Below are 72089 nucleotides of genomic sequence, written 5' to 3' on the forward strand. Positions count from 1 at the left end.
GCCTGTCGTGAACGCGCCGTGAACGCAGTGAGTGTCTTCGGCATGTTCACGCAGGGTCAAGTCTAGCACCCGGGCTTCAATGTATGATGCATTTCTGAATACCGTGGGTTAGACTATCGAAGTTCTTGCGTTAGTTTTCCATGGCGTTGCACGCTGAGTATGAAACGGAGAACAGGTAGGTTCCTGTCCCGTCTCTTTCCTATAAAATTAAGATAATGTGCACCCGATTGAGCAGTCGAACCAGGTGTCGTCGAGTACACAGTAAAGTAATTTACACCCTAAAAAGTGATAATGATATCGATAGTGATATCGATAAGTGATATCGATAACACCCTTAGGGTAGGAGTAGTAGACACATTTACACCCTTGTTCAATTTTTAGGGTGTAAATTATTTTACTGTGTATAGCCGCGTGGTGTCCTAAGCATTAGCACGGCAGCCCTGAAACGCGAGCACAGCAGCGAGGCTGTGCCCTTATATAAGGCACCGACAGTACGCATACTTGCCTCGTTCCAGAGCGAGCCGGGCTTTTCCAAACATTTTTTCGCACGTGCGTCCCGTGCTTCTTCACCGTCGTTGTTCCTCGCGACAGCTCGCGCTTCGGCAGAACGAAGCCACAGCTCGTATGCGCTCGCCAGATTCCGCTATGCAAATAGCGCAGGAACGGAACGCGTGAACAGCAGCCATAATTACAAGTCCCAGCTTCGTGACCGCCGTTTGCCTATACACAACGGCGCATTACAGCAAGTTGCCTATGGTGAGTATAGGTGTGGCCGCTTCGCTTGTCCCCGTGGTACCTATAGGCTACCACTCAGTGATGGTGAGAAAGATGCGTTGAAACAAAAAAAGCATGCCGAGCAGGCCAGGCTTGGGCACGCTGCGAAGCGAGTACCTCCGCCAGTGCGCATGCTCGCTCAAGAACACCGAGGACCACAGAGCGATGCGCGAACCACATGCGTTGCGTTGGCAAGAGGACGTTTGGTACTTTTGGAATTTCTCGTATTCATTTATCGATATATATACGCTTATTGATTGACGCAGAAGCGGCGCTTCTGAAAGACGTTCTTTCGTTTCGTCATCTTCATCGATTAAATTTCAGCTTGTAGGCTTTGAACCAAAAGCGATTTACTCTGCGTCAGAGCAGGACGCAGTTCTGGCGCTTCCAAGTAAACAACCTTCTCCGTGTGATATTCAGGCTGTCGTTGGGGCTTCACTTGCTTTTCACTTCACTTGCTTCACTTCAGTTGCTATTAAACAGACGCTGACAAACCCGCTAAAATGGAATAATTTGGCAATGTCTTTTTTTCGGAGCGTTTCTAACTGCCCTTAGTTGCCTACTGTAGAAAGATACAAAGGCTCTCCTGGTAACCTATGACTTAGGCTGCGGAACCGGTATTTTTTGGCAGAAATATTTCACACCCGCGCGAACGAACGACTGATTCTGGTTCAGAAAAAAAGAAGTATGGCAAATGAAGTAACAACACAAACAACAACAAAAATTACTCATTCGGTGGCGTCTCTGTCTCTTCACATAAATGTGAAACACACAGAATTTTATGAGACTACAACTGGACAAATTTGAATAAAGGTTGTTGCATTTGAAGAAAAAAATGTAATTTATAGTGACTGCATCAAGAGCTAAAGTTTAAGTCAGGGCATGGACGTTTGAGCAAACGCTGTTGTAAATTGGTAATCTTTACAATTATGGAAACGCGAAGTTAACAAATCCTCAAACGTGCCCGAACATTGTGGTTCTGTAAATTGCGTTTGTTATGTCGTCTGAAGCGGACAAATACAGGACCCTATGACGTAAAACTGTTCAAATCTATTTTAATTCCAATCTCTTGACGCCTAGTTTACGTAACCGCCAACGCGAGCATCAGGTGGTGACTCGCCGCGTTTTATGGACAGCCCAGTCAAACACCTTCCTTGTTCAGAGAAGGTTACTTTTGTTTAGTTCCAAAGTGAATGGCATTACCTACATTGACAGGCTTTCCTGATCTCAAGAGGCAAGGAGCACGAAGCACTGTATAGAAGGTTTTGTTGGGGCCGAGCTAGAGCAGTGAAAGTAGATGACCGAATGGCTAAGGTGGTGCCCGCTTTCCCTTGCTTAGATTTATGTGGCTGGTCAAAATAGCGACGGCGTACAATGGAATGCCAAAAAATGCCACTAAACGAGATCCTCAGTGAAGACAAGTTGGCAAAGAGACGCGAGAACTTTTACTATGCGCAATTCGATCCATTTTCTCAGGCAGCTCAAAGTAGCCATGGTCGGAGAAATCGCGGGGCCGCCACCTTCTATTCCTTTAAGAACGGAGCAACCTCAAGCTACTCTGAAAGAAAATTTCAGTTTTATTCGGCATATCAATGCATTTTTTGTGCGCAGACGTTAGTTTTTCGCTGTATTGTGGCGTCGCGTGATAGGCGGTTCAAGTACGCGCAGCCAGGAAGCTTTTCACCAATAGCGAAGGGCTAATTGCGAAAAATGCGTTGAATCTGAAATAATTATTTTTCGCTCCTCTGGTCTAATCGTGCATAGTAATCGTGGAGAGGTATCAGTTGAGTTGTTCGCGGTTTAAGTGACGTTGCATGCCATAAAAGCAAAGTAGGGGTGGCTCAGGAATGTTTGAGCAATTGTGTTTAGCTTATCGCATCATTTCAATAGAAATAGATTGAACAGCTTTACGTTGTAGCGCCCATAATATCTGAATTTACAATTTACGTGGAACTATTGCAATGTTTAGAAGTGTTGAGCAAATGTTCACAAAAATTAGTGTCCTGTTTTGAAGCGATATGTATTACAATCCTGTCCGATTTAGATTAAATATTATGTGCAGTCTATAGAGCTGAATAATTTTTTATTGCTGAGTAAGAATCTCCGCACACAAGTTGTTTTTTCTTTTTCATTTTGACAATTTAAGACCATGTTTTATTTGACACCCTCAATCAAAATTTGCTTTCCTGCAGTCATAGGATTTTACCATTCTCACTTAAATGCGCCCAACGCCGACATCACCAGTGCAGTGATTTCTGTAAAAGCGAATTTCTCGGTTCTCGCGTATTTATATGGGAGTCCACGAGTCAAAGAATGTAATGCAGCGCTACATTCCTTGGCGATGACAAAGAAAGATACGATAGGATGGGCTCTGACTCCAACCACGTTTGTTGAAACAGATACGTGTGACATTTATCAATAAGGAAGGCACCTAGCAGATGCGCATTCATGATTGCTGGAAAAAATCCGAATACACACACGAAAAACCGTAGATTGCGGTGAGCAGAATTCATATTGTGGCCTTTTGTTTAATGTTCTAAATTCACCGGCCCGCTTGTAGACTGACGTGGCGCTGAGGCATATTTGCCGCCTCTCTCCATGATAAGGGTTTCCGATAGCACGCGAGATATTCTGTCCTTCTTTCTGGTTAGAGTTTTGATCCCCCCAAGTCGCGGCTTACAGTCTTGATCGCTTACATCTTGGCAAGAGCGGCAATGGCGAACCCCTCTTGAAAAGCACCCACCTCTGATGGTTTAGCTTAATGCTCACTTCAACGATTGTTAGGTTGTGCAATGCCAGAAGCAGCCGTCGCCGCATCTCTTTTAACCATTCTTGCGAGACATTTCAAAGCTGTAGCCTTTAGGTATTAAATAAAGGGGCAGGGTTTGGCGGGAGAAAGCAAAACACGAGAAAAAAGATGTGCCGTTCGGGGTTTCGCAGATTAGTTTAGCCTACCTGAAGCTCCTTAAGCCTGGAACACCCAAAACAGTGCCCCATCAAGAAAAACTGGATTAAGTGTTCAAGATTTTTGCAAGTTATTGAGAGTGCATTTGTAGAGAAACGAAGAATGAAATGTAATGGGAGGCAATACTTCGTAAAGTAAATAATTGCTCACTTAACCCATAATTCGGCAATCCACAGTTGCTTATTCGCTCCACGATATTACTGAACCAGCTATAAGCTTTGTGGCAAGTTTCCCTCGCTTTCATCAGCATTTCTTTGCATCAAAGCCAGCTCAGCACATAAAATATGTTGCTCGGTAACTAAGAAATGTGCAGGTAAATGTAAACACGAAAATGCTTTTTGCGTTCACTCGCCATCAGAATGGCGCCAGTGTGAACAGGCAACGAACCGCGACGTCAAGAATGCACTATGCGAGAAGTTAACGCAGCGAGAAAAGTGAGATGTACAAATGTGAAAATTGTGGGTAAAAAGGGGAGGAAAAACTTCCCAATGATTGGAATATTCTTTTCGCCACTTCTTTTCGTAATATACACGCAGTTGCTGTGGCGAACTCCGAAGCCTCCGTGACAGTCCTGCCAGACTTTGCTGGCTACCCAGGTATGACCTCAAACAGTATTCAACAGACCGGCATGAACACCGACACGATCGGGTTCGAAGGTGACCTCACCGACAACTGCGTACCCTGCACGGGAGCCGAAAACCAAACATGCCAGATCGCCGACAAGCTTTTGACCTGGAACAAGCTGCTTCTGGCATCCCACTTTGAACTGCGAGAACAGGCAGACATGTCTGGCCAGCTGTGCCTAGTGAATTTTACTGGTAATGTACACTTACGTCAGCCGCCGCAGAACCAGGACCCTCCTCGATGGTTGCTCAGGACTCATCACTGCATTGGTTCCGTCGACCTCAAGCTCTCCATTGAGGCAAACCCAGACTTCTACGTACTGGAGGCTCTTCGTCATAATTCAGGGATCAAGACCGTGAAACTACAAATCCAGGAATGGGAGGCATTAAGTCCCGTTTGTGCATTGATACCCAGTTTGACAAACATAAAAACACTTCACTGCAAGGCCAAATTATGGCACGAGGGTTTCACGGAAGAATTTGTAGCAGCGCTGTCGGCGCTTCAGCGGGCTTCATCGTCTCTGGAGAGCCTACATCTACACGGCTTTTCGATAAGAGAACCGGCAGCGGAGACTTTCGTCAGAGAATTCTTCAGCAAATCGACGCTCAAAAAACTAGACTTGCAGATTTGCGAATTCGAATGCGAGTACTACCCACGCGCCTTAGTCGAATACCTTGGCATGACTACGTTTCTAAATGCAGTTACAATTCACGGGGTGGTGAATAAGGTAACCCAAAGGGCTATTCTTGAAGGTGTGCTGAAAAGTAGAAGTATCGAGAAGCTCTCCATCGACGTGTTGACCGGAGACGAAGAAATCGCGGAGTTGGTTGCCGGGGTGATCAGCGAAAATCGCGTAATACGCAACTTGACCTTATCGACCGCCGCCACACGCGTGCCTGAGCTGCACGACGTTTACGGCCGCTGGCTCCGCGCAGTCATTCAAAATGATACACTGGAAGAAGTGGGCCTTCCACTGCAGATATTCCACCCATCACAATGGGCCACATTTATCACGGCGCTGCCGCAAAAAGGAAATCTAAAGAAGGTCCACATCGACGTACGGTCTCACGGTGAACTGCTACGACCAGTCTGCTCGATGCTCACGACAACTGGCTCCGACAAAAGAGTTTCTATCGGAACCTACAAGTACAACGCCGACGTGGACTTGATACGCTGCAAAGCATTCCGGGCGATTCATTTCACCCGGTTGGAACCCAACGACTTCTTGGGTGTCGCTTTGCATCTACTTCCAAGCTGTGAGCACGTGACGAAGTTGAGCATCCCCGTAAGCTGCGGCAACCGGCGACTCTTTATGCCACTGGCCGAATATTTAAAATCCACGACGGTGCTGCGAGAGCTCGAGCTGATCGTTCTGTGCGAGGCCCAACTGGTCGCGGCCCGCGGCGCTAATCCGGGGTGGTCGGTCGTGCGAGAATCCCTGTCTCGAAACAAGAGCCTGAGGAAGCTGACACTTTACCATCGATGCCTGACCAGTCGAGACATGGAGGGCTTGGCGGACGTACTTAAACGAAGCCGGAGCATCAGCTCGGTAGTCCTTACGAACGAGACCGCGAGAGACACCACCGCCTTTGTGCGAAGACTGTCGAAGGGCATTGCGGACAACTGCACGTTGCTGGAAGTGGATTGCAGGGCTCACGTGGAGGCCGATGCCGCAGGTGACTGGCTGGCTGTGCGAGAGACGACGCTGCGAAACTCGGGTCTGGTCGCACGAGCTGCTCGAATAAAGCAGGCTTCAGATTGCGACAGGTAGGTACACGAGGTAAACGACGTAGCGCTTTGCGTTAGAAACTGTGTCGTCCCGTTCTCAGTGCGGTAGAATCATTTCCGTTTTCTCTCAGCCACATCTCCTGAATCTGCCACCTTGCTTAGCCAAATAGCGCTCACAACGTGACCTGCATACGGCGCCCATTAGGAAAAAAAACATTTAGCTACACTGTAGGCCCTAAAAAACGCACCCCTTTAGTAAACGGTATCCCGTTCAAAGGCAGCTGAAGCAGAGACACTTCGAGAAGTACCACTAAAGACACGTACAAAAGTTACATTTTTAAAGGTACATATGAGATTTTAGGGTAAACCGTTCAATTTTTGCCGCTCCGGGTATTAGAGCATCTACCGAGTGTCAGAGTTACACCTGAAAACGATGGAAAACTTTGGCAACGCATTGTTTGGGACAGTAACCTGCGCCAAGTAACAATTCCGTGTCATGATGTGTTCAGAGCAATATATAAAAGCTGTGTGACAGCTAGCGCTATCGTTTAGGCGCAATCGCATTAACATGGTCATCGTGATGAGTTCTTCATGATTGTTTTTTTTCCTATTTGCTGTTTTCAGCATTTCATGCAAAATATTTTAGGTCCTAAGGGGAATAATTTTTCTGCAGTCACAAGAATGAATTCTGTGTTACATGTGACACTTATTTCCAATCTGTTCAGCAGTTATCTTATGGTCGTTATGCGTTCTACACGCGCTTGAACTACGGAACTGAATTTGGCTTCGAGCCAAATCTTGTATTAAGGAATGTTTATCACCAAAATTATTCGCGTATATGCGGTTGTCGTTTTCCTCTCAAAGACCTGTGCGCAATCGGCGTGCTTTGAATTTCAAATAAGCATAACGAACCTCGGGCACTGGTTTCAAGCTGTAATACATGGGGATCCCCTCATTCGGAGCACTGTTTCCTGAATATTGTCGCCATGCAGGGTTTCCTTGCGGACGTATGTCCACTTTTCTGTCTATTAAAATCTGTTTACCGTGGAAAATTTGAATACGTTGATTGTTTGCGTTTCACCTGTGAATATTATTTCTGTGTACACTCTATGCACACCAAGTGAAAGTGTATACTTATTATGATAAGTCCTACGGAATTCTTTGCACAGGCACCTACAATACACAAGGTACCGCAGGTAGAAAATAGCATCCTGAAAGCTCGATCTTGAAGAGCGTAGTAGCTTAAGTTAGATACAAAAGTCATGGTACTTGTTTGTTGATTATCATTGCCGTCATTTTCTCTCGGAGAGTTTTTTTTTCCTTATTTGCGAAAGACGGGGGCTCATAAGAACGTTTAAAAAAGTAAGTTAGTGTATTTCCGATGAGAATGGACAATTCTGGCGACACTTGCAGCATCACTTCAACAGTGCTCATATCTGAGCCTGCTCTCACAAGTAACGTGATATAGCTAAAGCACCGAGGAATGAGCCTAGTGCTATTTTTTTTGCTCCAAGGTTTCATCCGTAATAAATGGGAACTTCTTCCTTAGGTTCACTACGCAGTAAATGGATTCCGCCAGTGATCAGTATTTCCCTAGGCCTTCGTTAGCCGTTTCTATGGCATGTGTGCAAACTTTATTTCATGATAACATCTAATCATCAACCCCATTCGTCAGAGCTTCCTCTAGATACCCCCTGTTCTCGCTCTAACAGACTACCGGACATCTATCTGTTTTACGCTGTCACATGACCGACCCAAACCACACTCTTTCCTTTTCGAGCCAGCTATGATATCAGCCACCCGCTTTTGTTCTTTTATGGACACCCCCATCTTCTCCTCAGCAGTGCGGCATTTTTTTTATGCCATCGAAAGTTGACCTGCCTATAGCTTTCTTTTTGCCATCATCCGAGCCTCGGCTTCACAACTGAACACTCGCAATATGCGCTGAATGCAACAGGTGCGCAAAATACCGGTAACATCCCGTAGATTAGCTTAAAGCCGTATACACCACGCTACTCCATGCAAACATTTCAGTTTCTCCAAAGGCAGCACTGGTCACGTGCAGGTACGTCACCGGAGCCCTGGAGCGAGTTTCCCGGTATCCTGCCCTACTGGACGAGGTTGCCATGAAGGCCCGTATCGACAAAGCAGAGCTCACGGTCTTGGTGCAAGACCGCCTGAAGAGAACCGAAAGCATGGACGGATTTATGCGGGCCGCCGGAGTGGTCAGGGAGCGAGTCGTTTGCCATCCACCGCCGAGCGACGACCGCATCCAGCTGGATGACCTGATCGAGGACTGCTGGAGGCACGTGCGACGATACCTCGTGGTTGACGATGTCAAGGACAGCATTTGCAAGATCTAAAACATCTGGGCCATGAAACACTTTGTCAGGGACCCAGAGAACCTGAGCCTACTGTAGCCTCTGACAAAAGTAGTATTGAGCACCCCGTGTGTGAATATTGACCATTTCAAAAAAAATGGCTGTGGCTTAGGTAAGGTTAAGCCCAGGATGCGAAGCATACTAGCCTTTATTTTAGTTGTTGAACCACTGTTTAGCCTGGTGAACTGCTGTTGCTTGGCTATATTTGGTTCGGCTAGACGAAGAAACAACTCATGCATTACTGATTCGCCTTCAAGAGTGGAACGCGACAGCGTTCCCGTCGACCCGCCAAGGGGTGTAAGACAATGGGCTACAGGGCAGCGACTACGCGCCCCGCATTGGACGCGGTGAGCGTCGAGCAAAGCAGCGTTCGGCGCGGCAACGAAATGTGCGCCTGAGCAAGAGACGCACGCCTTAGAAACAGCGCGTTTCTAAGGCAACACCGCATTCACTAGAGGCGCTTTTGTACCGCTTTGAAGCGTTGTACTCGTGGCTCAGTGGTAGCGTCTCCGTCCCACACTCCGGAGACCCTGGTTCGATTCCCACCCAGCCCGTCTTGCAAGAGTTGAGCCAAAGCCACTTCTCCTCTGTCGTGACGTCACGGTGTCACGTGATTTCATGGTCACCGCCGCGCCTGAGGAGCTGGGTTGAGCCCTCGTAATATGCTTCGCATAAAAAATTATTGCTATTAGAATGCACAAGCAGGCACGAACTAAATGTAGCAGTGCCCCGACGGAGTTTCCCCTTTGCTAAGAGTTTGGTACAGATTTCAATAGCAAATGTGCATTTGAAACAAGTAGAAGGTTTCAGAAATAACAAAGCTGGAACACTTTTCTGCTGTTGTGGAGTTCATTGTACATGATTGCCAAGACTTCGGAGATTGCGTTTCTTCACTTAGTGTCGGCGACAAAGCTAAGCATGTTTCTAGCCTTTAAGGTCGCTTCGCGTGGATGTCATATCAAGTGCCTGTCCCCCGAAGGTGCTGGTACAGCAGCGGGGCCACAAAGCACCTTCTCTGTCCGCCGCTGAGTGGAGCTGAAGATGACAACGCATGTCTGCGCAGACAGTGGGGGTCGGGGTTAGGAATTGGCCACTCGGACAGCGAAACAGAGCATTATAAACTCTTACGCTTCTGACCACCAACCTTTTGCTGGCAGGTCTTGCCGAAGATCCCCAACATTAGGCTTTCCCATACTATTTTTGTTCTTCACAAAATTTCCGGTTTACAGTCCTTTTATTTCGAGCTGCTATCACTCGCGGGAGACGATGCGAAGTGGCCGGCTCGACTTCGGGGAAAGGGGAGAGGGGCTGGGTATGTCAGCGCCGCGGCGTTAACGCCACAAAACTTCCCCGATAGCCGATTGTTCCATTGGTCGGACACGCAAGTGTGTCCATGTTCCTGTCTTGCTATGATTGCCTCTCTGTAAGAAAAAATTTAAAAAATTGGGATGGCTGTGCTTTGCCTGCTTGCTTGCACCTGATGTGCTTCCGGACCCCCAAAATGTCAAGGCTACCATATTTTAGACCACTTCATATGTTACCAGGAGAATAAAATGTTATTGCGGCAGTTTTTAAGCCAGAATCGCAGCCTTTTTTAAAACAGCTATTTATCCGCCTAACCAGCGCGTGTCTTGAATTGCTCAATTTCTGTCACGTGCTGTTCGCATTGATAATAAAACTGTTGCCCGCGTCAGTACATAATAAGTGCAAGGTTTATTCTACATAAAGAAACTGCACCTTAAAAGTTTGTACGCCATATCAAAATCAACTGCTACCGGTGTAGATACTTCACATGTGCTTTCAATCGCGTTATGAAGGAGAGTGCTTGAAAATTGATGTTCGATGCCTTTAATGTGGTTTGTTACAAACGCTAAGCTCTGCAAAGCAATACTGCTTCCATGCTTTGAACACGCGTCATTTCTGTTCACAGAACACTTCGTGCCACGCCCCGTTGCAATCACTGCTATGTTTTAACTCGCAGCTCTTAGGCGACCGTTTCTGCTGCGAGTGTTGGCGTTGTCCCTCGTAACCGAGTGAACGGTTACGAGAGACAACGAGGGCTTCTGCAATCGGTCAAACAAATTTTCGCCGCGCCTATAGTTTGCATATCTGTCACATAACCTCAGGGTAACCATGAACAGTCGAAATCTCAGAATGACGTGTATACACTCATTATGCACACCGAAGCCGAAGAAACGATGACAGGCAGATTTCGCGCCATACTGGATTTCATTGCGTATAAAAGAAAAAAAACGACAACCATTCAACTCTGTGACAATGGAATGGCAGCGAAAGCTGACGACAGTCAAAGCTCTCAAACAAAAAGCAAAGTGCCTCTGGCATGTTCAGTTTCGGCAGAGGCTCCGGAATGCGAGGGCACACGTATCCGTTCGTGGGTGAGTAATGGGGCACCACACCTCCCAGCAGAGATTCCTTGCGAGTGCCGCACACCTTCAAATCGGCCACGTCGCCGGAACGTCTGGTGACGTAAGAGGCAGTACTTGTAGGGCCCGGTCTCGATTAGTCCCGTCTCGTACATTTCCGATCCTCGTCAGGTCATTCTAGAACCGCAGAGGGTCGCACACTTTGCAACTATATCCGATATGTTTATCTAGAAAATCTCGTCGCAACTTGGCATCCGCGCCTTTAAGGTCGTTAGCTCGGCCAATCGGCTACTTCTACCGCCGTATTGCGTTGCGAGTCTGGCGTTGCTGCTCGTTCGGAGGAGCCCGGGCTGGCGATTGTCGTTTTCGTTCAGCATCGCGGGAACGTTCTTCATCGGTGGCGGTTTTGCGCCGGCGCTTTTTGCATTTTCTTGGCTGTTCCTTCCGGTGCTCCTCGTACGCGTGTTCTTCTTCGGGTGTACGAACTATACGTGTCCGCCCCATCGATAACGCCACCGCCGAATGGCACACACCCCCTTAGTCAATGGCTCATACCCCATAGACCCGCACTCCTGATGGCGACGAGACTGGCGGTAGAATTTGCAGGGGGAAATCTAGGCAATGGTTCACTTAGCAGTTTAGTGACACTGATTCGACATAACGATATTGAAAAGATTTTTTCCGAACATTGAAACGATTTTACGTAGTGCAAATACCGAATTACCGAGCGACTGTTTTTTTTTCTATAATCGGTAATATACACCATTTAGGGAACCATAACAGGGGCCGGTATATGCATGATTTCGTCCCCAGTAATTTATTATCACGTGACCACCATCATCAAACAGTTGTCAACTTCGAGATTCACTCCAGCAGGGGTGGATAACTTCCGATTGAGGCAAGTCATGTTTCACCGACGTCACAGTGTTAACGTGAAGCTCCAAAGTGCGGGCGACAACAGACTCGTCTGTCGTCTGCTCAGTTTCACAAGGACGCCTACGTTGGTCGACGCCACGCTTTGGTGGGAGGCGCTTACCTGCGTCTCCATGCCGCGTTTCATAAAATACACGTGCAGTCGTGAAAATGTCGTCGCATCGGAGTCCTCAACATCGCACAATTTTGCTCTCCAGAGTGACGTTTTTCGTATTGCTAGCGTGACGAGTTGCTTTCTATTTGAGGACCCTAAAAAAAAACATTTCTAGGTTTCTACCTGCCAAATCCACAATATCATTACGAGGCATGCCGTAGTTGCGTACTCCGAATTAACTTTGATCCCCCAGGGCTCCTTAACGGGCACTGGATGCACGGTACACGGGGGTATTTGCATTTCGACCCCACTGAAATGAGGTCGCCGAGGCCGGGATCTGATGCCGCGCCCTTGGACTTAGTAGCGCAGTGCTCTAGCCCCTACGACGCCAGGGTGGATTTCATTTCAGGACACTGAAATTGAAATAAACTACCTTTTAGCCGTCTGCAGTCAGTAACACTTCATGAAAGCGTCCATCGCACGCATGCAAAGCTCATGCTAAAGAAAATCGCGCGTTTTAGGATAGTTTCCATGCTCTATTAAAACACGCGTTTTCTTCCAGTGTTGTAGATTCATCAAGCACGTGACCATAAGTTTGGGGCCACATGCTCCCTTAGCTTAGAACCCAAATGTACGCGTGCTAACGAAGTTTTCATAGAAGCCCATGCGTTCAGAAAATGACAGTTCATCAACGGTATGTACCTCTTAGCACCAACTGTGCAGGTAGGGAACACTTCCGGTGCAAAGAAAGCGACGCCATATCCGGTGAAAAAATGAGTGATGTCACATTTGTTATTGACTTGAAATTCGGTTGTTTTTTCTACGGTTGCGATTGGGGCGATATTTTTAAACATTCCGCAACTCGACACGAGCTTGGTGCGAACTAGGCACTAAGAATTTTAAGCTCAACTCGATGGGTGCTTTAAGCTGATGCCGGCTTTTTAAATCTAAAGCTTTATGAAATTAGGAATCATGTATGATGGAAAATAAGTTATACTTGCACGTAATCTTATTCCACCTTGGTTTCGCTGGGAGAATTAGCACTCTGCGTGTTCGTTACCTCTGCCAATTACCATGGCCCTTAAAGATTATCGTTTACAGCAAGTTAAGCACAGCCGGCCAAGTATGCCTTATGTATCCACATTAATTCATTGTTTCTCAGTTACGGACCACGCGATGCTTCAGATTGCTAGTAGTCTGCGTTGAAACGAAATAATTTCCTTTTTATGCCCGAATTTAAGTCAACAGTGGAGTTTTATTTGCTGAAAATCATGAAAGAAGGATCATACTTTGTTGAACACAGGCCACACCAACTATGGCGACGAAAAGTATATGCGTCAGCATGAGGGCGCTCCCGAAATCCTGGCGCGTAACAATCACAGTGCGTGTTCCACATATTGATGCGCAACTTCCTCAATATTAGCGTGACTATAGCGAACGTACGAACACACAGCAAGTTGCTGTAGCAGCGCGAATCTAGATATACTACTTCCTCAGACTCCAAAAGTTAATTCTTCTTTCGCGAGTAATAATAATAATAATAATAATAATAATAATAATAATAATAATAATAATAATAATAATAATAATAATAATAATAATAATAATAATAATAATAATAATAATAATAATAACCGACAGGCACCCGTGGCCTCACGGTTAGGTGGTCGAGCTGTTGTGCTCATAGGTATCCTCCGTTGGTATCCTGACGCATTGGACAATTTCCTATATGTTTGTTTGGTAAAGAAAAATTTTGTTTCAGCAACTTATCCCTATTTTCCTTATCGCGTATATTTCAAACATCTTTCGTGGGCCCATTGCGGAGATTGCGCGGCCTAAAAGAACCGCGCAACTAAAATTACATCACTTTGTACTTTGAACTATCGCTGTGTAACATATTTATTGTTTATTACTTTCAATATATTTAGGGTAAAAAGTATCCGCTGCCACTGTTATGTTTTATTACATTTGTTTTTGGGCTGTCATTCTAGAAATTCTGAGGAACAATTTGGTCGAGAATGTAAGATCTAGTGCGACTCACATTAGTGATAGGAACAGCATGGCTACGTAACTCTCATATACAGCATAAATATCTAAATATCCTTGCTAAAGCGTTTTCTCTTTTGTGTATTGTTTGTGTATGCCGTCAAAGCCGGCAATAAAGAACAACAAATATGCGGAGACTCAGGTAAAGCCGACAGCGTCCATATAATTGTGATCGCAACAAAGCATAGCTAGCTGTATTACCTTGCCGACATCAAGGAATGTTTCCTTCACCGATCTAGCTCAATTTTTTTTTCTTCCTATCCTAAAAGGCTTTCACGTTCAAAATAGGTAGTATGATAAGGCGGCGAAATTTGCAGGCATGTCTTGGAATCAGCTAGCGGAAGGCAGTGGTTATTATGATTGGTGTGCCGTAACGCGCATGGCCTGCGAAAAAATGACCACCAGCAACACAGCATGCATCGGAGCCAGGAATGAACCTTGTGAAGTTATTCCCAGTCACTATGAAATAAAAGTCCCCCCGTGTCTACTTCACAGAGCAAGAGGCAACTCGGGGGCGGAAACGAGAAGGCACAAGCGTGGGCTTGCAACTGACATATTTATTGGTTCATACGACTTATTTGCACACGCGTACACGAGATTACACGAAAAATGTTTACTCGAAACGAAAATTCAAAGCGTGACACAAAAACATGATCGATCGCTGGCGTCTGCTGCGCGTGCTTCCTTCTTCTAAGAGTCACATTCCTTTGTGAGGTGGGACTATCGATGACTTATTGACACGCGAACACCGCTCCCATTACTAGGGGCTGCTTCGCTAATTAATTACACGTGTCTTTTCGTTCCTCAACTTGTAAATCACAGCGGTAAGCTCGAAGCGTCACACGTCTTCGTCCGCGTGTCGTTCTTCCGCTGTTTACACACACAAAGAAAAGTAACACGGTTAGGATACTCCCTAACGCGAAATGTGAGCGCAGCTCGATATGTCTTTTCATTTCCCGATGTATTGAGGCAAAGAATTTGAGACTGAAATCACCGCACCGACTGGCAGTGGGCCACTTTCGCCAGCGCCTCCGCAGAGGAGGAGGGGGGGGGGGGGATGCAGTATGCGAACGCTTGCGTGGCGAGCGGCATCAGAGCCAGCTGTGGAAGAATACGACGGCGAACGCGCGAGCAGTGGCTCGAGTGCGTTCGCGCGGTTACGCAGAGCGACGCCGACGCTCAACCCAGGAACGAGTACCCAAGAGACGCGCTCTAAGAGGAGGACAGTATTAGCACAGGAAATCGAAAAGCGTGATTATCTAATTTTCTGGCTAATCGCTTGCAGTGGGTAGGAGCCACACGCTCGATAGGAAACAACATCTCTGTAGGAGGGTTTGTGCTATTCCAGAAGGTATCATCATCAACACTGTCAAGAAGCAAAACATCGCCGCAGCTAGCCCCGAATGGTGTGACCTGGTTGGCCCGATCGTGGTAGCTGCCTCGGTGAGTAATGAATGCACTTTTCACTTAACACAGCTCAAATAGGTGTACTGCTTTAACTTAACCCGCAGCAGAGGCGACGCGTTGTTGTCAGGGCATTATTACTGTGGGAAATGTTTTTGTCTGTCTTGTCAAGCTATCCTGCAGCGGTAGTCTTAATGAACAGGCCACCTCTCGAATGCGAGAAAGCAGGTAGTTAGTGAAAACATTGAAGGGAATATCGAAACAGGGTTGGCCCCACAACTACCATGTATTTTACGCCACATTGTGTACTCCGTTTCACACACAGCCTGCAAAGGCGTGGACGCTAGGTAGCCATGCTTCTTGCAGTAGCTGCATTCGAACAGCAGACACACGCGATTGCTCTGTATTTACGGTCAGCATTAAGGTGAAAAAAAAGTTTATAACCTTTGAATGGAATGCGTAGTATGTTTTACAAGAGTCATTGCGTTGTCTCAGATTATTTTGCGTTTCGTTGTCTTCCTTTTTGGTGTTCCTTCTTTCTTTTTATTTGCAGCCCGTCGCAGCGTTTCACGCAGCTCCAGGAGCTCGGCATGTGCGAATACGTGCAAACCTTTAACGCTCACCCTCGAAATTCCTGGAGTTGTACATTTAACCCCGCGTTCAGAAGGGCATCTTGACTCGAACCTGGTGCTTGAGTTATTCTGATGGACGCTTGTCGTGAACGTGCCGAAGCGAACGCAGTGAGCGTCTTCGGCATTTTCACGCAGGCGCCATTCAAGTCAAGCACGCGGGCTTCAATTTACGATGCAATTCTGAATACCGAGGTTAGACTGTCGAAATTCTTGCTCGAAAGAGGGTAGGCCCCACAACTACCATGTATTTTACGGCACATTGTGTACTCCATTTCACACACAGCCTGCAAAGCCGTGGATGCTAGCTAGCCATGCTTCTTGCAGTAGCTGCGTTCCAACAGCAATCACAAGGTTTTTCACGGCGTCGCACGCTGAGTATGAAACGGAGAACAAGTAGGTTCCTGTCCCATCTCTGTCCGATAAGATTTATATAATGTGCACCCGATAGAGCAATCGAAGCAGGCGTCGTCGTGTACAGCCACCTGGTGTCCTGACCATTAGCACGGCAGCCCTGGAACGCGAGCACAGCAGCGAGGCTGTGCCCGTATATAAGGCACCGACAGTATGCATACTTGCCTCGTTCCAGAGCGAGCCGGGCTTTTCGAAACATTTTTTCGGGCGTGCGTACCGTGCTCCTTCACCGTCGTTGTAGCTCGTGACAGCTCGCGCTTCGGCAGAACGAAGCCACAGCTCGTATGCGCTCGCCAGATTCCGCTATGCAAATCGCATGGGAGCGGAACGCGTGAACAGCAGTCGTAATTATAAGTCCCAGCTTCGTGGCCGACATTTGCCTATACACAACGGCGCATAGCAGCAAGTTGCCTATATATGGTGAGTATAGGTGTGGCCGCTTCGGTTGTCCCCGTGGTACCTATAGGCGACCACTCAGTGATCGTGGGCACGCTGCGAAACGAGGACGTCCGCCAGTGTGCGTGCTCGCTCAAGGACACCGAGGACCACAGAGCGATGCGCGAACCACATGCGTTGCGTTGGCAAGAGGGCGTTTGGTACTTTTGGAATTTCTCGTATTCATTTATCGATATATACATATATGCTTATCGATTGACGCAGAAGGGACGCTTCTGAAAGACGTTCTTTCGTTTCATCATCTTCATCGTTTAAGGTTCAGTTTGTAGGCTTTGAACCACTCTCAATAGACTGGGCAACGCTTGACGGCGGAACTGCCGATCCGTCCTGCGCAGAAGCACTGCTGGAAATTGCCTTTAACTTTAGCCTCAAGCAGATTATACATGCACCAACACGTGTAACCACGAAAACCAGCAATATATTAGACCTCACCTTCTTAAGCGACAATATTCCCATAATACAATCTCTTGAGAAACAGTCAATGGCATTGAAGAATACAAAGCAACCAAATGTTCATTAAAATTGCTCAACTGGCCGCGAGCCCGAAAGAAAAAGACTCAAATATACGACTGGACAAATGCCGATGACGTTAGTGTTCTTGACTTCCTAGAAGAATCTTACCCAGAATTCTTTCGGTGTTTCCACGATGAAAGCATGCCAACTGATAACCTATGGGTGCTTTTCAGGGCCAATGTTGATCAGTGTCTCAGAAAATTCATTCCTAAGAAAATAAAAACCGTACGCAAAATGAACCCATGGATATCAAGAGAGATTATACATTTAAAACGCAGAATTGCAAGGCTCAGAAAGCTTAGAAACAAAAGAACTTTTTTATCAATTGTACAACGAAAATTAGCGAACTTTCTTACGCGTTGAAGATAGCAGTGAAAACTGCTAAACAAAAGTACTTAGATGAAACCTTAAATAACTTCATTAAAAAATCCCCTCATAAATTTTGGCACTATCTCAAATCTAGGGTTCCGAAGAAGAGCAACTTATTGCCAACAGAAGCCGTAACCAAGGCTACCCAATTTAATCAATTTTTGCAATCAGTTTTCACAGTAGACAATAACACTATCCCAGACAACATCGCACAGACAAGTGACATAGGTGGAGTACCATGTGAGCTAAATATAGCGGACGCGGGAATTCTTTCTTTAATACTTAATCTTGATATAAATACATCCAGCGGCCCAGATAACATTCCAAATACTTTTCTCAGAAGGTACGCTGATTGGGCTTCGAAATACTTATTGCTAATTTATACAAAATTGTTGAAAACTTCTGAGGTTCCTCAAGAATGGAAAATAGCAAAAATTATTCCGATACACAAATCAGGTGATGCTACAAATCCTTCAAACTTCCGTCCTATTTCACTCACTTGTACAGCAGGAAAAATTTTTGAGCATTTAATATAAAACACATCGTAACTTTTGTTGACAGTCATTCTCTAATTAACCCTAACCAACATGGATTTAGTGGTTTGTCTACAACAACTCAACTAATAGAGACTATTCATGACCTAGCATTAACAGTCGATAAGCGAGGACAGGTAGACATAATTTTTCTAGACCTATCAAAAACTTTTGATCGGGTATCGCATCCAAAACTAATCCATAAGCTGCAAGGCATTCTGGGACACGGTATTGTTACAAAGTGGTTAAAAGCATATTTGTCAGGACGTCAACAATTCGTTCATTTCGAAGGGCGATCCTCAGACTACGATGAAGTTTTATCCAGTGTGCCTCAGGGCACAGTTTTAGCTCCCATTCTCTTCCTTCTTTTTATTAACGACATCACAAGCGGCATTGATGCAACGGTACGCATGTTCGCAGATGACTGCATTATTTATAAACAAATACATACCAAGGATGATCAGGTTGTTCTGAATGAAGCACTTAAAAATATAGCAAAATGGTGTCAAGACTGGCAGATGACGCTAAATGCAGAAAAAACTGTCTGCATGACAGTAACGAGAAGGAAAGAACCACTAACCTTTCCATACGAAATTCAGCAAAGAGAACTACACAGGGTAGAAGAATACAAGCATTTAGGTATAATTTTCTCTTCCGATCTAAAATGGAACAAACACGTGTCATACGGGGCAACAAAATCACTCTCAGCGCTTTTTTCCCTGAAACGGTCCCTCAGATACGCTTCACCCAACACCAAACTACTCGCGTACACGTCACTCATTCGCTCCGTTATAGAATACGGCGCCATTTGCTGGTTTCCTCACACTAAATGTGCCATAGCGAAGTTAGAGAACGTACAAAGAAAAGCAGTAAGATTCATTTGTAATAAATACCGTCGTCATGATTCCCCAACTGAACTTCTACGCTTAGCTGGACTTCCAATAATTAGCGATCGTGCTAGATATCTCCGACTAAAATTCCTGTTTATTCTCCAGAGCAATGCCCTAAAAATAGACAAAAATAAGTTTTTAGTACACTATAACACTAGAATTTCAAGAACGAAACACAATAAACAATTATCTGAGTATAGGTTTCACAATGACACCTTCAGATATTCATACTTCCCACAAGCTATCAGAGAATGGAATATGTTACCACAAGAAGTTGTCGATTGTACAACCCTCGATTCTTTTTTGTCTAAGCTGTCTAACCATATCTTTGTTGCTACATGATGAAATGTGGTTTTTACATTATGTTCTGTTGTCACCATCAATGTGCATTGTCTATGTCGCTGTACGTGTGTATGTATAAGCTTATTTTTAAACCAAAGCCAAGGCCTCTTGTAAACGATTATCGTTGAACCCTGTGTGAACGATGTATTTTTCCTTTTATGAATGTACCCTTTCCTGCCAAAGCATTCGTTAAGGCTAGCAGTACGTACCAAATAAATAAATGAATAAATAAATAAATAAATAAATAAAAGTTATTTACTCTGCGTCACAGCCGGACGCAGTGCTGGCGCTTCCAAGTAAACAACCTTCTCCATGTGATATTCAGGTGGTCCATGGGGCTTCACCTATTTTAGGCAAGACCGTTTGCTATGAAAGAAATGCTGACAAACCCGGTTAAGTGGAATAATTCGGCAATGTTTTTTATTCTTTCGCATCATTCCAACTGCCCTTAGTTGCCTGCTGTAGAAAGATACAAAGGCTGTTCTGGTTAGCTGTGACTTAGGTTGTGGAAGCGGTATTTTTTGGCAGAAAGATTTCACGCCCGCATGAACGAACGATTGATTCTGGTTCAGAAAAAAAGAAGTATGGCAAATGAAGTAAAAACAACAGCAAAAAAATTACTCATTCGGCGCCGTCTCCGCCTCTTCACATAAACGTGAAACACACAGAATTTTATGAGACTACAACTGGACAAACTTGAATAAAGTTTGCTGCATCTGAAACAGAAGTGTAAATTATAGTGACTGCACCAAAAGCTAAAGTTTAAGTTAGGGAATGGAAGTTTGTGCAAACGCTGTTGCAAATTGGTTATCATTACAAATATGGAAACGCGAAGTTAACAAATCCTCAAATGTGCCCGAACATTGTGGTTCCTTAAATTGCGTTTGTTAGGTCCTCTGATGCGGACAAATACAGGACCCTATGACGTAAAACTGTTGAAATTTATTTTAATTCCAATCTCTTGACGCCAAGTTTACGTAACCGCCAACGTGAGCATCAGGCGGTGACTCGCCGCGTTGTATGGACAGCCCAGTCAAGCACCTTCCTTGTTCAGAGAAGGTTACTTTTGTTATTTTCCAAAAAGAATTGCATTACCTACATTGACAGGCTTTCTTGATTTCAAGAGGCAAGGAGCACGAAGCACTGTATAGAAGGTTTTGTTAGGGCCGAGCTAGAGCTGTGAAAATAGGTTACCGAATGACTAAGGTGGTGCTGGCATCAGCTACTGGCCCGCTTTCCCTTGCTTAGCTTTATGTGGCTGGTCGAAAATAGCGACGGTGTACAATGGAATGCCAAAAAAATGCCACTAAAAGAGATCCTCAGTGAAGAAAAGTTGGCAGAGAGACGCGAAAAATTTTACTATGCGCAATTCGATCCATTTTCTCAGGCAGCTCAGAGTAGCCATGGTCGGAGAAATCGCGGGGCCGCCACCTTCTATTCCTTTAAGAACGGAGCAACCTCCGGCTATTCTGAAAGGAAAATTTAGTTTTGTTCGGCATATCAATGCATCTTTTGTGCGCAGACGTCAGTTTGATGTGGTGGTTTTTCGCTGTATTGTGGCGTCGCGTGACAGGCGGGCTAAGTACACGCAGCCAGAAAGCTTTTCACCAATAGCTCGGGAGCTAATCTGTCCTTATTTCTGGTTAGAGTTTTGATCCTCCCAAGTCGCGGCTTACAGTCTTGATTGCTTACATCTTTGCAAGAGGGGCAATGGCGAACCCCTCTTGAAAAGCAGCTACCTCTGATGGTTTAGCTTAATGCTCGCTTCAACAATTGTTAGGTTGTGCAATGCCACAAGCAGCCATCGCCGCCTCTTTTTAAATTTTCTTGGGAGACATTTCAAAAGCTGTAACCTTTAGGTTATAAATAAAGTGGCAGGGTTTGGCGGGAGAAAACAAAACACGAGCAAAAACCTTTGGTGTTCGTGGGGTCACAGATCAGTTTAGGCTACCAGAGGCTCGTTACGCGTGTAACACCCAAAGACAGTGCCCAATCAAGAAAAACCGGAACAAAGTGTTCAAAACTGTTTCAAGTTATTGAGAGTGAATTTGTAAAAAAAAAGAACAATGAAATGTAATCGTATAGTAAATAATTATTCCGTTAAAGCATAATTCCAGAATCCACAGTTGCTTATTCGCTCCACAATCTTAAGAACGCAGCTGTGCGCTTTGTGTCAAGTTTCCCTCGCTTCCATCAGCATTTCTAGGCATCAGAGATAGATCAGCACATAAAATGTATTGGATGGTAAATAATTATGAGCAGTTAAATTTAACCACGAAAATGCTTTTTGCGTTCACTCGCAATGAGAACGCAGCCGCTGTGAACAGGCACAGAACCGCGACGTCAAGAAGGCAATACGGGAGGAGTTACTGCAGCGAGAGAACTGAAATGTCTAAATTTGAAAATTTTGCTTAAAAGGGGGGGGGGGGGCAAAAACTTGCTAATTATCGGAATAATGTTTTCAGCGCTTCTTTATCATAATATATACGCAGTTGCTCTGGCAAAATCCGAAGCCTCCGCGACAGCCCTGCGAGACATTGCTGGCTACCCAGGAATGACCTCTGCCAGTATTCAAGGGACTGGCATGAACATCGACATGAACGGGTTCGAAGGTGACCTCACCGACCACTGCGTACCCTGCACGGGAGCCGCAAACCAAACGTGCCAGATTGCCGACAAGCTGTCCACCTGGAACAAGCTCCTTCTGGCATCCAACTTTGAGCTGCGAGAACAGGCGGACATGTCTGGCCAGCTGTGCCTAGGGAATTTTTCTGGTAAAGTTCACTTACGTCAGCTGCCAAAGAACCAGGACCGTCTTCGATGGCTGCTCAGGGCTCATCACTGCATTGGTTCCGTCCACCTCAAGCTCGACATTGTCACAATCCGAGACTTCTATGTACGGGAGGCTCTTCGTCATAGTTCAGGGATCAAGACCGTGAAACTATATATACAGGGACGGAAAGCATTAAATGTCGTTTCTGCATTCATACCCAGCTTGACAAACATAAAAACACTTCACTGCGAGGCCGACTTATCGCGCGAGGATTCCTCGGAAGGCTTTGTAGCAGCACTGTCGGCGCTTCAGCGGGCTTCATCGTCTCTGGAGAGCCTACATCTCAATGGGTTTTTGATACAAGGGCCGGAGGCGGAGACTTTCGTCAGAGAATTCTTAAGCAAATCCGCGCTCAAAAAACTACAGTTGCAGAGTTGCGAATTCAAATGCGAGTCCTACTCACACGCCTTAGTCGAATACCTTGGCACGACTAGGTCTCTAAATGTAGTGACTCTTGACATGGTGGTGAATCAGGTAACCCAAATGGCCATTCTTGAGGGCGTGCTGAAAAACAGAAGTATCGAGAAGCTCTCCATGTATGTGTTCACTGGATACGAAGAAATCGCGGAGTTGGTTGCTGGGGTTATCAGCAAAAATCGGGTAATCCGCAACTTGACCTTATCGACCTTCGTCCGACATGTGCCTGAAATGCACGACGTTTGCGACCGCTGGCTCCACGCAGTCATTCAAAATAATACGCTGGAAGAAGTGGGCCTTCCACTGCAGATATTCCACCCATCACAATGGGCCACATTCATCACGGCGCTGCCGCAAAATGGAAATCTAAAGAAGGTCCACATCGACGCAGGGTTTCACGGCGAACTGCTACGACCAGTCTGCTCGATGCTCATGACAACTGGCTCCGACAAAAGAGTTTCTATCGGAACCTGCGAGTACAGAGCCGACGTGGACTTGATACGCTGCAAAGCATTCCGGGTAATTTATTTCTCCCCGCAAGAAAACGACGACTTTTTAGGTGTCGCTTTGCATCTACTTCCAAGCTGTGAGCACGTGACAGTGTTGAGCATCCGCGTAGACATCGGCAACCGGAGGCTCTTTTTGCCACTGGCCGAATACTTAAAATGCATAACTGTGCTGCGAGAGCTCGAATTGATTGTTTCGTACGACGTCCAACTGGTCGAGGCCCACGGCGCCAATCCGGGGTGGCCGGTCGTGCTAGAATCCCTGTCTCGAAACAAGAGCTTGAGGAAGCTTATGCTGCATCATCGATGCCTGACCACTCGAGACATGGAGGGCTTGGCGGACGTACTTAAACGAAGCCGGAGCATCAGGTCGGTCGTCCTTGCGAACGAGACCACGGCAGACACCACCGCCTTTGTGCGAAGACTGTCGAAGGGCATTGCGGACAACTGCACGTTGCTGGAAGTGCATTGCTTGGCTCACGTCGAGGCCGATGCCGCAGGTGACTGGCTGGCTGTGCGAGAGGCGACGCTGCGAAACTCGGGTCTGGTCGCACGAGCTGCTCGAATAAAGAAGGCTTCAGATTGCGACAGGTACTTATAACAGGCAAACGACGTGGCACTTTGCGTTAGAAATTGTGTCGTCCCGTTTTCAGTGCGGTAGAATCATTTCCGTTTTCTCTCAGCCACATCTTCTGAATCTGCCACCTCGCTTAGCCAAATAGCGCTCACAACGTGACCTGCATACGGCGCCCATTAGGAAAGAAATAATTTAGCTACACTGTAGGCCCTAAAGAATGCACCGCTTTAGTAAACGGTATCCCGTTCAAAGGCAGCTGAAGCAGAGACGCTTCGAGAAGTACCACTAAAGACACTTACAAAAGTTAAATTTTGAAAGGTACATATGAGCTTTTTGGGTAAACCGTTCAATTTTAGCCGCTCCGGTATTAGAGCATCTACCGAGGGCCAGAGTTACACATGAAAACGATGGAAAACTTCGGCAACGCAGTGTTTGGGAGAGTAACCTGCGCCAAGTAATAATACCGTGTCCTGGCGTGTTCAGACAACTATATAAAAACTGTGTGATAGCTACCGCTATCATTTAAGTGCAATCGCATTAACGTGGTCATCGTGGTGAGTTCTTCATGATTGTTTTTTGCTCCTATTTGCGATTTTCAGCATTTCATGCAAAATAGTTCAGGTCCGAAGGGGAATTATTTTTCTGTAGTTTCAGGAATTTATTATATATTACATGTGACAAAGTAACTTCCAGTCTCTTCAGCAGTTATCTAATAGCCGTTCAGGGTGCTTTACGCACTTGAATTAAGGAACTGAATTTGGCTTCAAGCCAAATCTTGTTTTAAGGAATGTTTATCCCCGAAATTATTCGCGTATATGCGGTTGTCGTTTTTCTCTCAAAGACCTGGGCGCAATCGGCTCGCTTTCAATTTAAAACGAGCATAACGAAACTCTGGCACTTGTTTCAAACCGTAATACATCGGAACATTTGAAGCACTGTTGCCTAAATAATGTCGCATTGCAGCGATTCCTTACAGACATATGTTCAATTTCCTATCTATGAAAATATATTTACCATAGAAATTTTGAATACAATGATAGTTTGCGTTTCTCCTGCGTGTATGCATTCTGTGTACACTCTATGCCCGCCAAGTGAAAGTGTATACCTATTATGATAGGTCCTGCGGAACTCTTTGCACAGGCACTTACAATACACAAGGTTCCGCAGGTACAATATAGCATCCTGAAAGATCGATCTTGAAGAGCGTAGTAGCTTAAGTCAGATACAAAAGTGATGGTACTTGTTTGTTGATTATCATTGCAGTCGTTTTCTCTCGGAGCGTTTTTTTTTCTTTATTTGCGAAAGACGGGGCTTCATAAGAACGTTCAAAAAAGTAAGTCAGTGTATTTCTGATGGGAATGGGCAATGCTGGGAACAGTTGCAGCTGCACTTTAACATTGCTCGTATCTGAACCTGCTCTCACAATTACCGTGACATAGGTAACGCGCCGAGGAATGAGCCTAGTGCCTTTTCTTTCGCTCCAAAGTTTCATCCGTTATAAATGGGAACTTCTTCCTTAGGTTCACTGCACGGTGAATGGATTCCGCCAGTGATCAGGAGGTCCACATGCCTTCGTTAGCCGTTTCTATGGCATGTCTCCAAACTTTATTTCATGATAACTTCTAATCATCCACCCCATACGTCAGAGGTTCCTCCAGGTACGCTTTTTCTCACTGTAACAGACTACCGGATATCTATCTATTCTATGCGTGACACGGCCGAGCCACACCCCACACTCTCTCCTGTTCGCACTCTTTCCTGATCAAGCCAGCTGTAATATCAGCCACCCACTTTTTTTCTTTTATGGACACCCCCGTCTTCTCGCTCAGCAGTGCGGCATCTTTTTTTTCCGTGGAAAGTTGAGCTGCCCTTAGCGTGCTTTTTGCAATCATACGAGCCTCGGTTTCACAACTGAACAATCGCAATATGCACCGAATGCAACCGGTGCGCAATCTACCGGTAACATCCTTCACAACATGGTTTCCGCAAGACATTCTCGTGTGATACTCAACTCGTATGTTTCACTCACTGTCTTCATGCCATCCTCTAATCGTTCTTCTTTAGCTGACTGTATATTTTTTGAGATTTTTCAAAAGCATTCAATAAAGTATGCCATAATCTCCGTTTATATAAGTTGCACTTACTAAATTTGGATTCCAAGCCGCTTGCGTGGCTCGAATGTTTTTTACTAAATCGTTCCAAGTTTGTCTCTGTTAATAACACTGACTCTCCTCCGAGTCCTGTTTCCTCAGGAGTACCACAAGGATCGGTGCTTGGCCCTCTCCTCTTTCTAATCTACATTAACGACTTGCCTTCCTGGGTATCTTCCCATATCAACTTGTTTGCAGATGATTGTGTAATATTTCGAGAAATAACTAGTCCTAACGATACTACTATTCTGCAGTCTGATCTTGATTCTGTGCCCGCCTGGTGTAAGACTTGGTGCACGGAATTAAACACCAAAATATGCAAAGTCATGCGTGTAAGTAGATCTACTAATGCAAATGTTTCATATCATCTTGATAACTTTCCTTTAGAAGTAGTATCGTCATATAGATATCTTGGCGTCACTATATCCTCAAAACTAACCTGGAATGATCACATTGAATCCATAATCGCCAGCGCCAACAAAACACTTGCTTATCTTCGCCGCAATTTCTCACGCGCTCCTCAGGCTCTGAAACTTTTACTTTATAAAACACTGATTCGTTCGAAGGTGGAATACGCCGCCTCTGTTTGGGACCCTTTCCATGACAATCTAATCTACTCACTCGAAATGGTTCAAAATAACTCTGCACGTTTATTATGTCTAATTATGCTCGAACCGCAGGTGTGACTAACATGAAATCGAGCCTTGAACTACCATCACTAGCATCTCGCCGTAAGTTTTATCGCTTGTGTCTTTGTCACCGCATATTTCACCATCATTCACTACACGATGATTTCATCTTTCCTCCCTAGTACCTATTCTCACGCATTGACCACCGACATAAAGTAGCCGTTCCTTTTTGCAGGACTTCTACTTTTCAGTATTCATTTTTTCCCTGGACTTGTGAAGAGTGGAACCATCTTGCTACCACTACTGCAGAAATTACCAACCATCAACATTTCAAAAATGCTTTAACAGTAACTAATTAGTTCTTTACCTCATGTTATTTCTCGTTTTTTCCTCTTGTTTGCTTGTCCTTACCTGTATCATCTACTCATTTTACATTGTTTTGTAGTTTGGTGATTTGTATTGATTTGCTTGTTAAATAGAGTACTTGTATTTGTATTGGCACATTATATAACTCCATGTATCAGTGTATCTTTTCACAGAAATGTTTTTTTTGCCCCTCCCCTCTGTAATGCTTCGGCCCTGAGGGTACAATAAATGAAAAAAATGAAATGAAACATCCCGTAGATTAGCTTAAAGCCGTATACACCACGCTACGCCATGCAAACATTTCAGTTTCTCCAAAGGCAGCACTGGTCATGTGCAGGTACGTCACCGGAGCCCTGGAGCGAGTTTCCCGGTATCCTGCCCTACTGGACGAGGTTGCCATGGAGGCCCGTATCGACAAAGCAGAGCTCACGGTCTTGGTGCAAGACCGCCTGAAAAGAACCGAAAACATGGACGGATTTATGCGGGCCGCCGGAGTGGTCAGGCAGCGAGTCGTTTGTGATCCACCGCCGAGCGACGACCGCATGCAGCTGGATGACCTGATCGAGGACTGCTGGAGGCACCTGCGACGATACCTCGTGATTGACGATGTGAAGGACAGCGTTTGCAGGGTCTAAAACATCTGGGCCGTGAAAAACTTTGTCAAGGATCCAGAGAACCTGAGCCTACTGTAACCATTGACAACCGCAGTATTGAGCACCTCGTGTATGAACATTGACGATTTCCAAAAAAATATTGCTGTTAGAATACACAGGCAGGCACGAACTAAATGTACCAGTGCCCCGACGGATTTTCCTCTTTGCTAAGAGTATGGTACAGATTCCATAGCAAATGTGCATTTGAAACAAGTTGAAGGTTTCAGAAATAACAAAGCTGGAACACTTTTCTGCTGTTGTTGAGTTCATTTTGCATAATTGCCGAGACTTCGGAGATTGTGTTGCTTCACTTAGTTGCGGTGACAAAGCTAAGCATGTTTCCAGCCTTTAAGTTTGCTTCGCGTGGATGCCATGTGAGAACTGCTTGTCTCCTGGAGGTTACGCTGATTAGTCTTAGAGATATTGAATAGAGTCTTTCCGAACATTGAGAGAGAGAGAGAGAAAAAACTTTATTTTCATGTTCGGTGGTAACGTGGAAAGGCCCTCAGTCCAGAGCCTCGCTTGCGGCATTCTTCAGTGCAGCACTGATAAACGCCGCAAGGTACCGTTGGTCGTCGGCGCTGGCTGCTTCTGTCAGCCACCCGGCATGGGGTTTAGGGGAAAGATTTGTGGAGGCAGGAAGGGGAGGTGGGGGTGGTCCACAGGACCAGAGGATATGGGATGTGTTCGGGTGTTCGCCACAGTATCGGCAGGGTGGGGGATCTTCAGGTAAGAGTCCGCGGAGGAGGTGCATTCGCGCTGGTGTAGGGAGTGTTTCAGTCTGGGCCTGACGAATCAGTACACCCTGTTCACGGGTGAGCACTTTGCTGAGTTTGGGGAACTTGCGTCTTGCCTCTTGATATGGCCGCAGAAGCAGGGGAGCCCACCTTTTCGTCTGGGCTGGTCGCGGAATGCAGGGTGCCTGGTTCAAAGTCTCGCAGGCGAGCTGATTAGCTCTTTCATTTCCCGGCAGTCCGTCATGACCAGGTATCCAGATGATTTCCAGAGGACCCTGAAGGTGCTCTTGAATAAATGTCGAAGTGTGGGCAGGGAGATGGTTGTGCAACAATTTCCTGCAAGCCGCCATGGAGTCGGTAAATATGATTCTTGGGTAGGCTGAGTTACTAGGGGGCATGTGTTTGATCGCAGTTGCGATGGCTGTCAGTTCCGCTAAGGTCGGATCTGTCTCCGAGAGTACCTCCGTATGCACAGTTTGGAGGTCGTTATTCACGACTGCTATAGCGGAGCCCCGTGCACCAACGCTAGCATCAGCGTACAAGTATATGCCGTCAGGGTGTCTTGCCGTGTACCTCTTGAAGTAGGCCACTCGCTGTCGTCGCCTCTCCTTGCCTCGTTCTGGATTCATGTGGCGTGGCAGTGGAGCTATGGTTAGAAGTTCGCGTTGTTTCGGGGGCAGTGGGCGCGTGTTCAGAAGGGGCGCAGCTTCTGGATGATGGCCGATGCTGTGGAGGATGTGTGTACCTTGACACGTGCGCTGCAAACGCAGTTCTTGGCGACGACGATGAATGCAGACTAGTTCCGCCACCGTGTTATGGCAACCGATGTCAAGTAGGAGCTTAGTGCTGGCACTAAACGGGATGCCGATGGCCAGCTTTGTCGCCTTCCTGATGAGCGCATCAAGGCGATTGATATCTTGCTTGCGGAGATTGGTATAGGGCAGGTGATAGCGCAGGCGCGACATAATTAGTGCGTTTCTTAGTAGAAGCATATCCGCCTCTTTCACTCCATTTGCTCGGTTGGAGACCCTACGCATCATGTGCAGCACCTGTTCTCCTTGTCTGAGCAGGTGATGCACCGTCGCAGCGGGACCTCCATCTTTCTGGATGTGGAGACCGAGTACCTTAATACATTTTGGTTGGGAAATGGGCACGCCTTCGTTTACAATTTGTATGGTGGGCGGTCTCCATCTTTTGCGATGGACCAGTAGCAACTCAGATTTTTCCGGCGCACATCTAAGGCCAATAGTTTGAGCAGCCTCATGCACCCTGTTCATAGCCTGTTGGAGAGTTTCTTGGATATGCCCTGGCGAACCCGTGTTGATCCAGATGGTGATATCATCTGCATAGATCGAATATTTGATGTCGGGGATGTCTCGTAGCGCTCTATGGACTACGCACATGGCAAGATTAAAGAGAGTGGGCGAGATCACGGAACCCTGCGGGATACCTCTCTGCGGATGGGGATACTGTTGTGAGGTGATGTCGCCTACTCGTAGCGTGTACGTGCGACTCCGTAAGAAGTCCCTAATATAGTTATAAAGCTTGGTTCCGCAGCCAGTAGCTTCGAGCTCTTGCAGCATAGCATCGTGGTTAACATAGTCAAAAGCTTTCTTGAGGTCTATGGCAAGAATAGCTTTAAGTTGAGCGCTGCTTGTTTCCTTCGTGATTTCTTCGTGTAGCTGCAGCAGAACGTCTTGAGAAGATAAGTGATGTCTGTATCCAATCAAATTATGGGGTAGGTGTTGTGATTGCTCAAGGTGAATGAGAAGTCTGTTAAGCACGATGCGCTCCATTAGCTTGCCGACGCATGATGTTAGCGATATTGGACGCAGATTCGCTATGGCTTGGGGCTTGCCAGGCTTCGGAATGAAAATGATGCTGGCTGTCTTCCACTCTTCTGGCAAGCTGCCTGTGTCCCATACATTGTTAATTTCCTGAAGTAGGAATGCATGATCGGCTTCTGTAAGGTTGCGGAGCTGTGTTGTCGTAATTTGGTCTGGTCCTGGCGCTTTATTCGGCTTTGCTTCTGCTAAGGCACGCTGTAGTTCCGCTAATGTGATTGGGCCGGTGAGACCCTCATTTTCTGGCTCTGCGCTTTTGTAGTCGGCATACTGTGGTTGCGCTCGATCCGCAATGTGTGTTGTTATAAGCTCGTTGAATAGGTCATCGGTATGCTCAAATGTTTCGAGCAGCTTTCGGAGCTTATGGGACGTTTCCGTCTTTGTCTGGGTTGGGTCAATGAGTGATCGGATGAGATTCCACGTGGAGCTCATATTCAATGTGTCATTGAGCTTGTTGCACGTATCGTACCACTGCTCACGAGTGAGATGTTCAGTGTAGTGGACGATCTGCTCGTTGAGCGTGTTGATGCGTGAGTGTAGTTTTCGATTGAGCTTGTTTCTTTTCCATCTCTTAATGAGGGCATGTCGTGCTTCCCAGAGATGAAGAAGATGCCTGTCCGTACTTGGTTGCTCCCACTTCTCTATTATTTCCTTCGTGTGTGACTGGATTCGTTGCCTGACCATCTCTACCCAATCTTTCAAGTGCATGTTTTGGAAGTCTCCTACATGTGTCTTTCGGAACTCATTCCAATCCGTCAGGCGATGCTTGCGCTGGCGTTTTGGGAATCCTTTGATTTGCAGAAACATCTGTATGACAGTGTGGTCACTCGTTAAAGTATCGTGCGTGTTAAACCATTGCGCTGACAGTCGTCCTTTAATGAAGGCGAGATCAGGCGTGGTATCTCTTTCTACGGAGTTTCCGTGCCGCGTCGGGGAGTCGGTCTCGTTAAGGAGAGTTAGCTGGGCCTGTTGCATATGGTATAGTAGTGCGGATCCTTTGGAGGAGTTTTTTGTGTATCCCCATGAAGTATGTGGCGCGTTGAAGTCGCCTGCTATTAGATGATCAAAACACTTCGTTGGCCGCAGATTCGCAACCTCCTTGAAGAAGTCTACTTTCTGTTTTGGCGGGCTATAAACATTTGTGATGAATAAGTGGGGCTGTGCCTTGCTCTTGACAATTTTAGTTGGAAAGACACGTACAGTGAGGCTCTGTTCCGTGCTGTGGACAACATTTGCCGCTATATCTTTACGAATTAGAATGACCAGTGCAGAATTATGGCTATACGCCGTATAGCCTGCAAGATGAGGTGTTTGGTTAGTTTCCTGGAGTAGGAGAATGTCGGGTCGACGATCTTGAGCGGCAATGTACTGCGTGAGAAGGCCCCGTTTTCGAGCAATCCCTCTACAGTTCCACTGCCACACCACCAGATGAGTCGCCATTGTTCTACTGATGATTTTGCGGAGCGCCAGCTGTAGGGTAAGGAGTGGGTCGCGTTACGCTGGTAGATCGACGTGCTCTGGGTCGTTCGCGCTCTTCCTGGCGCGGTAATGCGGCCATCGCAGCCTGCACTTGTGTAGAGACCATCGCCTCTGCCTGGCTCCTGAGGAGCTCGTTGAACAGGGAGCGCATTTGGCTCATTATTTGTTGACTGTATGTTTTTAGCGCCTCCTCAACTTGAGCAGCAACCTGTTGAGCTATCTTGGCCTCTAGATTGGTTTGCATTTCTTTCATTTCGTCCCTTAGTTGCTTAAAATCTGCTTCAAGGTGTTGTAGGGCTGTTGTGTGGTATCTTGCCTTTTTCATTGCTGGTTGCAATGACGCTGGTTCTGCTTCCAGAGCTAAGGATTGCTCTATATCACCCAATGGTGTAACTTCAGGTGCGTGTGCCTCTGCTTGCATGTCCATGCCTTCGGTAGGCTCTAGTGATTGTGACGATAGCGTTGACATTTCATTAGGTCTGCGGGTTTGAAGTAGAGCGTTCTTATAATCTTTGGCTACTTTCTGAGCTCGTGTTTGAACTTGAGATGCCTTGGTAATGGGGGGGAAAGGGGAGGTGCCGGGTGACTGACTCACGTTTCGCTGGTTTGCGGGTTGCTCGTCTTGTTGACCTCGGGAATGGTTGTGATCCGGAGACTGGCTGCCACCTCCGAGCCGGTTGCAGTCCCCGGACTGGCCGCCGCTCCCGGACTGACCACTGCTGTCGGACTGGATTTGGTCCCCGAAGTGGTCCCGGCCCCTGGAATGGCCGCGTCCCCTAGATCGGCTGCGACCCCTGGATCGGCTCCTGCCTCTGGAGCGGCTGCGGCCCCTGGACTGTTGACGGCTTCTGGAGCTACTTCTGTCTCTCGATGTGTTGTCGGAGTTGCGTTTTGGGCTTCGGCTTGCGATGGTGACTGTTTTCATTTGCTTGTCGTCCTTTCGTTGTTTCAAACGCTTCAGGTAGGCCGCTTCTCTGACCGCTTTATCAGCGGCTAGTCGCACTTCACAAGTTGGGTCATCTGCCTTGTGGTCCTTGTCACAATTAGGGCAGCCTGGTTTGCAGTCATGATCCCCTACAGGATCTCCGACAGACTTTCCACATGTTCTGCATCTTTGTTTTCCATTGTCGCGACAAACGTCTGATCGGTGTCCTATAGCAAAGCATGTTGAGCAAAATTGGGCCTTGGGTCGGTGAGGGACGCAGCGGTATACACCTCCGCCGAAGATGACCTGGCGAGGTACATGTGAGCCCTTGAAAGTTATGATTGCAGTGGCTGTTCTACCCATCATACGAGCCGCAATAATCTCATAATTTGGGGCTCGGAGTTCACGCATCAATTCTTCGGTTGGGGTGTTCATTTCCACGTTGTGAATCACACCTCTGCACGAGTTATGGGGTGAAGCGATATAGATGTGGACAGGGTAAGTTTTACCATTAAGAGTGGTTTCATTAATGCGCTGGAGCTTTTCTGTCGCCGAGGGGTCATCACTGGTTATTATAGCCAAGTTCTTTTCTTTTTCGATGCCTACTGTAGCGGCGCGAGCCTCTGCAGCAGTCAGAGCTGCTGAGACGCTTAGCGCGTCGTGAAGCGTTCGTGGGCTCCACTGAGATAGGAAAAGGCCAGTTGGCGGACGCAAAATGAGCGTTGCAACGTGCTGCGTACCTTGGGAACGTTTTGATACTCGAGTGGTCCATCCATCAGTGTCAGTGACGAATTTCGGGGCCATTGCTGCTGAAGGAGTGCGGGCCGTTGGCGTACTTGACGGTAGGCCTACTCGCCTTGCCGTTAGGGCTAGCTGAGCGCCCTGCCAGGTCCGTGACAAAAGCACAGAAACTCACAGTACGTTGGTCCGATCACAGCAGAAGTTGGCCAAAATGTTCGGATGATGTTCTAGAGGAGCCGAGCCGTGCCTGAGGACTGGTCCTTGTCGAATAACTTGGCATTCGGGTCTTTCCTGTGGAGCGATGCGAAGGCACGTATGCTCGGACAGGAGCGACGCTCGCGTCCTCTCCGAACATTGAGACAACTTAACTCAGCGCAAATACCGAATTAACGAGTGATTGTTTCTTGTTCTATTAGGTAATACACACCATTTAGGGAACCATAACAGAAGCCGGTATAGGCATGATTTCATCCACAGTAATTTATTATCATACAGTTCCCGATTTCGAGATTCCCTCCAGCATGGGTGGATAACCTTCGAGGGAGGCAAGTCATGCGTGACCGACGTCACAGATTTCACGTGAAGCACCAAAGTGCGGGCGACAACAGACTCGTCTATCGTCTCCTCGATTTCACACGGGCGCCCACGTTGTTCGACGGCACGGCTGAGTGGGAGGTTCGAACCTATAGATATATACCTCTGCATATCGCGTTTCACAAAACGCACGTACAGTCGTGAAAATTTCGTCGCATCGACGTCGTTAACGTCACACTATTTTCCTTTCCAGAGTGACGTTTTCGGGATGGCATTCGTAACGTGTCCGGAGAAGGCAGCTATGTTTCAAGACATCAAAGACAAAACAAAAAAACAAACATTTCTAAGTTTTTACATTCGGAAACCGCGATATCATTACGAGGCACGCCGTAGTTGCGTACTCCGAATTAACTTTGACCACCCGGGGTTCTTTAACGGGCACTGGATGCACGGTACACGGGCGTATTTGCATTTCAATCCCGCTGAAATGAGGTCGCCAAGGCTGGGGTTTTAATTCCGCGCGCCCTTGGACTTAGTAGCGCAACGCCCTAGCCACTAGAACAGCATGGTGGATTTCATATCAGGTCATTGAAATTGAAGTAAATTACCTTTCAGCCGACGGCTGTCAGTAATACTTCATGAAAGTGTCCATCATACGAATGCAAAGCTCATACTATTGAGCATCGCAGGTTTTAGGATGGTTTCCATGCTCCATTAAAATCACGCGTTTTCTTCCGGTGTAGTAGATTCATCAAGCACATGACCAGAAGTTTAGGGCTGCGTGCTCCCTGTTGTTAGAACCCAAATGTACGCGCGCTAACAAAGCTTTCATAGAAGCCCATGCGTTCAGAAAATGACAGTTCATTAACGACCGGTCTATACGTCTTATTACCAGCTTTGCGAGTGGGGAACAATTCCGGTGCAAAAGAAAGTGAGGCCATATCTGATGAAAAAGAATTGATGTCACTTTGGTTATTGACTTGAAATTTGGTTGTTTTTTCTGTGGTTGCGATTGGGGCGGTATTTTTAAACATTCTGCAACTCGACACGAGCTTGGTGCGAACTAGGCACTAAGAGTATTAAGCATCACACGATGGGTGCGTTAAGTCGATGAAGGCTTTTTAAATCTAAAGCTTTATGAAGTTCGGAATCATGTAGAATTGCAGAGAACTTATACGTGCATGTACTTCTGTTCCGCCTTGGTTTCGCTCCCAGAATTAGTACTCTGCGTGTTCGTTATTTCGGCCAACTACCGTGGCCCTTATATATTACTTTTTTACAGCAAGTTAAGCACAGCCGGCCATGTACCTTATGTATCCACATTATTTTATTGCTTCTCAGGTAAGGACCACGCGATGCTTCAGATTGCTAGTAGTGTGCGTTGAAATGAAATAATTTCCTTTTTGTGCCCTAATTTAAGTCAACGATGGAGTTTTATTGGCTGAAAATCATGAAAGAAGAAATATACTTTGTTGAACACAGGCCGCACCAACTATGGCGACGAAAAGTATATGCCACAGCACAAGGGCGCTCCCGAAATCCTTGATCATAACAATCACAGTGCGTGATCCACATATTGATGCGCAACTACCTCAATATTAGCGTGACTATAGCGAAAGTACGAACACACCGTAAGTTGCTGTAGCAGCGCGAATCTAGATATAGTACTTCCTCAAACTTCAAAACCTATTTCTTCTTTCGCGTGTAATAATAATAATAATAATAATAATAATAATAATAATAATAATAATAATAATAATAATAATAATAATAATAATAATAATAATAATAACCACATATCCGATAGGCACCCATGTCTTCAGGGTTAGGCGGTCGAGCTGTTGTGCTCATAGGTATCCTCCGTTGGTATCCTGAGGCATTGGACAATTTCCTTTATGTTTATTTGGTAAAGAAAAAATTTGTTTCAGCAACTTATCCCTATTTTTCCTTATCGCGTATATTTCAAACATCTTTCGTGGGCCCATTGCGGAGATTGCGCGGCCTAAAAGAACCGCGCAACTAAAATTACATCACTTTGTACTTTGAACTATCGTAGTTTAACATATTTATTATTTATTAGTTTCAATATATTTAAGATAAAAAGTATCCGCTGCCACTGTTATGTTTTATTACATTTGTTTTTGCGCCGTCATTCTCGAAATTCTGAGGAACAATTTTGTCGAGAATAAAAGATCTTGTGCGACCCACTTTAGTGATAGGAACAGCATGGCTACGTAACTCTCATATACAGCACAAATATCTAAATATCCTTGCTAAAGCGTTTTATCTTTTGCGTATTGTTTGTGTATGCCGTCAAAGCCGGCAATAACGAAAAAATAAATTTGCGGAGCCTCAGGGTAACGCCGACAGCACCCATATAATTGTGATCGCAACAAAGCATAGCTGGATGTGTTACGTTGCCGACATCAAGGAACGTTCCCTTCACCGATTTAGCTCAATTTTTTTCTTCCAATCCTAAAAGGTTTTCACTCTCAGAATAGGTAGTATGATAAGGCGGCGAAATTTGCAGACATGTCTTGGAATCAGCTAGCGGAAGGCAGTGGTTAATATGGTCGGTGTGCCATAACGGGCATGGTCGGCAAAAAATCACCACCAGTGACACAGCATGCATCGGAGCCAGGAATAAATCTTGTGAAGCAATTCCCAGTCACTATGAAATAAAAGTCCCCCCGCCTCTGCTTCACAGAGCAAGAGGCAACACGGGGGCGGAAACGAGAAGGCACAAGCGTGGGCTTCCAACTGATATATTTATTGGCGCGTACGACTTCTTTGCACACGCGTACACGAGATTACACGAGAAATGTTTACGTGAAACAAAAATTGAAAACGTCCCACAAAAAGCTGATCGATCACTGACGTCCGCTGCGCGTGCTTCCTTCTTCTAAGAGTCACATTTCTTTGTGAGGTGGGGCTATCGATGACATATTGACACGCGAACACTGCTCCTATTAACAGTGGGCTGCTTCGCTAATTAATTACACGCGTCTTTTCGTTCCTCAACTTGTGAATCACTGCGGTAAGCTCGAAGCGCCACACGTCTTCGCCCGCTTGTTGCTTTTGTTTGTTTACAAACACAAAAAAAGTGCCACGGTTAGGATATCCCTAATGCGAGATGTGAGCAGAGCGCGATACGTCTTTTCATTTCGCGATGTATTGAGGCAAAGAATTTGAGACTGAAAATACCGCACCGACTGGCAGCGGGCCACTGTCGCCAGTGCCTCCGCAGAGGAGGAGGGGGGGGGGGGGGTGCGGGACAGTATGGGAACGCTTGCGGGGTGAGCGACATCAGAGCCACCTGTGGAAGAATACGACGGCGAACGCGCAAACAGTGGTACGAGAGCGTTCGCGCGGTTACGCAGAGCGACGCTGACGCTCAACACAGGAACGAGTACCTAAGAGTGGCGCTCTAAGGGGAGGACAGTATTAGCACGGGAAAGCGAAACGCGTGATCATCTAATTTTCTGGCCAAACGCTTGCAGCGGGTAGGAGCCACACGCTCGATAGGAAACAACATCTCTCTAGGAGGGTTTGTGCCATTCAAGGAGGTTAAAGAAAATAACCTCCTTGGTGCCATTGCAGAAGGTATCATCATCAACACTGCCAAGAAGCAGAACATCGCCGCAGCTAGCCCTGAATGGTGTGACCTGGTTGGCCCGATTGTGGTAGCTGCCTCGGTGAGTAATGAATGCACTTTTCACTTAACACAGCTCAAATAGGTGTACTGCTTTAACTTAACCCGCAGCAGAGGCGACGCGTTGTTGTCAGGGCATTATTACTGTGGGAAACGTTTTGTCTGTCTTGTGAAGTTATCCTCCAGCGGTAGTCACCTCAGGAATGCGAGAAAGCAGGTTGTTGGAATGCCGATGTGGAGCCTATAGCAGAGTGGTGGGCTCTGCATGGAGCTCCGTGGTTTTGCATCTTTTGACCAGTTTTTCCTATTGTGTGCTGAATGTCGTGTGGAATACGTGATTCGGGAACGTCTAAGGACTCTGCACATACCAGTGTTAGCGGTGAGCCCTTCGTCTTTTCGTAAATACGGGCCGGGACGCGCCAGCCACACGTGTGCGGATTACTGGCTGCTTCGCGGGAGACGCCGTGCGCGCTGCCGCAGCAGATGGCGACGCCGGCTGCGTTCGGAGCTGCGACGCCCACGGGGGTGACAAACGCTACGACGAGCACGCCTAAACCAAACTACATTGAAGCTTCAAGCTCGCACGAACCACTAAAGGAAGGAGCGATGCTCTCAGACCTGGACCGGGAACAAATAGAGTACAGAGGCACTGACGAAGGGGATAGTATCATCCTACAAGACACCGATATGCCCGTCACACGCGTCGGGCAAGAGGAGGAGAATGAAGGAGACTGGCAAACGGTGTTAACTGTTCGCCAGAAGAAGGCTCTCGCAAGAGTTGGAAGAAAATCCATGGGAGCAGGGGGTGCCGACGACTCGTCGAGCCAGCACCGCGGACCAGCCAAGAAACCGCCGATGAAGAAAAAGCCACGAGTCAACAGACTACCTCCGTTACCAAAGGAAGACTTCAAAATAATAGTCCGACCACATCAAGGGCTACCAAATGATGACGTGATGGCTCCGCAGATTTCCGAAGCGGTCACCGTGGCCACACAAAGGAAGATGAGAGGGGAACACTTCCTTTTACGACTAAAGACAGGATCAAACATCGTTATCATATCTACCCCCAAACAAGAGGTAGCAGATATAGTCAGGAAGATAACGACGCTCGTTATCAACAGCAAACAACAAGCAGTAAATGCTTACGTGACGGCCGGACAAGAAACAGAGAGAGGTGCAGTGCACGGATTGGCACCGCACACGAGTCCGGAAACATTACTAGCCAACCTGCGCATCAGAACGCAAGGAATGGAAATACTATGAGCGCGTATGCTCGGGGAAACAAAGACAGCGGTCATTACTTTCTATGGCCCCATGATACCACGCTTTGTCTACTACATGGGAGGAGAAATTCCCTGTTACCCATGCAAGAACACCGCACAATTCTGCAACGCCTGCATACAAACAGGCCACAGGATGGGAGTGTGCGCTCAACCCCGTACCTCAGTAGGCAGCAAGTGCGGCACTGAGGAGGCAGAGCCAGAGAACGAATGTAAACCCACTTGATGCACTTGTGGAAAGGAACATCTGGCCGGTTCGAAGGACTGCAAGAAACGGTAGAAACAGCCACGGTAGTACAACGAAACGCATAGGCAGTCTTCCTCCAGGCTACTCAAAACTCCGATCAAGGAGCCTGTACCAAGGCCATGGTGGTACGACATGGGTGAAACGGACGATGACGGATGGCCGCCTTTAAAGCGACAAGAATACATACAAGCGGCTTCGCCACGAGGACAGCGATCCCGATCAAGAGAGTGACGAAGGCGACATAAGGACTCTGACTCTTCAGACCACCCCCCTTCCAACCGCCAGCCCATTCTTATAGGATCCAGGCAAAGATCTCCCACTCCAGCAAGGAAGTAGGAACCCACCGACAACATATTGAGCTGGGCCGGGATGGTTCGTACCACGGCTCTCATATCATCGAACTCAGAATACCAAAAGAATGTATTAGAAAATAGGCAACTCATGCAAAGCTTAGAAGAACTTAAGCTGGAGATCCCCGCACTTAAACGCCACCTGGAAGAATGCGTGGAAGCCTGGAAGAAATTACAGACAAATACGATCTAGAACTAGGAACTCTCCCACTAACACCTACTAGATTAGGAAATAGCGTGTGCGGGGATACCTACTTCGACCTAACCTTCATGCCAAACATAACGGATGGGCAATGGAGAAATTTAGACGAAAACTTGGGAAGTGACCACTATGTTATCAGCTATTCAATGACCGCACCCCGCCTCAAACTTCCACCAAAGCAGGCCGGAATCACAAACTGGGTGGCGTACAGGAAATATCCAATGTCCACAACACCCCCCAACACAGTTGAGGACTGGGCAAAGGAACTCAAAGTCACAAACGAAGCCACAACACGAAACATATCCATTAACGCGAAAACACCTGCAGTCGACCCACAACTGCTGCACCTGTGGGAGGGCCAGCGCAGCTTAAACAAGCACTGGAAAACTCAGAGACTGAAAAGAAAACTGAGGGCAAGTATAGCAACGCTAACAGAGCAAGCAATTGAGTTTGCCAGAGTGCTGTAAGCGGAAAATTGGCTAAAATTTTTGTGATTCACTGAGAGGGACGTTATCCACCGCTAAGACATGGGCTATTTTACGTAGCATAAAAGCCCCGGACTCTAAAAAGACGGCAACAGTGAGAAGGATACGCACCCTTGTAGGTGAATACAAAAGTGACCCCGATGAACTGATCCAAGCGCTCAGGGACAAATACATTATAACAGGGAGAGATATCTTCGAATCTCTCAGCTAGAAAGGGCCGACAAACAAACCTCTAGATGAGCCCGTTACGGTTGCGGAACTGTATGCAGCGGCACAGGACATCAGACGAAACACAGCACCTGGAGGGGATGGCATTACCAACGCGATGCTGCGCAAACTCAGCAATAGGCAACGCGAACGACTAGTCGACTACTTAAACAAGGGCATATGGGGACCTGGTACCATTCCACAGGAGTGGAAGGAAGCCACCATAATCCTAATCCATAAACTGGGAGAACAGAAAACTATTCAGAACTTGACACCAGTCTCACTTACGACATGTCTAGGGAAGCTTTTTGAAAAAGTGATACTCACCAGGTTAACAGATTATATCGAAAGTCACAACCTCCTATCGCTGTACATGTACGGTTTCCGCAAACATCTTTCAACACAGCATGTTTTCTATAGGCTAATAGACGAAGTAATAAACAACGGGGTGACTGGTGAAGAAAACATAGTGGTGGCGTTGGACTTAAAGAGCGCTATCGACACTATGTCCCATAAGCTCATCATGGAGGAAATAGAAGAAATGGGATGCGGAAAGAGAATTTTTCACTACGTCAAATCATTCTTAACTTCTAGGACTGCCGCGATAGGTTTAGAAGATGTGCGATCACCCAAGCTCAATCTCCCCAACAAAGGAACTCCACAGGAAGCTATACTCTCACCATTATTGTTTAACATTGGCATGAAAAATTTGGCGAGAAGGTTGCATCAAATCCAAGATCTCAAATTCGCGCTCTATGCGGATGATATCTCCTTATGGATGCACAAAGGATCGTTAGGCCACAAGGAATGCACCCTACAAGAAGCCATCAACACCGTCCAACACTTCGTGGCAGAACACGGCATGGCCTGTGCACCAGAAAAATCCGAACGGTTCAGAGTCCATGGACGAAACTACCGTAACAGGCCAAACCTACACCTCCAACTAGAGAATCAAATGCTTCCAGAAAACACCAATGTTGGTGTCTTGGGCCTCTGGATCCAAAGCAACAGGCGAGTGGATCACACTATCTCGAACCTGATAGCGACAACGAGGAAAACAGCAAGACTAATAGGAAGAATTACAAAGAAACGGAGATCCCTACACGAAAGCGAAACGATACGACTCGTTCAAGCTTTTGTCATCAGCCGGATAACATATGCTCTACCCTATCAAAACTTAAATCACACAGAAATCAAGATGGTGGACCAGACCATACAGTGCGCGTACAAGGTGGCGCTTGGATTACCGGTGAACACCGGAAATGAAAGACTGCACGACACAGGAGTTTACAGCACCTTTCAAGAGCTCAAGGCAGCGGTTATAATAAATCAGACAGAGCGCCTGTGTCTCACACAAGCCGGACAACAACTACTGACTGGACTAAGATATTCGGTGAAACCGCAATATTGTAGTGACCAAATCCACGAGATACCAGGCCACATCAGGAAGCAAATACAAGCCACACCTATAGCAAAGAACATGAATCCCGAATACCACAAAGGCCGAAGACAAGCCCGAGTCAAGCAACTTATCAAAAGCTTTGGGAATAATCAAGAAGTGCAATACACGGACGCCGCTCTGACTTTTAGAGGACACGTCACAGTAGCAGTTCACAACGCGCAGCGGAAAAGAGCCGAAATAACGGCCTCAATAAACACAACATGCACAGCCACTGCTGAAGCTTCAGCAATCGCGATCGCAGTCAAACACAGGGACACCGCCGGGCACTCGGCACTGGTTATCTCAGACTCTCAAGCTGCATGCAGAATGTACAGGCTCGTCCACTCTTAGGGTGAACACGGCTCGCCGTGGCCTCGCTCCGCGGGGCGCCACTGCTTCCGGAACGGCGGCGCATCGAAACGAAGCGACGCACGCGCACACGGACTTCGGGGAGGCGCTTCGCGTCGTCTGCTACAGCGCTGGAGCGCGCCGCTCTGGCTTTGCTGTAAAGTACACTTCGCTAGACCTAGGTGACTGAGCGACCGAGGCAGCGTGGTGGGAACGCACTTCACTTACTGGAGCATTTTCCAGCTGGTTCGGTCTACAGCTTGTGAACAGCCTGCTTAATCAATATACATTAACAGAAACAAGCTTATCACGACATAAATCATTTAGCACGTTTTTAATAAGTGATGAGGGTAAAAATACAGTCATTTCTTCGCGCTCTTTATTAGGCTGGTGCCATTTTATTTGACTCGCACAGCACTTGGTGTAGTGCATACCGAGAAACCTATTAGGCGCGCTCTTCTTCGTTGGAGTCATCATGTGATGAGCCTAGCGTGCCATTTCGTGCATGTCTTGATGCTAGAATGAATGTGCTTAATTGACCTAAAAAAGCGACCCAAACCCGCAATAAATTCCACAGAAAGTTAGAGAACGATTGTTCAATCATGCATCATCATGTTTGCCATCGATTTTAGCATTAAGGAGGGCAATAATATTACTTCGACAGCAACTAAGAAGTGAGATCCGCAACTTCACGACTTTCTTATTGACGCGTTAATGTCGCTGGTAGGGGTGCATGGAGTGCTTTACGCGATGTTGGAAAGGGCTCTACCCTGCATAGCAACTGATTTGGCGGAAGTTTTACTCCCCCTTTTCATCTTTCTACATCATATTTTTGTTGTCACAGATTGGTTAAAATCGCCGAAGTGGTGCCGATCCTTTGACGGCTACCTGACGTGATAAGTCGCATTCTTATTTAGAGGAATCGTCGGTCAGTTATTTGATTACATTGATTAGGTGGAGTGAAACATGTGGCGCCGTCGTTTATTTGGTTGTTTGTTTTTTTGCTCCTTGGAGTCGATGCACACCGCATGCGAATGCCCTTTCTGTCCGTTTTGAATAGGTATAATTGAATGGATGGATGAACGGATGCAAAACTTTAATAAGGTCCTGAGGTACGCGATTCAGCGCGCTGCGGGCCGCTCCCACGTTGGGACAGTCAGGCCTTGCGCGACCGCGTAATTGAAGTGGAAAATCTGTAATCTACATGTCTGTTTTCTAGCTTAAATTACGTCTTGCCGGGTAATTAAGTCGTTACTCGCTTGTATTTCATTTCAGTACTTCCTCGGAATAGGTCATATGTATATTCTCACTAGCATATAAGTGCGGTATGCGTCCCGAAGCGGCACATGGCCTCTGCGTTACGCCATATAGGGGGGCATCGGATAAATCTAAAGAAAAGGAGGAATTGATTTCTCTTTTTTTAGGGGTTAGGGGGGTGGCGAGGCTGAGTGGGTAAAACCCCAATATGAATGCGGCACAGGAACCCTTGCCTTGAACAAGGGATGCTGTTGCCATCATGGGGAAGAGGCCGGTCCATGTGTTGGACCAACGTGGCCACGATAATTAAACCGGCGGTCATGAAGCCGGCCCGGTGTCGTCGGCCGACAGCATGCCGGTGGTCGGCCAACGGGCTCGACATTTGTAAAAGCCAAGCCCGGCCCAAGCCAGATTCCTATGTTCGGGCCAGTCTACTTTTTAACTGACCATGGGCGTCAGCCGGATCTACCACCGAGCCCCCCCCCTCCCCCTTTTTTTTGGCTTAGGTCCAGTGGCGTAGCTAGGTCGTCTGGCACCCGGGGCCCATAGGCCTTCTGTCACCCCCCTCCCCGGGTGTAGCCGGTGGAAAGAGGGGTGTCTTCAGACGTATATGACACCCCCCCCCCCTTCACTGGGCCCTTGCACCCGGGGCCCACGGCCCCCCGGCCCCCCCTGTTGCTACGCCACTGCTTAGGTCATGCTACTCCATTTTAGCTTAATATGGTGATGTGGTGCAGCCAACGGCTGCTCAAGTGAGTCACTGGCCGCTTACGAGTTAAATATTCTGGGATTACTCGTCAAATCTAAAGACACCAGAGGTGTTTCCATTAAACGCATTTCCATCGACTTGCATGATGAATTGCATTGTTCGGTTGTCGGTTGCCGGGGAACTTCGGCGACAAAAACGCTGTAAAAGTACAGGATTTTATTTCCCCGGTGCACTTTCGGAAACTGGCCATGTCACGGGTACCGGAAAAAGAAAGACGACGCATTGTAGATCTGTGCCTACAAAGCTATTCTCAACGCGTTATATCGTAGATGACCAAAAGGCCACTGAAAACTGTGAATGGAATAGTCCAGGCTTACGAGAAGGATGGAAGAATTGCGGATGCTCCCCTTAAAGCCCGGCAAACAGTGACCACTGAAGCTGAATACATGACCATCGTTGCGGCGGCTGCTGAAAACCCGACCCTTATCGCTCGGGAAATTAAGAACAGCCTCTGGCTGGGTGACGTCTCTGACACGACTATCAAGCGTCGCCTCTACGCCCCAGCCTAATAAAGAGCGCGAAAAAATGACTGTATTTTTACCCTCATCACTTATAAAAACATGCTAAGTGATTTGTGTGGTGATAAGCTTGTTTCTGTTAATGTATATTGATTAAGCAGGCTGTTCACAAGCTGTAGACCGAACTAGCTGGAAAATGCTCCAGTAAGTGAAGTGCGCCTTCCCGCAATGCCACCTCGGTCGCTCAGTCACCTGGGTCTAGCGAAGTGTACTTTACAGCAAAGCAAGAGGCGGCGCGCTCCAGCGCTGTAGCAGACGACGCGAAGCGCCTCCCCTGGGTCCGTGTGCGCCTTCGCCGCTTCACTTCGATGCGCCGCCGCGCCGGACGCACTGGCGCCCCGCGGAGCGCGGCCACGGTGAGCCGTGTTCACCCTAAGAGTGGACGAGCCTGTACATGCAAGGCAGATTGCCATGAATCGCGCTGAGAATCTTAGGCGACGTACCCCAAGAAGAACAAGCAATCATATGGTGTCCTGGACACGAGGGTATCCCAGGCGATGAGAGGGCACACTTCCTAGATCGAGAGCTCACAAACCGAGCGGGGAACAACAGCCCTTTCCAAGATAGTCCACCTACAGCCCGAGACATCCTCGAACACCAACGTCGGACGACAGAGCGCCTGGAGCTGTACATATAACCCCACGTTCAGAAGTGCATCTCGACTCGAAGCTCGTGCTTGACTTATTCTAATGGACGCCTGTCGTGAACGTGCCGAAGTAAATGCAGTGAGCGTCTTCGGCATGTTCACGCAGGCACCAATCAAGTCGAGCACGCGGGCTTCAATTTACGATGCGATTCCGAATACCGAGGTTAGACTGTCGAAGTTCTTGCTCGAAACATAGGCCCCACAACTACCATGTATATTACGCCACATTGTGTACTCCTTTTCACACACAGCCTGCAAAGCCATGGATGCTAGCTAGCCATGCTTCTTGCAGTAACTGCGTTCGCACAGCAATCAAGGTTTTTCGCGGCGTCGCACACTGCGTATGAAACGGAGAACAGGTAGGTTCCTGTCTCGTCTCCTTGCGATAAAATTAAGACAATGTGCGTCCGATAGAGCAATCGAACCAGGCGTCGTCGAGTACAGCCGTGCGGTGTCCTGACCATTAGCATGGCAGCCCTGGAACGCGAGCACAGCAGCGAGGCTGTGCCCTTATATAAGGCACCGACAGTAGGCATACTTGCCTCGTTCCAGAGCAAGCCGGGCTTTTCGAAACATTTTGCGGGCGTGCGTGCCATGCTCCTTCATCGCCGTTGTTGCTGGGGACAGCTCGCGCTTCGGCAGAACGAAGCCACAGCTCGTATGCGCTCGCCAGATTCCGCTATGCAAATCGCAAGGGAACGGAACGCGTGAACAGCATTCGTAGTTACAAGTCCCAGCTTCGTGGCCGACATTTGCCTATACACAGCGGCGCATAGGAACGAGTTTCCTATGGTGAATAGGTGTGGCCGCTTCGCTTGTCCCCGTGGTACCTATAGGCGACCACTCAGTGATGGTGAGAAAGATGCGTTGAAACAAAAAAAGCACGCCGAGCAGGCCAGGCTTGGGCACGCTGTGAAGCGAGTACCTCCGCCAGTGCGCATGCTCGCTCAAGAACACCGAGGACCACAGAGCGATGCGCGAACCACATGCGTTGCGTTGGCAAGAGGACGTTTGGTACTTTTGGAATTTCTCGTGTTCATTTATCGATATATATACGCTTATCGATTGACGCAGAAGCGGCGCTTCTGAAAGACGTTCTTTCCTTTCGTCATCTTCATCGATTAAATTTCAGCTTGTAGGCTTTGAACCAAAAGCGATTTACTCTGCGTCAGAGCAGGACGCAGTGCTGGCACTTCCAAGTAAACAACATTCTCCCTGTGATATTCAGGCTGTCCATGGGGTTCACTTATTTCTGGCAAGATCAGTTGCTATTAAACAAACCCTGACAAACCTGCTAAAGTGGAATAATTTGGCAATGTTTTTTTTTTCGGAGCATTTCTAACTGCCCTTAGTTTCCTGCTGTAGAAATATACAAAGGCTGTCCAGGTAACCTATGACTAAGGTTGCGGAACCGGTATTTTCAGGCAGTAAGATTTCATGCCCGTGTGAATGAACGACTGATTCTGTTTCAGAAAAATGAAAGAATTGTGGCAAATGAAGTAAAAATAACAACAACAAAAATTACTCATTCGGCGCCGTCTCCTTCTCTTCACATAAATGTGATACACACAGAATTTTATGAGACTACAACTGGACAAATTTGAATAAAGGTTGTTCCATCTGAAACAGAAATGTAGATTATAGTGAGTGCATCAATAGCTAAAGTTTAAGTTAGGTCATGGAAGTTTGTGCAAACGCTGTTGTAAATTGGTAATCATTAGAAATATGGAAACACGAAGTTAACAAATCCTCAAACGTGCCCGAACATCGTGGTTCTGTAAATTGCGTTTGTTAGGTCGTCTGAAGCGGACAAATACAGGACCCTATGACGTAAAAGTGTTCCAATCAATTTTAATTCCAATCTCTTGACGCCAAGTTTACGTAACCGCCAACGCGAGGATCAGGCGGTGACCCGCCGGGTTTTATGGACAGCCCAGTCGAACACCTTCCTTGTTCAGAGAAGGTTACTTTTGTTATATTCCAAAAAAAATTGCATTGCCTACATTGACAGGCTTTCCTGATCTCAAGAGGGAAGGAGCACGAAGCACTGTATAGAAGGTTTTGTTGGGGCCGAGCTAGCGCAGTGAAAGTAGATAACCGAATGACTAAGGTGGTGCCGGTGTCAGCTACTGGCCCGCTTTCCCTTGCTTAGATTTATGTGGCTGGTCGAAAATAGCGACGGCGTACAATGGAATGCCAAAAAATGCCACGCGGAGTTGGTTGCTGGGGTGATCAGCGAAAATCGGGTAATACGCAACTTGACCTTATCGACCTTCGTCCCACACGTGCCTGAGCTGCACGACGTTTACGACCGCTGGCTCCGGGCAGTCATTCAAAATGATACACTGGAAGAAGTGGGCCTTCCATTGCAGATATTCCATCCATCACAATGGGCCACATTTATCATGGCGCTGCCGCAAAATGGAAATCTAAAGAAGGTCCACATCGACGCAGGGTGGAACAGTGAACTGCTACGACCAGTCTGCTCGATGCTCACGGAAACTGGCTCCGACAGAAGAGTTTCTATCGGAACCTACAAGTACAAAGGCGACGTGGACTTGATACGCTTCAAAGCATTCCGGGCAATACATTTCTGCCTGTTGGAACGCGCCGACTTTTTGGGTGTCGCTTTGCATCTACTTCCAAGCTGTGAGCACGTGACAGTGTTGAGCATCCACGTAGACATCGGCAACCGGAGGCTCTTTTCGCCACTGGCGAATACTTAAAACGCACAACTGTGCTGCGAGAGCTCGAATTGATTGTTTCGTATGACGTCCAACTGGTCGAGGCCCACGGCGCCAATGCGGGGTGGTCGGTCGTGCTAGAATCCCTGTCTCGAAACAAGAGCTTGAGGAAGCTCACGCTGCATCATCGATGCCTGGCCACTCGAGACATTGAGGGCTTGGCGGACGTACTTAAACGAAGCCGGAGCATCGGCTCGGAAGTCCTTATGAACGGGACCGCGGTAGACACCACCGCCTTTGTGCGACGACTGTCGAAGGGCATTGCGGACAACTGCACGTTGCTGGAAGTGCTTTGCTGGGCTCACGTCGAGGCCGATGCCGCAGGTGACTGGCTGGCTGTGCGAGAGGCGACGCTGCGAAACTCGGGTCTGGTCGCACGAGCTGCTCGAATAAAGAAGGCTTCAGATTACGACAGGTACGTATAACAGGTAAACGACGTGGCGCTTTGGGTTAGAAACTGTGTCGTCCTCTTCTCAATGCGGTAGAATTGCTTCTGTTTTGCCTCAGCCACATCTCCTGAATCTGCCACCTTGCTTAGCCAAATAGCACTCACAACGTGACCTACATACAGCGCCCATTAGGAAATGAAATTATTTAGCTACACGGTAGGCCCTAAAAAATGCAGCGCTTTAGTAAACGGTATCCCATTCAAAGGCAGCTGAAGCAGAGATAATTCGAGAAGTACCACTAAAAACACGTGCAAAAGTTAAATTTTGAAAGATACATACGAGATTTTAGGGTAAACCGTTCAATTTTTGCCGCTCCGGGTATTAGAGCATCTACCGATTGCCAGAGGTTCACAAGAAAATGATGGAAAACATCGGCAACGCCATGTTTGGGAGAGTAACCTGCGCCAAGTAATAATACTGTGTTATGACATGTTCAGACCAATATATAAAAGCTGTGTGATAGCTAGCGCTATCGTTTAAGTGCAATCGCATTAACATGGTCATCATGGTGAGTTCTTCATGATTGTTTTTTTCCTATTTGCCATTTCCAGTATATCATGCCAGATGTTCCAGTTCCGAAGGGGAATAATTTTCCTGCAGTCGCAAAAATTTATTCTATGTAACATGCGACAGAACTTATTTCCAGTCTGTTCAGCAGCTATCTAATGGCCGTTCTGCGTACTGCATGCACTTGAAGTGACATAATTTGGCTTCGAGCTAAATCTTCTTTAAGGAATGTTTATCACCGAAATTATTCTCGTACATGCGGTTGTCGTTTTCCTCTCAAACACCTGTGCGGAATCGGCTTGCTTCGTAAAACAAGCATAACGAAACTCGGACGCTTGTTTCAAATCGTAATACATCGGAACATTTGAAGCACTGTTTCCTAAATATTGTCGCAATGCAGGGATTCCTGGCAGACGTATGTTCAATTTTCTGGCCACAAAAATCTATTTACCGTGGAGATGTTGAATACGTTGATTGTTTGCGTCTCACCTGCGTGTATGCATTCTGTGTACACTCTATGCCCGCCAAGTGAAAGTGTATACTTATTATGATAACTCCTGCGGAATTCTTTGCACAGGCACTTACAATACACAAGGTACCGCAGGTACAAAATAGCATCCAGGAAGCTCGATCTTGAAGAGCGTAGTAGCTTAAGTTAGATACAAAAGTGATGGTACTTGTTTGTTGATTATCATTGCCGTCGTTTTCTCTCGGAGCATTTTTTTTCCTTATTTGCGAAAGACGGGGCCTCATATAAACGTTTTAAAAAAGTAAGTTAGTGTATTTCCGATGAGAATAGACAATTCTGGCGACAGTTGCAACATCCCTTCAACATTGCTCACATTTGAGCCTGCTTTCACAAGTAACGGGACATAAGTAACGCGCCGAGGTATGAGCCTAGTGCTATTTTTTTTTTTTGCTCTACGAAGCGGCGAAGAGGCAAGACCTCGACGTCCCATCGTGGGAGGCCTAGGCCCAGCCGAGAAAACTGCTGGTGCTTATTAAAGTTCACTCTCTCTCTCTCTCCAAAGCTTCATCCGTTATAAATTGGGAACTTTTTCCTTCGATTCACTGCTCGGTGAATGGATTCTGCCAGTGATCAGTAGTTCCACATGCCTTCGTTGGCCATTTATATGTCATGTCTCCAAACTTTATTTCATGATAACGTCTAATCATCCACCCCATACGTCAGAGCTTCCTCCAGGTACCCTTTTGCTCACTGTAAAGGACTACCGGATATCTATCTATTCTACACGTGACACGACCGACCCAAACCCCACACTTTTTCCTGTACGCCCTCTTTCCTGATCGAGCCAGCTGTAATATCAACCACCCGCTTTTGTTCTTTTATGGACACCTCCGTCTTCTCGCTCAGCAGTCGGCATTTTTTATTATTCCATCGAAAGTTGAGCTGCCCGTAGCTTTCTTTTTGCCATCATGCGAGCCTCGGCTTCACAACTGAACACTGGCAATATGCACCGAATGCAAGCGGTGCGCAATCTACCGCTAACATACCGTAGATTAATTAACATAAAGCCGTATACACTACCCTACACCATGCAAAAATTTCAGTTACTCCAAAGGCAGCACTGGTCACGCGCAGGTACGTCACCGGAGCCCTGGAGCGAGTTTCCCGGTATCCTGCCCTACTGGACGAGGTTGCCATGGAGGCCCGTATCGACAAAGCAGAGCTCACTGTCTTGGTGCGAGACCGCCTGAAAAGAACCGAAAGCATGGACGGATTTATGCGGGCCGCCGGAGTGGTCAGGGAGCGAGTCGTTTGCCATCCACCGCCGAGCGACGACCGTATGCAGCTGGATGACCTGATCGAGGACTGCTAGAGGCATTTGCGACGATACCTCGTGATTGACGATGTCAAGGACAGCATTTGCAAGATCTAAAACATCTGGGCCGTGATCAACTTTGTCAGGGACCCAGAGAACCTGAGCTTGCTTTAACCACTGACAAAAGTAGTATTCAGCACCCCGTGTATGAATATTGTCGATTAAAAAATATTTCTATTAGAATAGACAGGCAGGCACGAAGTAAATGTAGCAGTGATCTGACTGATTTTCCCCTTTGCTAAGGGTATGGTACAGATTCTATAGCAAATGTGCATTTGAAGCAAATGCAAGGTTTCAGAAATAACAAAGCTGGAACACTTTTCTGCTGTTGTGGAGTTCATTTTGCATAATTGCCCAGACTTCGGAGATTGCGTTTCTTCACTTTGTTGCGGCGACAAAGCTAAGCATGTTTCCAGCCTTTAAGGTCGCTTCGCGTGGATGTCATATCAGAACGGCCTGACCCCCGAAGGTGCTGGTACAGCAACGGGGCCACAAAGCACCCTCTCTGTCCGCCGCTGAGTGGACCAGAAGATGACAACGCATGTCAGCGCAGACAGTGGGGGTCGGGGTTAGGAATTGGCCGCTCGGACAGCGATACAAAGCATGATAAACTCTTGTGCTTCTGGCAACCAACCTTTTGCTGGCAGGTCTTGCCGAAGATCCCCAACATTAGGCTTTCCCATACTATCTTTGTTGTTCACAAAATTTCCGGTTTACAGTCCGTTTATTTCGAGCTACTATCACTCGCGGGAGGCGATGCGAAGTGGCCGGCTCGACTTCGGGGAAAGGGGGTGGGTATGTCAGCGCCCCGGCGGTAACGCCACAAAACTTCCCCGATAGCCGATTGTTTCATTGGTCGGACACGCAAGTGTGTCCATGTTCCCATCTTGCGATGATTGCCTCTCAGTAAGAAAAAAATTTTAAAAATTGGGATGGCTGTGCTTTGCCTGCTCGCTTGCACCTGCGTGCTTCCGGACCCCCAAAATGTCAAGGCTACCATATTTTAGACCGTTTCATATGTTACCAGCAGAAAATTTTGCGCAGCAGACAAACATTGTGAATCTCTACCTTAATAAAATGTTATTGCGGCAGTTTTTAGGCCAGAATCGCAGCCTTTTATAAAACACCTATTTATCCGCCTAACCAGCGCGTGTCTTGAATTGCTCAGTTTCTGTCACGTGCTGATTGCATTGATATCAAAACTTTTGCCCGAGTCAGTACCATAATAAGTACAAGGTATATTCTACATAAAGAAATTGCGCCTTAAAAGTTTGTACGCCATATCTAGATCAACTGCTACAGGTGTAGATACTTCACATGGGCTTTCAATCGCGTTAAGAAGGAGAGTGCTTTAAAATTGGTGTTCGACGCCATTAAAGTGGTTTGTTACAATCGCTAAGCTCTGCAAACCAATACTGTTTCCATGCTTTGAACACGCATCATTTCGGCTCACCAAACACATCGTGCCGCGACCCGTTGCAATCACTGCTATGTTTTAGCTCGCAGCTCTTAGGCGACCGTTTCTGCTGCGAGTGTTGGCGTTGTCCCTCGTAACCGAGTGAACGAGCACAGCGAAAGATGAAGGCGAACGCGGAGTGCAGCGGGAGCCGAAAGACTGCCATAGCGAAGAGAGGGCAAGGAGGAAAGTGGAGAAGGGTGAAGCGCAACCATGAGGCGGAAAGCGGAGGAGAAAGTGTGAGAAATAAAGCGTAGTGCCGTGCAAGATGGGTTTGTGGTGACGATGGCTGCGAGATGGCGCCTGAGTAGCGCGCGCTGTCTGTATGGAAACAAAGCACTGCATGAGCGGGGGTCTGTCTGCGGCGGCTTCTGTGAATCGTGCCCACACGCCGCCTCTCGCCATCTACCGATTAGCGAGGCAGTCGTGCCGCACATCGCCCCGTTTGCAACGAGCCGCACGAGACGTTTTGTCCGCCAGCCAATATATTTCTAATGAAAACACGTATGCAATTGCGCTCTGATTTCGCATACGGGAGTATTGTAATGGTCGGCGAATATTTTAGTATCGCTGTGGAAGGCACATTGCAATCATGTATGGGCGCTAAAAGGTAAAACTATTATAACCTCTTCCTATTCTACTTCCGTTGTCGCGCTTCTGCAATCGGTCAAACAAATTTTGGCCGCGCTTATATTTTACGTATCTGTCACATAACGTCACGGTAACCGCGGACAGTCGAAACCTCAGAATGACGTGTACACACTCATTATGCACAATGAAGCCGATGAAACGACGAAAGGCAGATATTGCGCCATACTGGATTTTATTGCGTATAAAAGAAAAAAAAATGACAACCATTCCACTCTGTGACGATGGAATGGCAGCGAAAGCTGACGGCAGTCAAAGCTCTCAAAAGAAAAGCAAAGTGCATCTGGCGTGTTCAGTTTCGGCAGAGGCTCCGGAATCCGAGGGCACATCCGTTCGTGGTCGAGAACTGGGGCACCACACCTCCCAGCAGAGATTCCTTGCGCGTCCCGCACACCTTGAAATCGCCCACGTCGCCGTGAACGTCTGGTGACGTACGAGGCAGTACTTGTAGCGCACGGTCCCGATTAATCACGTCTCGTACATTTCCAATCCTCGTAAGGTCGTTCTAGAACCGCAGAGGTTCGCACACTCTGCAACTAAATCCGTAATGTTTATGCAGAAAGTCTCGTCGCAACTTGGCATCCGCACCTTTGAATTCGTTCACTCGGTCAGTCCGGTACCTCTGCCGCCGTATTGCGTTGCGAGTCTGGCGTCGTCGCTCGTTCGGAGGTGCCCGTGCTCGTGATTGTCGTTTTCGTTCAGCATCGCAGGAACGTTCTTCGTCGGTGGTCGTTTCGCGCCGGCGCTGTTTCGCGTCGGCGAACCATGTATGATGGCAAACAACTTACATTTGCACGTACTTCTGTTCCGCTTTGGTTCTGCTGCGAGAATCAGTACTCTGCGTGTTTGTTACCTTGGCCAATTAACTTGACCCTTAAATAATATGTCTTTTCTTACAGCAAGCTAAGCACAGCGGGCCAACTACCACATGTTTCCGCATTATTTCATTGTTTCTCAGTTAAGGACCACGCGATGCCTCACATTGCCAGTAGTCTGCGTTGAAACGAAATAATTTCCTTTTTATGCCCGAATTTAAGCCAATAGTGGAGTTTTATTTGGTGAAAATCATGAAAAAAGAATCATACTACGTTGAACACAGGCCACACCAACTATGGCGATGAAAAACGATGTGCGTCAGCAGAAGGCGCTCCTGAAATCCTTGCCCAATACAATCACAGTGTGTGATCAACATGTTGATTAGGAACTACCTAAATATTAGCGTGACTACAGCAAACCTACGAAGATACCATAACTTGCTTTAACACTGAGAATGTAGCTATATTTCTTCCTCAAACATCACCGCCTAATTCTTGCTTCGCGTATATCTCATAAGAACTGAAATCAGCACAATGTGTGAGTACGTACCTCTCATAAATATATGCTCTTTTTTATTATAATTTTTCCATGCAGACAGGATAGAGCGATATAGATTTATGCTTATGGTGGATGCATACTCCGGTTGACACAGTTCTACGGTTTTTCAAGAGGAGTGATGTGTCTTTTTCCAGCAACTTGAAACACTATATATTTTAGCATTCTTGCACATCGCAGGAACGACGCATCTGCCTGAACCTTGGAACAGACATAACTTAGTAACCTTTCTGGCGTTGTGCATAGCGCGCAGCCTGTTGTGCATTTGAAAACATTGTGATGGAAAGTAACACGGCAGCTGCGACAAATCAATCAATCAATCAATCAATCAATCAATCAATCAATCAATCAATCAATCAATCAATCAATCGCATGAGACGTGTGATGAGAAAAGAACGAAATATTTACGAGTGAGCTGAAGTCTCACTTGCTCGTGGGCAAACAAGTCGCCTGGTCGGAAGCCTTGTCTAGCCTGGGTAACCTCAGGTGCATCTCGGGTGCCCAGTCGCAGCAGCCAGTTATAGTCGTTGCACGAAGACCACTGAAGGCCGACACATGTCCCCTGTTCCTTACTCATTTCACGCGAAAACAATTCACTGAACACTTTGAACCACGATGCAACACACCTAACACACCGTAATATTCGCACCACCGAAATTCGTAGCACTAAAGGAGGAACCAGCACCAAAACAACTAATGGGGGGCGTGTTCTATTTGTAGTAGACCAACTTTACGAGTGTGTTTTTTGCAGCAGCGACATGACCACCCTTGTTTTTCTGCCAGGGGCGCTAACAAAAATATTTTTTTTTTCATAAGAAAATAAATTTCGCTGGTGTGGCCTTTGCTCATCGCATCTGTATTTAAAAATAATTAAGGGTGAAATTTCGTTTGACACACAACACAAACAATGTTTTTCATGTCTCTTTATTTCAAAAGATGTTTGTCCCTAACTCCCCTAGTCGCGCTTCAATCGCAACTACCATAAGCAGTGCCCTTGATATCGCTCAAAACTGGTTCTGGACATGTTGTCGTCCTAAGCTACGAGACCGTGTGAATCGACGTCGCTTGTTATCGCTCACGCGAAACCGTCGCACGTTTGATAAGCAGCGACGCTAGCGTGTTTGCGCACGACACTGATGCCAGTAGCGGAATACGGAAGGCTGGCTCGTACTTCTTTTTTTTTTTTCAGGTGAGGGGTGGAGGGGGGGTGGGCACGAAACCGTCTCAGAGTTGACAAGCCGGGGCGCTGTATTGTGTCCGTGTTCATGACGTTCGTGCCAGTAGCTTTATACAAAAAGCTGCACTCTCTACCCTGCAGAGCTAATTAACCGGAATTCGACGGCGTGCCCACCTGAACCTGGTCATTTTTTTGCAGCCAAGTACACTGCGCTTCTCTAGATACCCAACCATCAACGCGCAGCTGCGCATGCGCCGTCGATACCGCGACAGAACGTCCATGGCGGGGCTGACGGCGTGAACACCCTTTCAGTGTCCATATAATTGCTATCGCATTTAAAATCAAAAGGCTTGTGTAGCTTTCACCTCAGTACTTAACTATAGCAAACGTGTCGTAGAAGTTAGCAGTGCCACTTACGAGCATTGACGCTTGGTAGTTATGTACACAGTGTACATTCGCACGCTCGGTAGTGGAAGAAGGAGGGTCTATTTACGAGACAACGTTTTGTTCATTAGTGGCGAGACGCCACAATGGAGTGGCAGGCTGCCGCTAGCTAACCTACTTCCTCGACCGGATTTAGCGCCAGGTTATGGTCTGGCTTCCTCAGCGAAGCCCATAGGGTAATATTGACGCCTGGTAATGACCCAGGAGGTGATTTCTGAGGTGTTGTGACATCTATCCTGCCACATATTTTTCTTATCAAGCAAGGAAACATTGGGCTTCCGCACTGGGATGGCTTCAGCACAATCCGGTAGTCATGATCTCTATACATTACTGTGTTTTACGTGCCGAAACCGTACTCTGATTATGAGGCATGCCATAGTGGGGAGACTCCGGATTTTTTGCGCGTGATTGATTGCGGCCACGGGAGGTGAGCGTCGATACTTGGTCAGTCCACTCGCTTTTACCATAGGAAGCAGAGCCTAGCAAGCTCCTCGGTACCACATGCCAGGATGGTGTCCTGTCGACAATGGCGGTAGGCCTTGCGGCGGACGGCGCTGTCGGTGAAGCAGTGCTCCTGCAGGTGCTCCAGCTGGACCTGGAATGCGCATCTGATGCGTGCGCTGAATCAGAAGGCGACATGGCCGTGCCGCTCCCCTCGAGCACCGCAGCCAGCAGGCTGTCTATCGAAACTGTTTTCGAAGCAGCGGTTGACCCTCACGTGACAGCCACGTCAAAAGCGGCCGTGACAAACCGCTTACCGCCATCAGCGGCAATGACCATTTTGCATGTAGAAAGGTTGGACCAAGTCATTGTTGAAAGCATCAGCGGGGAGAGGCCCACCACCCGCAGCAACGAAACAACAATGGCGCCAGGCGCCACACGTTCTGAAAAGAAAGGGGGAAGGCGGGTCATTTTCATCAACTAAAACAAATCACGTGTCACAGCGTCACAATATAGAGAGACAGACCGCAGCGTGCTGCGACGGCGAAGAGCTGATTATTACTTCCCCTCTTTTTCCAAACATGACTAAGTGGCGTCGTGTGATCGCAGAATATGAACTTCATGCAAGATGGCGGCCGTGATACCTTCACCTTAATCTTATCTTAAACTTATCTTAAACCTTAAACTTATCTATCTACCTTGCAACGCTACGTACGTCTAAAGGACACGGACGTATGAATCACGTCCCTGATTTTTTCCAGCATTATTCTAAGGTTCTCTCGCTTATCTCAGCTGCTGACCAGTTGATGCTTCCGCTTCTGGAAGGTGTACGTTACCTACGAGTCTCACTGTGGCAATCCATGGGCATTCCTTTAGGATGTGCTGAGGGGTCTCCGCGATTTCTCTATAGACACACGCATCGTCTTATTGCGAATACTTGCTCCGGTACGCTTTTGTCCTTAGGCAAGCCGCTCGAGCAACAAATACCAAAGTACTGTCCTGTGTGTTTTCTTGCAGATGTTCCCTTCTAAATACTTCCTTTACATGCTTGAACATCTGAAAGATATTTTCGTTCACCTTTACATGCAATATACCTTGCGTTTCTTTCACTTTGTTTTTGATGCTTCCTGGTTGTCCATTATCATGTTCAATTACCCTGTACTTGTTGTTGACAACTTTCCTGGCCTCTTGCTCCATTCTGTGTCCTCGGTTTTAAGGCACGGGTGCTTGTGCAGTTTAGCCACCCATTTATTTTATTTCATGCTCCTAAGTCTTTCTTCAATACCAATTTTCTTCTGTGCTTATCTGTCTTCAAAAAAAGTCCAACCCCATGTCGCCATGCATCTGCCTCATTTCCGGATGTAGCGTGGGTTCCCAAGGCCAAACGATCTTTGGTTAACTTCAAACCTCAACAAGATGTCCGATTTTAGGCACATGAACCCCGCTTACATGAATGCGACAGTGGCGCATCGCATTTCCAAGCGCGTTGGGGAAAGGCGATGCGACACCGTTCACATGTAGCGCATTAACTCTGGCGAGAACGTAGCGCCACATGGTGTCGTATAAGGGAAGTGCAGCCGACTTCCGGTGTACCTGGTTTCCGGTAGTAGGCCGAGCGCACGTCGGTGGCTGAGTGCCGAGAAACAGTTTCGCGTAGAGCACGCTGCGGCGAGCGAAGTTGCCATGGAGGACGCCATTTTGATTCTGCTCGAGCGTTGCGGTCTCGCAGCTTCACCAGCGCGGCAGTCCCGCAGCTGATTCCTTCCCACAATTCCTAATGCGACGATCCTGCGTTTACATGCTCCGCGAGAGTCGACTCGCGCTCTAAAATCTATACCCTCGCCTGGCGCATGAATGCGATGCGCATTCCTAGCGCATTGCCGTTGTTTACATGCATACGCGATGCGCTAGAAATGCGATGCGACACTGTCGCATTCATGTAAACGCGGGTTACATGAATTCATGTTAGTGCTGGCACCATTACTGCAGTCTAGATTCCACGCACCAGTTTATATTTATTGCGACAGCAAAGCGATTATAGCTTCGTTCCTCTTCTTTATTTTCATATTATTTCGGTGGGTACTCGACTAAGTCCTTCCTTTATTTATGTACACGCTGGTGTAATTATGTCGCTTGCCTTATGACCTGCTCTTTAAATGACACCACGTAATTGGTCGTGTCTTCACTAAAGATCCCAATCACCAATTTCCCTGGCCTAACTTAAGGTCTAGATTGATGACTGTCGCCGCACTGCCCCGCCTACATTCGCAAGGCTTTGTAGATCTCTTGCATTGTCCTCTAGTAGCGCTATGTCGTACGCATACATTACGCATGACGGATCAATCAAACCATAATTCACTGTTTTGGGGTTGTCTTTCTATGCCCTTAACATAAAGCATGAACGATAGAGCCAGAGGGCATTCCTTCTTCAGCGGTTTGTGAATTTCCGCCATACATTAGATTTTCCATCCTTGCATACAATATGTACTTGGATATGCCTATATGTACACGCCGTAGCAGTTATATTGCTGGGCTGTAACGACTATTAGCGCCTCCCGTCTTCTGGACACATTTGGCCGATATCTGGAAAATGGAGATCTGGCCGCGACTCGTGGCAGAAAAAAATCTTCCGCAAGAGCCTTTATTTTCATAAATTTCGTTTTGTTCTTGCAATGCCCGTAACTGACGCTATTCAAACCGCAATATAGCCAACATTTCCTTAAGAGATGAACTACGTTTCATTCTTTCAGAAGAGCAGCAAACATTCGCAATGCGGTAAGCCAGGTAATTCTTACGCCTTGTATGTGAATGTTACAAAAAGGAAAGAAACGAGACTATGGCAACTTTCATGCGGCGCCTATAACACCGATATACATTAATACTGCTAAGCCCACCAGCCCTGACCATCCGCGACTATCCTCAAAAACGTTCATGCTTAAAATGTCGCAGAAGGGTTGAAATCCCGGCCAGTTGGTACACAGTTGAAGGAAAAAAACCAATCGAAAATACAAAGGACAAGAGGACAAAATTTCGCTCTTCCGACACTGGTTACGCCACGGTAAATCTTAGGACTTTTATGTAACTGCTACAAAAGGGAAGGACACGACACTGGCAACTTTCATAAGGCGCCTGTTATACCGATCTACATAAGTACTACTACGCCCACCAGCCTTGACTTTCCGCAGAATTGCTCAAAAATGTTTGTTCTTGATGTTCTGCTGTCCCGACATTGGTTAACTGAACAGCTCGAGCAGCAATTAACATTTGAGCCGAAAGAAGGTACTTTACAATCTTTCGGGTTCTATGCTACAGCAAACTCACGCCATGCTCGTGTTCACGCCGTATCAGGCTGATCACAACCACGTGGAATCATCACTCAAAGACTGCGTGAAATGAAATAACATCAATATTTATTCACAGATTGCTATTGTAAAACTTCAAGTGTTCTTCCTGGGAGTTACCGCTGTGCACTTGTGGTTGGTAACGTCCATTCGTCCTCGACATTCACCTCTAGAATGGCAAGCAGCGCCTCGAATGCTGCCGAGTGTCACACTGCAGGATGTTGTCCCGGCCACAACGGCGGCAGATCTTACGTACGATGCAGCAGTCGGTCAAGCTGTGCTCCTTAATGTGTCTCAGCTCGGCTTCGAAAGCACAGCCGAAGCGTCTGTTGACGCAGAAGGCGCGTTGGTGGTGCAGTTCAACCAGAGGGAAGGTCAGTACGCTCACTTCGGATTCGGCAAAGCAGGTCCCGTCCACGGGACACAGGCCTCCGCGGTGCCTGGCTTCGGCGCTGGCGTCTCGGTGCAGCTGTGCAGTCGGGCGGACGAAGGCGTCGTACTCGCATATCTCGCACAAGGTGTGGCCGCAGGGAAGGTGCACGGCCCTGGCAGGAACCACCGTGCAGCCGGCGCAAACGCGGACGCTTGGAAGTGGCTCCACGAACGTGATTGATCTCATGTTGAGGAAGCAGCAGTCATACCCTCGGAGGACGTGGGTAGCCGAGCCGCGGTTGCCCAGGTGGCGCTGCTCCAAGGACCGCGGAGGCTCCCGTACGAGATGGTTGCAGCTGTTGGCAGTGGTGCAGCTGAACTGTGGTTGTGCCATGATGACGCCGAATCTCGAGCAGCAGTTTCCCCTTTGATGGATGTCGGTAGCAAGTCGATGATCAGCAGCAAGCCTCAGCAAGTCGATGATAGACACAGTGATCGTTAAAGCACGGGGGCTGGGGATATCTACAACGTCTTGAGGCGGACAGATCGTCAATGTGACTGGAGCAAGTCTGGCTTCGGAGTAGGATTCGACGGTTTTTAAAGCCTGGCAGGACTCTCTGCAAGCGGCGATGTGAGGAGGAAAATTGAGGCGGGTCCTCGACAAGTTCTACCCATTGGCTATGTCGTCGTGGGGGAGGAGCTTCGAAACGGTCACGTGGTCGGAGGGGCTGTGGCTAACTATGCGACCACCGAAAGTGGCGGAGGCGAATGAAAATACGGTGTGATAGAGCGGAGAGTTTTTGTAGAGGGCAAGTAAAAGAAAGCACTGTCCTCTCGCTTACCCTGTTTCATTTTTTACATCTAGAGGTTCTTGTGACCCTCTCTCTACTTTTGGCAAACTTAAAGGTGCAAAAAAAGCACGTGGTGATCTCCTTGTGCGGTTCTCCGTAGTTGTTTTATGTGACATTACTCTCAGCTGGGCATGGCACAGTATCGATGAAGCATTGCCAGAAGCTGCCTTACAAACTTATATAAATTTTTTTTTTACGGCACATACAGCAGTTGACCAATAGCAGCCGGTGACTTTCAAGGGATGTCACCTTGGAGCTAATAATGAGGCCGACACCAGTTTGGCGACATGCACTGACCAAAAGGCGATGAAGCGGAGTCGTTCTATTTTTACTTTTTTGAATCTGTATATCAAAATTAATTTTGTTATTAAAGTATATATTACAACACTCCATCGTGCATGGTCGCCCTTAGCAAAGGAAAACACATGGAGAGCTTAGTGGAATACAAAACACTTGTCTGGTTTGTGGGGTGTTATATTATTCGATTATATATATATATATATATATATATATATATATATATATATATATATATATATATATATATATATGTACAGTGAAAGCTCGTTAATTCGAACTTCAATAATTCGAATTTATGGATAATTCGAACTGTACGATTTGGTCCGGCCAAGCTCAACAGAAGTCTATGTATAAAAAAGTCCATTAATTCGAACGCGAGAAGGTTCCCTAACGGATAATTCGAACTACGCTCGCCTGGCACACGTCTAGAGAAACGCGCCTACTGCCTACACACAAGGCTGTATTGCCTCCGAAACGGAGAGAACGGCGAGAGAAGGCAAAATCGGAAAAAAATCTAACCGACGCGGGGTCAGCGAGAAGGCAGCGGCGGCTGCCGCCTCTCCGTTCTACGTAACCTCCGAGACTTCTTGCCCATTGCGAATCTCGGAGGCTTTGCAAATCTTGTACAGCTGCTAATGTTGTGCGGAGATGGCACGGCAAGCTCCAAAACACAGCGAATCAAGTACGTCGCAGCTGCGCTTGCAATCAAGATCCAACGAATCCGGGCCTTCGCCACCTTCACATGTTCAGCGTCTTTGTCTCGGCAGTCTTCATTGGTTGTGCACCTCTGTTTTCAGCTTAGGAGGTATCGGCCGTCGCGATTCATTGTGATGGTGTTAAGCTTCGGCTAACGTTCGTTTTGGTGGACATCGGTGGTGTGGCACAGACGGACCCAGAGCTTCGACTTGAAGATGGCGTGTGCCCGCGGCACACGCTATCACTTTCTGACACGCCAAATTCCTGACATGCCCTACTGCTTCCAAATCGCAGTGTACTGTTGCCCTCCTTCACTTTCGTTAGTTCGAACTTTCGTTAATTCGAACTGAAGCGGCTTCCCCTTGCGGTTCGAATTAACCAGCTTTTACTATATATATATATATATATATATATATATATATATATATATATATAAGTCTTTATATCTATAAACAAAGACTTATATATATCAGTCTTGCTTCCTCTTCCCGTTTGTATTATTCTACATCGAAGGAGCGCAGGCGAGCACTGCTCACCGCACTGAACTATTATATAGCCAAGTGTGCCCTACCATAATTATTTAAAGAGTTGATTAAGGAAGTCTTGTCTATCAATTCTGGCTGCCGAATTTTCATGAAAGTATTGTTCACGTGTCTGAGTTATCGTGCCTAAAGACGAGACTTCGGGCATATGCCCCAGGTGATTTTTAACATGCACTAACAGAAGGAATTTGGGGCGTAGGTAATTCTATATTTTACGTGTCACGTAGACGGGAAGCATATTCAGAGCCTAATGAAATACAAAAACAACATGTGTTCATGGAGAATGCTCGCGTGCTCCGAGAACCATGCATTTTACAATTGGAAGTGACCCATATATGCCGGTCCTGCAATCAGACCATTAGTGTTGTCAAAGTAATTGAAGCCTCCCTATTTTCTTGACCACTCTTACTCCTCACAAAAGCATTCATTGTTTTAAGAAACACTATTTTCTTTATTAGTGCCAGCGTTTCTGATACGCAAATTTTAACAAGGAAAGTTTGTTCTCTCGATATGCGTGAAATATATAAAAAATATATTTTCTCAGTCTGATTACGAAGAAAACAATGCCTTCGAGGTATTTTCGCGTCGACGTGTCAGACTGACAACAAGTGACTCTCGATAAATAAGGGTCCAAAATTAGGTGTGACCATTTCAAGAGGCGGAGAACATTCAGAGAGGACCATGCATTGAGCGCATGAATTTCGTCCACTTTCTATTTTCTTCGCATGCGCCCTCACGTTTATTATACACGTGATTTGGCAACGGCAATCAAATAGTGTTGGAAGTCAGTTCAATGCCGGTCGTCTCTCTATGTTCGTCCATCGGGCTATGCGTCGTTCTATTATCATATCGATTGGGATGACCACCTGGTATACCAACGAAAAAGCCAAAATAGCAATAGGCTCCCTGCAATGGTCAGGCGGCGCGGCCATCGGCTCAGCCGTCAGCGCCACCGTGTCAGTTGCGCGAAACGCCGAGGCAGCCGCTGCTGCGGAGGCATGCTTTTGCGGCGCTCGTTTGAAGCATTTCGAACGTTCTAAATTCCGGTTTTAAGGCAATCGAAAACGTCGAGGCCCATTTTTTACCACCTACGCTTGAGAAAGGACGTCAAATTTATGACTGCAACCACGTATACCGTGTCAAAGAAGTAAACAGCACGGACATTACAGTGAGGTGCTTAAATTAAATTGTGTTGTTTTAGGTGCCAAACCCACGATCTGATTAGGAGGCACGCCGTGGCGGAAGACTCCGGAATAATTTGAACCACCTGGGGTTCTTTAACGTGGACCTAAATCTATAATTACACGGGTGTTTTGGTATTTAGACCCCATCGAAATTCGGCCGCCGTGGCCGGGATTTACTCCCTCGACCTCGCGCTCAGCAGCCCAACACCGCAGCCACTTAGCAACCCTCCGCAGGTCGCGAAGTATTTATCAGGACAAAGTAAGTATGCTTACGACGTCGATCTCAAAGTGCGTTAAAAAATCATTATTTTATGCCACTTAAGTGAGCAGATATGGCTGTGGACGTCATTTAACTGTAATTTGTCGCTTCCTTACTTGGAGCGTGCATTGCACCTCAAATTGTAGAGGTTCTGGCGAATTGGCCGGTAAGTGCTTTTTTCTCCGTTGACAAAGTGCCTCGAGCATATTCTGGTGTTTCGTTCGGGCTCGAATGTGAGAGACAGGCATTACCGCTGAAGCATCATAGAGAGCAATCAGCTGAGACTAAACAACGTAAAGACTAACAAATATGCGCTTGTGTGTGTGAGGGAAATGCTAATTTTCAAAATATTCGACGTGTTCTGCAGTGTACTCCAACCTTAGTTCATTTGTTCTAAGCGCGAGTAAACATCGGCACGAATGAGCTCGGTTCCAGCATTCGCGTCTTGATCTTGGCGCAGGAAGAAGCACAGCGCATACAAAGCTCCAGCACCGAGCGCTTACGAAGCTATATTTGACACCTAACAACCACTGTGCGTTTGTTTTGGAGCAAGACGAGCTAAACAACTATCAAAACTGATCTACAACAGCCGGAATCAATTCACGCGTTTTTATGCAGTTGACGCTTTATTGCGTGTTTTTATAGATGCCGCTGCTGGCTCTTTTTCATTTCTTTTTTTTTTTTGCACTTACGTCTTCGTCCGTTTAACAGAAATTCGCAAGACCGACACGAACTACGACGATCCACTTCAGCCGCCGGGTTGCTTCCCCTGGTTTTGAAGGGAAGCGGTACAATTTGATGCCGACATCCCCTTCGCGGTTGTTACAGTCCTTAACGCAGCAGTATCTGCGCTTGTTCTTTTTGTTCATGCTTTTCCCGTTGGAGCTGCGATGAGGCCGCGGGGAATCCATTGGAAAATTGGAAAAGCAAGCGTGCAGGCGGGCCTGAGCGCACCACGGGCAATGGCGAAATGACGGTGAGGGCCTACCCGCGGGTGCTCACCGCCGCTGCCAGGTGGCGCAACATGTACAGGCAAACTGCATTGCAGGGTGCCCATAGGCAGGCAGGTCGACAACAACTCCCCGAATATCACACCCTATGATAACGAGTTAGAAAAATTTATTGTGCTTTTTATGCCGCAGAAGCAACGCTTTTGTTTATCTGTACTTTCATATTTCTTTAGTGGATCTTTATGTACACTACCAACTATTCATCTTTACCAGGAAGAAATTAAGTTTAGAATTTAATCCTAATTCGTGTTTATCTCGCATTAAAAAAAAGAGATTGGTATTGCGTGGCCTTGTGCAGAATGAAAGCCTAATTTCCAGTGAAGCTGCTTCTTTTGGCCAGTTGCATCGAGAGTCGAAATGTAAATTAACCACGGTTTTCAGAACGTTGTAATGGGATATTTCTTTGCATAACTCGACAAATATATTTAGTACATAGCAGTGAATTTGACTTAAGTTGTTTTACACGACTTCCAGTTCAGGCCGTTGAATTATATGGCCATTTTAAAGATCCTCAATTACTCTTTGGAGTGCTTGCATTTGTAAATTATTGCAAAGGATACATTTCACGCAAGTACGCTGACTTTTTAATTATGAGCATAATCAATAATGTTTTCAACCCCCGGTGGTTGTTTTGTGCCTATGGTAATGGGCTGCTAAACAAGAGGTCGCGGGATCGAATCGCGGCCACGGTGGCCGTATTTAGACGGGGGCGAAGTGCGAAGACATCCGTGTACTTAGGTTTATTTGCACGTTAAAGAACCACAGTTGTCCAAATTTTTTTGGGTTCCCAACTACGGCGTGCCTCATAGTCAGATCGTTGTTTTGGTGCGTAACGACGCAGAATTCAATTTTTTTATCAGAATATTTTCCTGAAACATAAACAAGATCTCTCGTGTAATTCGCGAAATATAATATGGCTGAATAGTATAAGCCTCCGGGCCGGTGTTCGGTGCTTGGTTAACGAACAAACCACGTGGCGGCAATACCGATAGTGGCAAAGGCTGCAGAAGGGCGCTATGAATCTTCACACTTGCCAAAACCAAGGTCACGGTTAAATTTTCACCCGCGCACGGAAGGGCCCATGATGTCTGACGAACAATGGATCACCCACGACTCGGGGCGCTCACAGGTGCCTACACATTCTCGGAAAATAAAATGCACTTGGATTGGAACTAGGGATTTCTTTGACCCGTTGTTGGTCCGGCCGATGTCCTAGTCAGGTTTTCTGGAATGCGAGGCGTTGAGTGTTCCTGCTTATTCTAACGATATGCTGTTTACGCCTCGTCATCCTACCCGGGCGACCACACCGCACCATGGAAATCCTTTCTGGGAAGACCGTGCCATTGTTCTGCCTGTGAATAGAAAGCTGGGTGCGCATTCAGTGAACTGGCACTCATTTTTTGTCCCTAAGGCATCCTGCCCACTACTCAAGTGCTAGAGCAGTCGACATATCTCTTTCACCGTATATACACTTCTAGAAAACCCGCAGCCCCGTTTACCTTTCAATGTCGTACACTGGTGATTTCCTTACAACTAACGAGTGAGAAAGCACATGTTCTTCAAAGTTTTCAGGATATAAATACGCATGCATATAGCAGAGAAAGCTTTTTTCCTTTCTTCACCAGCACTATTTGCCGTAGGCCGGTGTCATATTCTGACTCTAAGCCTTTACGTTGTTTTCAATGGCAGCCTATGTTATCGCGTGGTACTTCCATGATATCCTGCTGTCGTTAGCCTTTGAACAGTATTTGCCTGATAGGTTCATTTGAAAAGTTGTCTCAACTTTCTCCCAGTCTCACTGCGTAAAGTAGAGTTGCCTTGGTGAAGAATGAAGCCTTTCAGCAAGGCTTCTTCGATTTGTTTACTCATAAACATGTCGGAATAATAAAAAAATACACGAACACAAGTATGTTTACGTGGCACGATCAAGGAGACTATGAAGTGCTAAAAATGCCAGGGGAAATGTGGCTGCTTCTATATATCTCTTTGTGTAAATTGAACCAGAGAAGGCCTATTCGATAAGACCGCTGAGGTGACCACGTGACTTAAATGTAAAACTTAATGGTTTTAGGATGGGGTGTGCTTCTGGTTATCATTTTCTTATTTTCCCGCTCGATTAAGGGTACAGGGTCATTTGATATGCTGGAAAAGAAAATGTGCTGAAAAGCGTCATGAACCAGTGGTGTCAATGACGTTTGAAGGAATGCCGTTTTATTGAAGGCCATTTCCTTTAATATGTCGTGACGTGATTATAAATATGGTGTCACCGCGCTAATTTCTTCGAACGTGCTTTAACTACACATATTGCCCGCTAAACTTGCTTCTAGAAACTGAACGCAGAGAGCTTTCACATTAAACTATGACGCCATGGTAACACATCCTATTTGACAAACATTAAACAGTAGATCACATTCAACGTTGTTCTTGAGAAAGGACATGTGGCTCATTAAAAATCAGGGTGTGTGCATCGGCTCATATTTTGTCCCAGTCCGCAGTGATAAGTTATTAACTGGTTATGACAGATACCTGAATGCTGACCTTGGCGAGACAAATACTAATAATATATGGGGTTTTACGTGCCAAAACCACTTTCTGATTATGTTGCACGCCGTAGTGGGGGACTCCGGAAATTTTGACCACCTGGGGTTCTTTAACGTGCACCTAAATCTAAGTACGCGGGTGTTTTCGCATTTCGCCCCCATCGAAATGCGGCCGCCGTGGCCGAGACAAATACTGGCAAGCTATTCCGTTATGCTGAATGTTTCTTTTTTTTCAAATTTCATGCACAGAAGTGTGAGGCCAGGCAGAAAGCGAAATAGATTTTTACCATTTTTTTTTCTTGTTGGATGAATAACCTGGAATTTCCCAGGAATAACACGCGGAGATTTTCAAATTAACAAATTTGGTTCATACCGAAACATGTTGGCTGGAAATATATATATCTCGCTCTGAGAAAGTCCTGCTCCTTTTGAGTTTTGCACATTCGCAGCTTGCCAAGGGGGGGAGGTCAAAAGCCTGCATGAAGGCATCACTTTCAAGTTCTTGTCGTCACCAGGTCAAAACGAGCTTTGATTGACAAGTTGAAACATTAAATTCTGCAGGTTTCCCTGACCACCTGCCCTTAGGCATATCGGAATCCCTTATGGGAGATGTTAGGAAGAGAGAAAGAAGGGGCACGACAAGCAACCTTTTATTATGAATCGAAGGCGAAGTTTCCAGCTTTACCTTATGTTCGGTAGGTGTCGCATCGCCTAAAAAGAATTGGCATGCCGGTACTTACAACACCTCAGATTACACTTCCGCGCTGCGCTGTGAGAAGAAACGTTTAAAAAGGGTGTAAAAAGCACCGTGGGAGTTGTCCATCACACTTCTTTATGGTACGATCGCGGCTTCCTCGATCACAAAGGCGATGTACTCTCGACCACCTAAAAGAGCCCGAGAACTTGATGCGCGTGCCTCTAGGTAGAAGCCTGGCAAGTCGCTCTCCGGAGAAAAAAATTGTGTGAGCGGACTTCGGTCCTGCAATTAGATAAATAATATTAGTTCTTCTTCGGGTACTCCGTGTTCTTTCACATGTACCTACGAATTTATTTCAAACTCTCGCTGTTACTCCTTCCTTTCCTCCTCGATTTTGCCTATGTTTCCGCCATCTCAGCAATAAAATGTGTGGTTAGCGTGCGCCCTATCCGGCCACCTTGTTCCTTATTACAATGTGCGCTAAAAAAACAAGAAAGCACTGTTCCTTGTGCAAACCATAATTTACCCAGCAGCCATATTTTTGAAAACTGCCTAATGGCTTCGCAGAAACATCTGGCATACAAACACGCAGAAAGATATTAGCCCATTCTATCCATGTCAATAATAAAACAAACTTCCCTTTGTATGAATATGAAGAAAACCCCGCTGTTGAGGAATTTACACATCTATATATAATAGTGAGGGGCAGCGGACTAGATTTGAAGGGTCTGTGACTGTGCACCAGGAAACACCATTGTGATAATGTTCGAGTCATTTGACGGCTTGCACGAAAGTGGCTCACGTTAAAGAAGCGTCCACAATCATGAGTGCCGACTTCAAGAGTCAGAGAGCATTCCCTTGAAGTGTCGGAGCTCCCCTGTGCCATTTATTGGGAACACTTTATGTTCCCCTAGCGCCGTTAAAGTAATACCTGGCTGATCAAGACGAAATGTAGTATTATTTATTTATTTATTTATTTATTTATTTATTTATTTATTTATTTATTTATTTATTTATTTATTATACCTCAAAGGCCCCAGAGATGGGGTATTACATGAGGGATGGGCTTAGTTTAACAAAACAGTGATTCGAGAGCAGCCTTGAAGTGATGAGCGTCGGAGTGGTGCGTGACTTCGGCGGACAGACCGTTCCAGTTTGAATACCCTTTATCAGCGGGCACCAAAGTAGAGGGGTGTGTAGGGTTTTGGGTTGGTAAGACGAAACCATTGAATGGGGACAATACCTCGTTATGCTTGCCTGTGGTCGTATGTGTTACAGTTAGAAATGTCTTTGTTTTTCACATTCTGCATGATTGCGGCAAGATCACTGTTCCGAGTTTTGGGAATTGCCCCTCCAGTAAAATTGACACTTCGGCCCTTCGCAGTTGGTGTCTCCCTGTCTTGCTTCGTCCCTGTCAGTTGTGTGCATTCCGATTGTGCATCCCTCAGTAGAGAAAAGATAAGCAATATTTCTTTAAATAATGACTATTATGCCATTCCACTTCTTCTTTCGGCACCGACTGCCTCCCCAGCTGAATTTTCCGCGGTTTCCTGACCAGGATAATGCAAAAAATCACATCGATAGGAATCTTATAAGTCTCTGGATTGGATCTTTCCTTGTGCGTTTTCAAATAGAGTACTCTAATACTTGTATACTTTGTTTGCTTGAGTGAGTGAAAACTCCACTTCGTCCCATTCTCATTCCCGTCACACTCCTATTTCTGTGCTGCAAAATGTGACGAATTTGACGCCTCCTGACCAATGCTCAACACAAATAAGGGCTACGCTGCCGAAAACAGTAGAGGCCATTTCTGAATGAGGCACGTCTCTATCGTTGCACTAGAGCTCTGGTGGTACTTTCCCGCTGCTGCTGTTGCTGCTGTCTTGCACGCCGCGTCGGGGGTGGTTGGCTCTTGCTTTCACCTTCTTTTCGTTTAGCTCATTTATCATTTACTTGGCATCAATATCAGTGTGTTCTTCCTTTGTACGTGCACCGAAGTCATGCATAAACTGCTCACTGTGGAAACAACTGATTAGCAAACTGTGTCCTACAAGGCTACAGTAATTAGTTAAAAGGAGATTAGAAAAAAAAAGGTTGTCACATATTATTTTGGGTGCCTAATTTTGCTGAGAATATTGTTGACTTATCTCAGTTAATTTACTCAAAGACTAGACTTCGGACCAGGGCCAAAGGCTATCTTTAACAATTCTGTTAATTAAAAAGTAAATGGCGGCATAAGCCATTTTGTATCCTTAGTGTCCGATAAACGAGTAGGATATTAGGAAGATAAAATGATTCTGGATTCATAAGAAATGTTCTATATACTAATTCGCCTCCCTGGTAACTATGCTACACGCAACTGGAACAGGTGTCCATCTACCCTGAACCTGGAATCCGGTGTTTTGTTCCCCCCCCCCCCCCCCATGCAATAGCTGGCCACCGAGATGGAATCTACTGCTGCGATTCAATAGGCTTTACCATCGGGAAAACTTCTGTCGGAATGTGTCGTTTTTGCACTAGTCCGTACAAGCTTAGCACCTAATTTCTAAGAAAAAAATATTCCTGCGGTAAATATATGCGTCTGCGTTTGGATATTCGGTACTTCCTATTCATATTCAACTCATATTTAAAAAGAAAGTAGATATTCACCCATTCCTTGTTCTTTTTCCTTGCATCCTTCAGAACAGGAAACAGAAGGATTATTTCAAGGAATTAGCACTACTTCATTTCTGGCTTGGCGTAAACAAAAGCGCGAGAAAACGGAGGTGCAGCAGTTGGCTGTTGCTACTAGAACGCTATGCTGCATCGGTCTTCATTTTTATTTGCTTTAGCCGTGTTTGTTATCGCTGGCCTGCCTAAACGGGGACGCAATGCGTTAGGAAAGAGCGTGGTGCAGTTTGCTCGAAGCAGCAGGCACCAGCTATGCCGTCGCCTTTGTCGCATATTCGAGGTCACCAAATCAGCCACTGCGCGGTTTCAATTCACTTGAAACCCATTTTGAGAGCTCTGCCCTCGCGTTTGCGAAACGTGGTTGCCCGCTTCCACACGACATTCGTTCTCTTGTTCTGCGCGACTGGTTCGCATTGAAACACATGTCAACTTTCACGAAATATGACTAGATTTTGGGATTACGGAAAGACGATTAGATATTCAAATTGCCTGTATTTTTCAGTGCCTCTAAACGCAGACATCTCCAGTGCCTCGCAGTGGCCACTGGTCCACGAACCCTGTACTAAGAACAAATGAGTTGCTGTTAGACCATCACTTCCGTCCGCTTTTCAGTTTCTGCGCATTCGCCCTCGGTAAGAAAAAGTGTTGATTGCCAGCGCAGCGTGTGTTGGCTCTCTAAGTTCTTGTACTTCGTGCTGTACGTCGCTCTACTATAATATCGATTGCAATGACCATGTTGTATATCAGCGAAAAAGCAAGTGTAGGATTTCTTGGGAGGTCAACTATAACTGCTCAAAAACACACCCTGTGATAAAGCGTTAGGACAAAGTTATGGTGCTTTTTATATCGTGAAAGGTATACTTTTGTATACCTGCACTTTCATGTATGTTTATCAAATGTTTATACAGAGTTTGATTTATTCGCCTTTATATAAAAAAAGATGTTTATCTGAGGACTTTTTCCTAATTTGCGTTTATTTGGCACTTCAAAAAAAAAAAGAATGCGGGATCGCTATTGTGTGGCTTTGGACAGAATCACAGCCCAATTTCCTGCGAACCTGATTCTTTTGACCACATGCATCAAGAGTTGGAGATGAGTGTAAATAAACGACATGCTTGAAAACGTTAGCATGTCATACTTCTCTCGAAAACTCGCCAAATGAATTCAGTACATGGCAGCTAATTTGATGTAAGTGGTTGTGATAAACGTCTTCCATTTTCGGCAGGTAAATTATATGGTCCTCTTAAAGCTCCCCAAGTATTCTCTCGATCGCT

General features: G+C 46.7%; 2 protein-coding genes and 1 long non-coding RNA gene across 4 annotated transcripts; all 3 read left to right on the forward strand.

Moving 5' to 3' along the window:
* The first annotated feature begins 674 nt into the window (after window positions 1-674).
* Window positions 675-10034, forward strand: LOC135918662 (uncharacterized). The gene is made up of 4 exons (XM_065452303.2): window positions 675-756; window positions 4276-6130; window positions 8157-8563; window positions 9146-10034. The coding sequence occupies exons 2-3, from the start codon at window positions 4338-4340 to the stop codon at window positions 8452-8454; spliced, it is 2091 nt and encodes a 696-aa protein (XP_065308375.1). The 5' UTR covers window positions 675-756; window positions 4276-4337; the 3' UTR covers window positions 8455-8563; window positions 9146-10034.
* A 5043-nt stretch (window positions 10035-15077) lies between these two features.
* On the forward strand, window positions 15078-27860 carry LOC135918661 (uncharacterized). The gene is made up of 3 exons (XM_065452301.2): window positions 15078-15372; window positions 21972-23826; window positions 27295-27860. Exons 2-3 carry the CDS (start codon window positions 22034-22036, stop codon window positions 27590-27592), a joined length of 2091 nt encoding a protein of 696 aa, XP_065308373.1. The 5' UTR covers window positions 15078-15372; window positions 21972-22033; the 3' UTR covers window positions 27593-27860.
* Window positions 27861-37198: 9338 nt separating this feature from the next.
* LOC135918666 (uncharacterized) lies at window positions 37199-51001 on the forward strand. 2 transcript variants are annotated; one of them, XR_010569716.2, is made up of 3 exons: window positions 37199-37565; window positions 48341-48431; window positions 50576-51001. It is a non-coding gene; the product is annotated as an uncharacterized lncRNA (long non-coding RNA). The 2 variants fall into 2 exon arrangements; XR_010569717.1 differs by lacking the exon at window positions 48341-48431.
* Window positions 51002-72089: the final 21088 nt, after the last annotated feature.

The sequence above is a fragment of the Dermacentor albipictus genome, chromosome 6, assembly GCF_038994185.2.
Source record: "Dermacentor albipictus isolate Rhodes 1998 colony chromosome 6, USDA_Dalb.pri_finalv2, whole genome shotgun sequence".
Classification (NCBI taxonomy): domain Eukaryota; kingdom Metazoa; phylum Arthropoda; class Arachnida; order Ixodida; family Ixodidae; genus Dermacentor; species Dermacentor albipictus.

Coding starts and splice junctions, on each gene's coding strand:
- LOC135918662 (XM_065452303.2), top strand. CDS start 4,338: ATGACCTCAAACAGTATTCAACAGACCGGCATGAACACCGACACGATC. Junction 6,131..8,156: donor CAGGCTTCAGATTGCGACAG/GTAGGTACACGA, acceptor GGTCACGTGCAG/GTACGTCACCGGAGCCCTGG.
- LOC135918661 (XM_065452301.2), top strand. CDS start 22,034: ATGACCTCTGCCAGTATTCAAGGGACTGGCATGAACATCGACATGAAC. Junction 23,827..27,294: donor AAGGCTTCAGATTGCGACAG/GTACTTATAACA, acceptor GGTCATGTGCAG/GTACGTCACCGGAGCCCTGG.